Here is a 72089-nt window from a genome sequence, read left to right as displayed (position 1 = left end):
TGCTCTCCAAAATCAATGAGTGCATAATCCTTCGTGAAACAAAGTGCTAAAGAAATTCATTACATGTTTATTAAGAACAAGCCCAACTTCAACTCCACTTCCATCTTTGCTATCTGCCAAACCAATGGCTAAACCTCTATCTATCGACACTATTTCCACTTTGGTTGGTTTTCCCCAACCAAGATCGATGTCATACACACCAAATCTATTAGACCCTGCAACTCCAAAAATTTCAAATCCTTCTCTTGTCAAACAAGAATGTTTATTATACACATCATCAATAGCCTCTTCAAGAAAACCCTTTTCATTTATCATCTTTATTCTCTCATAAATACTCCTAGCAACTAAAAAAACACCATCTTCTTTTATAAAATCTAACGGTTGAGCATCAATGAAATGCCCCCAAATACAGTTTCCAAAATAGTTATTTGCTATTGGTGGTTTTAACCTTGTCCTACAATCTACAGCAAACACAAAACCAAACTTCTCTTTATAATTTTGAACTTTATGGATTGCTTTCGCAAGACATACCAGCGAATAAGCACAAGCGAGGACAAACGATGATATATTTTGTGGCTTTGATTCTCTTGTATTGAATGTTTCCCATGTTGATAACACCCTTTGCTTTATCTTATCCAAATCTTCGCGTTTGAGGTTAAAAGTAGCGCGAACACAGTCTTTGAGTTTTGGTTCAAAAGGGAAATTCTTTAAACTTCTTTCGTTTCCTTTTTGAGTTGGGTACTTCTTGGATAATATCTTGATCGAGTTATTTCCATTTGGGTCTTGAATGATTTCCCTGTTGAATAAAGGTTCTAACTCTTGCAATAGAGTTGGTGTCTCTTTGGTTTCAATTGATTTTTTGCATAGATAAGCCCAAGCTTTGATGAATATGATTGAAGATTTTCCATCAAGAACAGCATGATGAGTGCTTATTCCAATGGAAAAACCACTTTTTGGAAAAAGGGTTATTTGGAGTGAGATAATAGAAGCAAAAGAATTTGTTGATTCCAAATATGGTATAAAGGAACGAGACAAAGAAGCTTCTTTTGGTGAGTTTTCAATTACATGATTGAAATCTAAATCTGACTCTGCAATGAGCAAGGAAACACCATCATTTGATGTGTATTGTATTTTTGGGTTTTGTGATTCAAAATCCCAAACGATGTTACCAGCTAAAGGAAGAAAGTGTTGGAGGGTCAAAGAAAGTGAAGATTTAAGATTTGGAACAATTGTTTGAAAGAAGAATGAAGGGTCTGATTGTGAATTTGGGAGGGTGTAGAAGAAGATGTATTCTATTGGATGGAACCTTAGCCAAAATATGTCGAAAAAAGTGAGAGAAATTGAGGTTGTTTGGCTTGATGATGGAGGAACAACTTTGATGTGTTCGTGAATTTTAATGTTGTTGTAAGCCATGTGAAAGAGACGAAGTGTTGATGATATTTTAGCTATCAAAGATACGTGGAAAGCACACAAGCAAAGTGTTGTTAACTTTTTAATTTACGCTGTAAACTAATACATATGTCCTTAACTATACACTTGTAGCCACTTAAGATAATATTTTATTCAAAAATTTCACATCCGTTAATTACTTCTTTACAAAACTAACCCTATCAACCAAGTGTGATCAGACTCAAGATGTTAATGAACTCCACTAAAAGACAAATCATTTAGAAGAAACATAATTTAATTCATTAATCAAACATTTTTTTTATTAGGTTATACTTACCTCACAGCCATACATACTCCACATTATTAGAGCGCTTCCTTTACCCGAGAACCGGATGGTACTATTAAATTTACAAAAGGAAAACCCAAATATACTCTCTCTTCCCTATTATACCATCTTATCTTATATACAAATGTAAGGAAATGTTGTAAGCAAACCCTAGAAAAACCCTAGATTTGGCCATGGTTTTTTATTGAAATGAACCCACATGGACGCCAAAATGCAAGACAATGTGACATTTCTATCCATTAATGATATCCAACAATCAAACCATGCCATTTGTATCATAGTTTCTTTTATGAAGCTACCTCTATTCATTGGTTCAATTGGTTTAATATTGCATGCTTTCTTCTATATCAAAATCATTATGCAAATCTAATTATTACCAAATCTTATGATGCATTCTTAAGCAACAATAAAATGATTTTGTTAGCCTAGATAATAAAACAATGATTTCGTTGCCACCCTATACATAAAGGCTACATTCTAGGCATAGAAGTTGCAATTATACATAAAGGCTACATCTTGAACATAGATAGGTGCACTATTCTATGCACCTTTATCGCCACCCTATACATAAAGACTAAATCGTAGGCTTTGACTTTAGTTAGGAAAATAACAATATTTCAAGTTAACAGAAAAGACTATACATCTAGACATATATAGAAGTTGCAATTATTAATAACAAGAGATCTAATCATTACTAAATCTTATGATCATTCTTAAGCAATAATAAAAAAAGATTTTGTTAGCCTAGACAAGAAAACAATGATTTTGTTGCCACCCTATACATAAAGGCTACATCTAGGTATAGATAGGTGCACTGTTTTATGCACCTTTATCGTCACCCTACACATAAAAGCTACACGGTAGACTTTGACTTTAGTTAGAAAAATGACAATATTTCAAGTTAACAAAAAAGGTTATACATCAAGACATAGAAGTTGCAATTAAACCATGTCATTTGTATCAAAGTTTCTTATATATGAAAATCATTATGCAAATCTTATTATTATCCAAAGATTTTGTTATGCAACCATACAAAGATTTTGTTAGCCTAGATAAGAAAACAATGATTTTGTTGTCACCCTATACATAATGGTTATATCTAGACATAGATATGTGCATTGTTCTATGCACCTTTATCGCCACCCTATATATATAAAGGCTACATGGTAGACTTTGACCGTAGTTAGAAAAATGATGATATTTCAAGTTTAAACTGCTTATAATTTATTGTGTTCATCATTGACTCGTACGAAGCACGGGAGCGCGATCTAGTTGTTTGTAAAGATAATCATGTAAAAGCAACATATAGCTTGTATAAAGTAATTGCTTCTACCGCTTTTTTTTAATAGCTTTTACGGTACCGAATCACAGTCAGAGTTATAGTTTAGATGTTCTTTTCTATTGTGTCATCTAATTGATTTTAAGTAATTATTGTGCCATATATTTGTAAATGGCAAATAACTTATCAAAGTTCATATTTTATCAAATTTACCTTGGTCTCTTGGACCAGGCTTCCTCCTAGATGTTACAATTGGTAATAGGGGTCTATTTTCTCTGACTTTACTCAACTTGACCTACTTGACTCAACGGTTAAAGTATCGTTTTTCCTGCAGCGAGAGTCAAACGCAGTATTTAAATACAATTTGTCTCTGAAGCATATAATATTTGTCAATTTATTTTTTTTATATTTTTTGAAGGAATTTATTTTTCGATATTAAAATGTAAGAGAATAAATTGACATATTTTTTTTTTTATACATTTTAGTGATTAAATTGATGGGTGTCATATATTTTAGAAAATATTTATCACACTTACTTATATAGTTTTGGGATTAAACCGGAGAAAGTGCATAAAAATAACTTAGAGACTAAACTAATGGATATTCATTCTGAAAAGAATAAACCACCTATTTAATCCTTAAACTATCATTCTCTCATCAATTTATTCCATAATTTATATAAATACAATAAGTTTATAATCTTCTCAAAAAAAAAAATTATAACCATATGCATGAACGTTCTGAATAATAATCATGATGGTTTCTTGGAGTTCAAGTTTCCATGGCAACGATCATGGGCGTCCTTGGCTTCTCAGTTTCTTTGTCCCAAAATGTAAGCAAAAAAGACAAACTTTTATCCTATTTAATCTTGTTTTTTTTTTAAATCATCTTTTCCAAAAAAAATTGTTTATTCTCATGAAATTAAATGCAAATTATATTCAATTTTCTTTCTCTTCCTTTTTCTCCATAATCAATAACCAATGAAAATTATTTTTACATCTTCTTAAGAAACTTATTCCAAAGATAATACAATAAAAAACTACACTCCAAATTCTTATATTTTAATTTTCTTAATAAATATGATTTGATTTTCTTTGTTTACAACCTGCGATGGAGGGAGTACTCTTTTAGTTGAACTTTCTCGTCTTGCAAGAATGTTAATTCTATCAATCCAAAAGACAATTGATATTAAGTCAATTTAAAGAAAGAGAAAGCCAGCAAATAACATGCAGCTAATTTCATGGTGACGTTTGGAGAAAATGGGATTTCTATTTTGAAGCTGTGATTGACTAGTGTGATGTGGCTACCTATTATTCATTAGTCGTAGAGGAATACGTGGGTTGATTTTTTGGAATAAGTTAAAGTTAACTAACGTTAGCAAAAGCCAAAATTAATTTGTCCTGTAACAAGTGTTCCGTTAAAGGAAAATACTAAGGAGGGTCTTAACAAGATAAGTTAAGTAAAGGAAACCAAAAAATAAAAATCTCATAAAAAAACGTATAATCAATTTTTTAAGTTTGAAAAAATGTTCTTTTTAAGTTGAGTAAAGGAAAATTGTTCTTTCCGTTTATAAAAAAGAAGCTTGTTCTTTTCACTAAAAATGTTTCTACATTTTTAGTGTTCCTATAGAGTGTTTTCTAGATCTTATAGTTTAGTGATTAGAAATCTATTTTTTTTTTAAGATGAATAAATAAGATATTTTTTGTACCAAAAAAAAAAAAGATATTTGGGGATTGAACTCCGATCCATGTATATATTATATTATGTCTTTGCCAACTGAGTTCGGTTTATAGGGACTATAGAATACTTTAGTATAATATACAAAAGTAGTTTTAAATGTAGAATAAAGAGGGAGAAGGGGTTGTATATCTCAATTGTTTTGAGTTAAGGGTTAAAGAAGTTAATGAGTTTATTAAAGACTAGGATTCAAGTCCCGGCTTAAAAAAATATACAAGATTCATAAGGATTAAATATGTTTTTAGTCCCTACAAAATCATAGATTATCAAGTTTAGTCCCTATAAAATTTTAATGATAATTTTAGTCCTTCATAATTTTGTAGTTTGTAAGAATAATAGTCCTTATAAAATGTAAATAGAGATTAAAAGTGAACAAAAAACAATTTAGAGCACTAGTGCAAAATTGACATAAGAATTATTTGTATCACACCTATTTTATTAAAAAAAAAGGTGTGAAATATAAATAAGGTGGCAGTTTTGTAAATATATTGAAAATATTGTTTTATTGAGGAAGTTTCAAAACCTGAACTTACGAGTAAATGGGGTCAAATCTAAAATAAAAATAAGGTGGCAAACTTGTAAATATGATTTTATGTCTGATTTTAAGAAAAAAGGTGTGAAATATTAGCATATTAATTGTTACGTTAATATTTTTATTCCTTTGCCATGACTCGAACCCTTGACCTCCGACTTTTCAATCTCTAGATTAAATGGGGTCAAATCTAAAATAAAAATAAGGTGGCAAACTTGTAAATATGATTTTATGTCTGATTTTAAGAAAAAAGGTGTGAAATATTAGCATATTAATTGTTACGTTAATATTTTTATTCCTTTGCCATGACTCGAACCCTTGACCTCCGACTTTTCAATCTCTAGATTAAACTGATTTAACTATTTATGCTCCTAAATATCATTGCAAACCTGATTTTAAGAAAAAGGGTGTGATATCTTTTCTCATAAAAAATATAAAAATATAAAAATTCATATTAAATTCATGTTTTGTTAAAAAATTCTAATTTTTTTGGAGAGATTCTTATAATATTATGGATTTTTCTGTAAAATTTCATTCATAAATATGAATTTTACATATGAATTTACTTTAAAGGATGAACCAAAAATGAAGATAGAAAACTTTTAAGAGACTAAAAGTTGAAGAAAAATTTTAGAGGGAGTAAAACAAAAAGTTAACATTTTTATAGAGACCAAAAAAATATTTAACCCTAAATTCAATTGCCACAACGACGGACATATCGAAATGTAAATGTTTTTAAATATAAATAAACTTATTGTAAACTTTTAACCAAAATTGATTTTATAAAACCATTTTATTGCAAAATATTTGCCAACACCAAAATTACTAACTAAAACTTATTTGAAACGAATTTCAAGAAGAAAAAAGAGCTACTATATTTTTTATTTGAAATACAAACACAAAATTCTTGAGGCGTGTTAACATTTGGTTATATCCATAGAGATCAATGTCTATAGTTACACATGCTCTCCACAATCAAATAATGCAAAGTCCTTTAACAAACAAAGTTCTAAAGAGATCCATTACATGCTTATTATGAACAATCCCAACTTCAATTCCACCTTTGCTATCTTTGCTCTCCGCCAAAGCAATGGTTAAACCTCTATCCGCAGAAACTATCTCCACCTTTGTTGGTCTTCCCCAACCAAAATCAATCTCATAAACACCAAATCTATTAGACCCAGCAACTCCCATCATTTCAAATTTTTCACTTGCTAAAGAAGCGAATTTATCAAACATATCACTAGCTCCATCAAGAACACCCTTTTCATTTATCATGTTTATTTTCTCATGAATACACTTACCAACTAAAAACACTCCATCTTCGTTTATGTAATCCAATGGTTTTGTATCAACAAGATGTCCCCATACACAATTTCCAAAATAGTTATTTGGTAATGGTGGTTCTAACCTTGCTCTGCAATCTACGGTGAATGCAAACCCAAACTTCTCTTTCTCCTTTTCAACTCCATGAATTGCTTTTGCCAAACAAACAAGCGAATAGGCACAAGTGAGAACAAAAGATGATAAAGATTTTGGCTTAGAATTCAATTCATTTGTGTCCAATAATTCCCATTTCGATAACACCATTTGCTTTATTTTATCCAAATCTTCACGTGTGAGCTTGAATGTAGCACGAACATAGTCCTCGAGTTTTGGTTCAAAAGGTAAAATCTTCAAGCATCTTTCGTTTCCTTGTTCATTTGGGGACATCATGGTTATGATCTTTCTCCAATTATTTGTGAACTTGTCACCAAGTCCGTTGTCTTTGATGATTTCCCTGTCTAATAGAGGTTTTAACTCTGGCAACAAAGTTGGTAGTTCTTCTGTTTCAATAGTTTTGTTGCATAGATAAGCCCAAGCTTTGATGAACATGGTTGAGGATTTTCCATCAAGAACAGCATGATGAGTGCTTATTCCAATGGAAAAACCACTTTCTGGAAAAAGGGTTATCTGGACTGAGATAATAGAAGCAAAAGAATCTGTCGATTCTAAGTGTGGTACAAAACAACGAGACAAAGAAGCTTCATGGGGTGAATTTTCAATGACATGATTGAAATCTGCATTAGACTCTGCAATGATCAAGGAAACTCCATCATTTGGAGTATATTGGATTATTGGTTGTTGAGATTCTAAAGGCCAAACGATGTTACCAGCTAAAGGGAGAAAGTCTTGGAGGGTTAAAGAGAGTGAAGATTTGAGAATTGGAACAAGCTTCTTGAAGAAGAAAGAAGGGTGTGAATGTGAATTTGGGAGGGTGTAGAAAAAAACACGTTCTACTGGATGGAACCTTAGCCAAAATATGTCAAAGTAAGTAAGAGGGGTTGTTGTTTTTCGAGTTGATGATGGAGGAAAAACTTTGGTGTGTTCATGGATTTTAACGTTGTTGTTGTTGTTGGAAGCCATGTGAGAGGAAAGTGTTGTTTGAATAAATTTGGTTAAAAATTTTCGTAGCTGTGAAAGATTAGAACAAAGCTTTATTTTAAGGGGAAAAAATGAGAAGAGAGACGTGTTGACGAGAAATACAAAGAGTTCAAAATGATAAGAGGGGAAAAAAGAATATCATGATAATTAAAGTCACGAATAAAACTAGATTAATAAGCAGACAAGAACTTTTTATGTCGTTGTTTTGCTACTTATTTTTTTCTTAGAACGGCAAAGAAAATATTATTGTTAACAGATAAATAAATTTCTTATAGAAAAGTTAAAAAAAAATGTTGGAAAATATTGGGTGACAGAAGAAAAGGTATATACGGCTTTTGCTACTATATTTCTCGTTTCTAGAAGAACACGGCCTTTGTAGCCATCTTATTTGAAATGTACCGACTTGCCTATATGTTTACATTTGTCACAAATAAAAATAATTGAAGTTTCATATTTTATGAGATTTTTTATTTAAAAGGTAGTTATTAAATTGGATATATAATAGAAGTATGATATAAATATTGTTTTTAGTTTGTTAACTTTGTATGAGGAAGCAAGTGAAAAAAAAATAATTATTGAGCAGAGTAAAGTATTTGAGATTATGAATAGATTGAAAAACAAATTGTATAGTATCATAAGACATGGAACACCTATAATAATACTACATTTAATACAATTACTTGAGTTACAAGTAAGTTGTTCTTCTGACTTCTAATAACAGGAAAAGTTTAAGTCGTTACTCTATAATTAACTAATTTTCCTCTCAAAAATAAAAAAAAAACTAACTTACTTTTTTTTTGACACAAAAAAAAAAACTAACTTACTTATTTCTAGTTATTAGCAACTAACAACATTAATTTTAATTAATCTCAACATGCCTTATTAATGCAAATTATCAAAGGTTACAACACCTAGCTCTCTTCATAGTTTGATGAATTGAAACGTCTTTTTTTAACATAAAAATTTATTAGATAATGAGAGAAGTATAAAGAGAACTTAATCCACAAACTAAAAGATGTACAAGGGATACTCCCCCCACAAACATCATACATCATGCAATATTGAAACATAGAAGACGGAATTGAACCATTTTGATTGCTTTAGTGAAGATATTTGTGAATAATCAGTTGTAGGGCAATAATCAACAAATAACTTGCCCTTAATTCACTTTGTTTCTTAATAAGATGCCATAGAATTGTGCTCCATTGTTGTGCCTGAGAATCCTTTTAGCAACTTGAAAATGTGATTTCATTAGATTACTAATAAATCTACTCATCATGCCAAGGAACAGGTCTACTTTGACATTGTACCTCAATGATCCTATTAATTGCCTAAACAAAGTAGGATCAACATTTTCCTCACAAAGTAGGAATTCCTTTGTTTCTCATACTCATCTTAATTGGTGTTATTGCAAAATTGCAATCCATCATATTGAGTTTATTCAGAATTTCACACTACAAGAAACATTAACTTTTGCCAGGGATTTTGACAGGGGCATGAAACCCCTGGCAAATTTGACACGGCATATGCCAAGGAAAACCCCTGGTAAATTGCCAAAGCCATTTCCGGGTCCACTTACATTTGACAGAGATGAACCCCTCACAAAAGGACAAGATCCCTGACTTTTTTTGACCTTGAAAATGAAATTTGAAATGGCTGACAGCTTCTGATTTTGTAGACAATATACCAGGGGTTATGCCACAACCTGCCCTTGGCAAACGGGAATCCAGCAGAGAATCTCTGCTGTTGTCATTACCTTGTCAACTCAACCTGATAAAGTTTGCCAAAAAGCTGCGCGCCAGTCATGCCAAGGCCAAAAGCCGTTGGATTTTGTCCCATTTCCGTGGCTTTTTTTTACCGTTCTGACGGCTAGTTGTGCCCTAGCAGTTGAGTTGACTGCTTATGCGAGGGGCTGCCCCTCGTTTTTTCCCTGGGTTTTTTTCCAGTCTATATAAACCTGCACCGTGTTATTCCCTCACACTTTGACACTTAGAAATATTTTACACTTCAATTCTCACACACTCTTCTCTTCAACATCACTAAACTTCTCTAACTTTGGTAAAATTCTCTTAACTTATTATTTATTTGTGTTTTGATTTTTTTACTACTTACTAACATAAATATTTCTTGCATCAGTGTTCAAGTCTTGCCTTCTTTTGTGAATTCTTGCTCTTGCTAAGCTTGCTCTCTGCTGCATTTTGTTCTTCTCTCATTTCAAGCTTCAACAAGTTAGTAAATTTGTTATTCTCTAAATTTATTTTGCAAGATCTATTTTTAATTTTTTAAAATAAATTTCGAAAAAGATTTTAATGTATTATTGAAGAAAAAAATAATACTGTTAATTTTTTGAAAAATAATATACAGTATTATTTCGAAAAAAATAATATTGTTAAAATAAATTTCGAAATTTTGTTTCCTTTTTTTTATTTGGAATTTAAATATATAAATGTTATATAGAATGATATATGTTGGATGTTATTTATACGATATTTCAAATTATTTATGGAATATATATGCATGTTATTTTTGTTAATAGAAATATATATGCATGTTGTTGAATATTTAAATTATTATGGAATATATGCATGTTTTTTTTTTTGTGACAAAAGGAAATATATGCATGTTGTTTATATTTTTTTTGATTTGATATATGCATTTTTTTTAAAGAATGTGCATGTTGTTGAATATATGTTTATTAGGTAGATTTGTTAATTGTGTGTATAGTTATTATACTAGAATGACATAAAATGCATGGTCCAACACTAAGTTTATATATACTATATAATTTTTTTTTAAAATTAGGGAAAATAGGTTTTTAAAAAATGCATCTTTTTTAATTACAATAGAAAATTGTTAATTTAATAAAATTGGTTTTTAAAAAAAAAATTAATTAGCTAAAATTGGTTTTTAATTTTGTGTAGTAAAAAATCTGAAATTTTTTAAAATAAAATATGTTTGTTAAAATTTTAAAATCTGTGTAATAAAATTGTTTTTAAAATCTTTTTTAATTTGTGTATTAAAATCTGTTTGTTAAAAATCTGTTTTTTTAAATTTTCTCATTTTAAAAACTGATTTTAAAATAAAAATACTTCATAAAAAATAACATACTAAAAGGGTTTATTCTTGGAAAACAATTTTGAAAATAGTGTATTAAAAATCAGGTTTTTTTTAAAATTAAAACTATGTTTAAATCTGTTTTTTTAATAATTAAAATATGTTGTTATATTTTATCAATTTATAAAATAAAACAATATAATATAATAATGCCTATTGGTTAAACCCCTCCAAGTCCCTAGTTTTTTGTTGATCAGATTTGACCTTCCATCAGTCAGTCACTACGTCAGTGTGTCAGTCAGCGCAATTAGAGCAGACTGCACTGCAGGAAAAGTGAGGGAATATGCCACAGGTTTAGCCCCTCGTTTTTTTCCCAAGGGTGTAACCCTTGGCAAAATGTTAGCGACGAGCGGTTTTGTCAGTGCTTCCGCCCCTGGCAGATTCCCTCGCAAACGTCCCTAATTTTCTTAGGGATTATGTCCTTTTCTCAGGGATATTGCCCCTTGCAAAAGATAATGTTTCTTGTAGTGTCAGTTTCCTACTTATCTTGTGCACAACTACCATTCACCAATAATCCGTCTACATAAAGACATGATCGGTAAATGTAAATTCACTCCTTCTTTGCCTTTTACATACACTCTATGCTTAGTAGTTTAATTTTTGAATCCTTAACTCTAGAGATAATTTATCTACTCTTTTATTTCAAGCTTTTGAAGTTTATTTTAGGCCATACAAGGCTATGAGTAATCTATACATTTTATCATCTTTTCCTTTGATATAAAATCCAGGAAATTGTGCAACAAATGAAGTCTATTACCTTTCCCACCCTCTTCTGTTCTCACGCGCCCTGCAAAAAATACGAAAACACCCCTGATTCGGATTATATAATCTTAACTAGATTGTTAGCTTTTTTTGAATTACAAAATCTGAACTCTTTCAATATGTGATTTTTTGTGCTTTCTTTCATGTCAAATGTCTTTGTTGACCGTCGTATAAACCCAGCATAAGCTGCAAAACAATTGCACGTGTTATATGTAAGGTCAACAATGACCATGACACTATAAACACTCCTAAAAAACTAAAAAATGTTGAAGAAAAAGTAAGAAAAGAGGTGAAGTGAAGAATGAAGGGATTTGTTGAAGATGCAAGCCTATTTACAATCTAAAACAAGTCCTAGATCTTCAAGCATCTTTCGTTTCATTTTTCATTTGGGAACATCTTGGTAATGATCTCCAATTATTTGAGAACTTATCACCAAGTTCATCTGGGTCTTTGATGATATTCCTATCAAATAATGGTTGTAATTCTAGCAACAAAGTAGGTGGTTCTTTGATTTCAATGGTTTTGTTGCATCGATAAGCCCAAGCTTTGATAAACATGGTTGAAGATTTTCCATCAATAACATCATGGTGAGTGCTTATTCCAATGGAATAACCACTTTCTAGAAAAAGGGTTATCTGGACTGAGAGAATAGAAGCAAAAGAATTTGTTGATTCTAAATGGGGAATAAAAGAGCAAGCAAATAAGCTTCATGGGGTGAATTTTCAATAATATGATTGAAATCTGAATCACACACTCCAATGATAAAGGAAACTCCATCATCATTGGGATTGAATTGGATGAATGGTTGTGCAGAATCAGAAGGCCAAACAATTTTACCAACTAAAGGAAAAAAGTGTTGGAGGGTCAAAGAGAGTGAAGATTTGAGAATTGAAACAAGTTTCTGGAAAAAGAAAGAAGGGTGTGATTGTGAATTTGGGAGGGTGTAGAAGAAAACATGTTCTACTGGATGGAACCTAAGCCAAAATATGTCGAAGTAAGTAAGAAGGGTTGTTGTTGTTTTTTGCGTTGTTGACGGCGTATAAACTTTGGACTATTACTTTTCTCACACTCTTAAGTTCTCGCGCGCCGTGAAAATTTACAAAAAAATCCCTCCGGATTATATAATCTGGATAAATAATTTCCTAGAAATTTCCGGATTATATAATCCGGAAAAAACTTTAACAGAATTTCACACTTTGCTTACACTTAGATTTATTTTATATTATTTAGATGCTAAATAATAGACTAGGGTAAGACATGTTTCTTGTCTAGGGAAAAAGAGATTTTGACGGTCAACCTTGCACCCAGACATATCAACCTGACACCCAGACATACCTTGCTTCTTTGCAGCGCGTTTTGCCTTCCCCGTTGACCGGTCATATAATCCCTGAGTTTCCATAATAGCCTTTTTTTATGAAAGGACAACAATGGAAACACATTTTTCATAGAATGAACTTGAGGAGAGGAGGAGAGAGTTTGAGAAATGGTGTGAAAATTAAATTTACAACTTTTCACCGTTTTTCAATACAATTTTTCTATTTTTGTTTTTTAACCAATATTTTAAAGGCAATTTTAACATTTACCAAACTAAGATTGTAGTAATGAAAATAATAAATAATGACTTGAAAACACTATGTTGTCTTATCTCCTAAAAAAACACTATTTGTTCGTGTTTTCATCCAGTCACATATAACAAAATAATATGAAATTAGTCTATGCTTATATCTAAAATAAATAGATGGTTTAATTCATTCTTTGTATGAAAATGTCATCCATTAGTTTGAATATCGTATTATATTTGATACTAAATTGAGCCACAAGTAAGTGTGTGAAATAAAATCGAGTCTTTAATTTTTTTTTTTTAGGGGAATATTGAGTCTTTATTCAAAAAATCAAAACTAAATTACCACCTCATGCATATTTTGGACAAGAAATTCCAACCATGTATCAAAACACAGACCAAGTAATTGTAAGTATTTGCAAATATTTTTTTATCAGACTATCTATCAAAAGTCGAAAGTTATAATCAAAACTAAATTACCACCTCATGCATATTTTGGACAAGAAATTCCAACCATGTATCAAAACACAGACCAAGTAATTGTAAGTATTTGCAAATATTTTTTTATCAGACTATCTATCAAAAGTCGAAAGTTATAAATGACAATTGGTACAAAGAGTGATATGATAAACCGATAATGTGATAGATAGAAAAAGATAAAGAGTAAATGAAATATTGAATATATGTATAAATATTAGTAAAATATTCAAATATAATAATTGATGTTTCCTTAGAACGGCAAGGTAAAAGTGTTGTCAAAACATGATTAGAGGATTTTTAGCATAAGGTTACAAACATAAAGTTGTGGAAAATGTTATGATTTGAAAGTAACAGAAACTAAGTGTGTGTTTGGTTGTGCGGTGGAAAAAATTGATTTTGATAGAATTGAGTTGAATGTGAATTGATTTATGTTTGGATACATTCACTTAGAATTGATTCTTAAAAATTCTTGTTGTTTGGATAGTTTGACTCAGAATTGATTTTGAATGCATAATTACCAAAATGGGTATTAATATCTTTGTAAAATTAGATTTTGTTTCTATTTTATATAATTATTCAAATTTATGTTGCATTATCAATTTAATTATTTGTAGATTAGAAAAACTTCTAAAATAAAATGCAGATTAATTTGATAGTTTAATTTGAATTAGGTATATTATTTAAATATTTTTACACATATTAATTAACAAATTTTGTCTCTTTGTAAAAAAAATAACAAATGTTGTCAAACGGTTTTTTCTCAAAAAAGAATCTGTAAAAAATTTAATGGGCTTGCATAAGAGGAGAAATTAACTAAAGAGCCTTTAGAACCCAATTTCATTTTGTGAAAATTAAAATAAAATAAATAAATAAATACAAACCCAATTCCATCTTCTTCTCAAAGAAAGAGAGAAAATGTTGAAGGCAGAAACAGGGTCGAGAAATAATTTGAGCAACACAAAATTCATCACTTTGGCTGTGTTTTATACAACTTTGTCGAAATATGAAAAAGAATATCATGGGTAATTTGGGAAAGTACATCAGCCACCAAAAGTTGAATTCCTAAATTGCTTTTGAAAAGCTCCAATTTTTAGCTTCTGGTAAACGTGAGTTTGGGGGGTTGAATCACGTTATGCTGAATCACTTTTGCAGGTACCCAAACACCACAAAAATAGAAAAACTGCGTTTGAGTGTTCCAAACTCACGTTTGTACCCACAAAACGGGTAACCAAACGAGCACTAAAATGTATTGGGTGATAAAATCGAAGGTATATACGGCTTTTGCTTTTGTTTCTTTTTTGCTTCTGGAAGAACAACGTTTGTAGCCATCTCATTGAAAATATTTCAAATTAGTGAAAAGCCAGTTGTATAATAATCCTCCTATTCATGGCCCACTACTGGTCAGATGCATCTATGCACTGTACTCTATTCCATTTCGAATATAATAAAGATATTTCTTTTTTATTTATTTAATAAATATATTTTTAAATTTTGTCTAAATTATGTTTATTTTAGAATTAGCATCTACAATGGCCACTTACTTATCTTAAATTTTCTTTTTTCGTAAAAATAAAAGAAGTTAAGTTTCACAGTTGTTTAATGCTATGTAAAGCGAAAGTTTATTTACGATGGGTTCTAGAATGACATGGCAAATTTTTATCCCTTAGATTTCCTACTTATTTGACCACTGCTTCATCAGAAAAATATATAAAACCCACCGCCCCCGTGTATCCTGGCCAGGCAATAATTTAATTGGATAGCATTCATTTCGGGACAAATTCGTGGTAAAATCCTTGGGGATATTTAGCACAACTCTTCACAGTTACTCTAGGTTGTAATTATTACAAAAATTGACTAATACCTCAAATTCGTCCTTAAATTTTTTGAAATCAGCCAAATTTGTCCCTGAATTTTTCGAAATATCTATTTAGTCCCTGAATTTTACAGACGTCCATCAAAATGGTCCCTCCGTCCAAAAGCTCCGTTAGTGGTGATGACGTGTCCTCTTGCATGTTGTGTTGTCCTGTACACGTGTCAACAAGGCAGCTACGTGTACAAGGACTAAATTGATGGAAATAGTAAAATTTCGAGATTTAACTTTTCAGTGTCATTTTTTTTTTGTTTCCAATTATACCCTTATATGATAAGGATCGATTTGATACTTATTGTGATAATTTAAGGACCGATTTGATGGATAGTGTTATAATTTAAGGTCTGATTTGATTGATTTTATTTCAGGGAATGAGTACAAGGAAATATGACATGAGGTGACCAGTGATTTCAAATGACATGCATAAACAAACACCACTGAGGGGTCCTGCTCCACAAAATCCAACTACTCATGGAGTTATTAGAGTTCCAAATCCAAATTACGGGTCATCCGCTTCTACTCAACCCCAATACATGGAGTTTATCCCAACTCCAGAATTTCCAAAGCATTGATGCTTGTTTAAATTATGCTTTTGGACAAGTTTAATTATTGCTTTTTGGACTTGTTTAGTTTATGCTTTTTTGGATATGTAATCACTTCAGAACATCAAATGATTTGATGACTTGATGGCTATGTAATGTTATTTTTTTGGCTATGTAATGACTTATGAACATCAAATGTATGACTTATGATGGTATGCAAATGTCTGTCTTTTTATAATCAAAGTGTATATCTTTTACTTTTTACTTTGTTCAGCAAATGTATGCACCAAGGATCACAGTGATATCTGTTGTGAAAATTCAAGGACCTATTTGATAGTATTTTCACTAATTTGAGGATCGATATGATGGATATGCATATAATTCAAGGACCAATTTGATTGAAATTTTTCGACAGAAGGGTTTGATTCATTCATTGACAACCTCTTTTCATTACAACATTACATGGACTTGGCACAATCCAATAACATTTTAAACAACTCAATCAAACAAAATACTCCTATCAATATCTTAATCAACCAAAGCTCACTTCCTACACAATCAACTTTATCCATCAACCTTGCCCTCCAAACCTCTTCTATGCCCCTATCCTTTGGCTTCTCCATCAACCTTGCATTTCTTCCATGACCAGCACCATTGTTTTTAAAATAACCTAGTTCTTCAGCTTCATCAACCCACACAAAAAATTTACAATTTTCACCATCATCCTATACAATCAAAAGACAAAATCAGTACTATTTAAACAAACCATTCACACATCACATAACCATTGTTAAACAAACCTTTGGGAGAGGGCAGACATAGAAAGGCCTTCCTTGGTTATTGACAGTGTTGACTTTTCTTACAACACAAATTCTAGGACACCAACATTGAAGCTCTCTCACCTCATCATTGTACATAGAGCTTGAAGATGAAAACTGCCTGTTGTAATTGTTTTTGCCCATACGCCCACCACCCATCATTTCTGAACACCGAATCTTCAACAATGACCACTAATTTTTGAATTTCGAATTGAATAAAAAAAATTAGGGTTTTAAGTTTTTTGAATTAGGGAAGAACATTGACATCAATTCATGGAAGAATTTTGGGGGATTTTGAACTCTAGGTGACAAATTATAACATTAGGGTTCCAAATTTATATATTTGGGGAAGAAAGAGTCGTTAATGAGGAAGATGAGAAAGAGCCCTTAATGAGAAAGAGGAGAAAGAGTTGTTGGCAATTTTATGAAAATCCATCAATTTGGTCCCTGCTTGCGTGTCATCTGACGTGGTAAGCCTTGTAAGAGGTTAACGTTACATGTCACCTCCGTTAACAGACCAACTTAACGGAGGGACTGATTTGATTGACATTTTGTAAATTCAGGGACTAAATAGCTATTTCGCAAAATTCAGGGACGAATTTGGCCGATTTTTTAAAATTCAAGGACGAATTTGAGGTATTAGTCTATAAAATTGCTTTAATTACACTTTTGACATTTAAGTCTTGTGAATTTGTAATTTTGGACTTCCATAATTTTTTGAACGATTTTGGACTGTTTTGTTTTTCCGTTTGTGATTTAGTAGTCCCATCTAACTTTTCTACAAAATTTAAGCTAATGTGAAATCATTTACTGACTTGACATTCAGATACGGATCTAAGATTAGACTTTCGGTGCGACTAAGTTAATTGTGTTAAACAATTTATTTAATGAAATTATATATTATGTACTATGTCATAAAAAATAATAGTTTTAGTAGTTTTATTTGAGGTAGTTTTATTAACTAAATTCATTTTTAACCTTAAGAATTGCTAATTAGAACAAAATAAACCATTAAATTTCTCTAACATTTCATTCTTATAGACATCCTTTATATTGAAAAAAAAAACATGGAAAAAATTGGTGTGGCTAAGTTACATGTAGATCTGTCCATGTGACACCCAGCTCTGCTTTAGATAAAAAAAAATATCAAGGTTTAGCTTCTGTATGTTAGAGTGAATGAAATCCCTAATTATGGTTTCAAACTTTTTAAAAATTCTTTATGTTTTTAGTGTTCATTTTTAAAAGAAAAGTGACATCTAATTGATCTCATACATGCTTTATACATTCTTTGTTTTTTAACCAATTTTAGTCTAACAATTTTAATTTATTATGAAGTGAATCTCAAAATTGTATCACAATCCCCGAAGGATAAGAACTTATTCGTGAAGTCATCACAATAAGATTTTATTTGATAAGAGTAAGTTTTCTTCATCATATAATTTCATAAGTTCTTCAACATTGGAAGATAATTTCATAAGTTGTTCAACATTGGAAGATGTTGAAGACTATTGCTGAAATAAAGAGTTCTTGGATTTGGAAGGTTACTATAGAAGAATCATCAAATAATTCTTTAATTTTGCATTGCCTTTGACTCGTTTGATTATAATAGATCAAGTCCTCGTATGCATTGTGAAGTGTGACGAATGTTTTCAGAAGTTCAAAGAGAAGCTTACAACAACGCTGAAAAGAAATCATGAGACTCGACTAAAGCTATTTGTATAAGGAAGTCATCTAATGGGGTAATCAAATCGAAAGAAATTAACGAGTTTCACCCATTTAAAAATTGAGGCAAGATTTACAACGTCTACCTTTCTATTTTACGACACAATAATTATTGTTTATATCGCATCACCTATCTGCTCAAAGCTAACAAATAATGGGTTGTTATCGTCAAAATTTATGTGCTTATGTTCTTTAACCAATTTTGGTGTAACATGTTGATCTTGTGCCTTAGAAGATACGAAATCAATGAATTAATAATATGCATTATCTTTATAGTGTAACTTTTAAGTGTACCCATCTATATAGGAAGGGTAATCTTTTTGCCGACATGTTAGCTAGTTTTGGTCAGTGGCGGATCTTCACTTATTTTCTTGGGGGTGCCAAATGCTTTTGTATACTCCACTTTTAATGAACGTTTATATATTACAATATTTCAAGTAATATCATACAATTATAAGTGATCTGGTGGTTTGAATTGCTTTAAATAAGCGTTGTGTTGCGGGTTCGATTCTCCTTTTGGGAATGTTTTTTTTGATAAAATATTAAAAATGCACAAGAAAATATCAAAAATACACTGGCTAAAGGGTCGAACACACGACCTTTAGCCTTGTAAAAGCACCCCCTATCCGCTAGAACAACTGGAAATTCCTTTGCTGTATTATGGATAATACTATATATATAGTAAACTTGGGGGTGCCATGGCACCTGGGGTCTCAATAGAGATCCGCCCCTGGTTTTGGTCACACCATTGTTAATGACAATAGTGGTCCATTTGCCCTAGATATGTATGTGTCAACCTATTGTTTTTCTTAGTTTTTGATGGGTTTTTGTTTCGTCCCTCCATTTTTTTTGTCTTTATTTTCTTTTGTTTTTTAGTATATGTATGCAAGATGATGTGCATTTGACGTATAATGTTTTTGAGGGTCATCATAGATGAGATGTCAACAACCATATCTAATGTATGTCTCATCTCATTGTTAGTTTGAAAAAAATTATAAATACAATAAATAGTTTTTTTTAAAGAAATACATTAAATAGTCTTAGAAGTATATAAAATGTGTTGTATTAATTTTTTACTGGCTGTTAGAAATAGTGCTGCTATTTATTAATATTTTCAGTTATTTTAATAAAATTTTCATTTGGATGAATTTGACTAAAAACATTTGGACGGACGACATTGGCAAAAAAAGTAATAATAATTGGACAAAAAACCACCTTCGATAAAACATTTGTTCTTTTTGTTTTCTGTTACCGCAAGGAATCTTAAGTCGATCAAGTTCCATCAAACAAATGAAAGAAAGAGACAACTGATATTTGAAATAGTCACAATTTACAGAAAGAGAAAGCCAGCAAATAACATGCAGCTAATTTCTTGGTGACGTTTGGAGAAAATGGAATTTCTATTTTGAAGCTGTGATTGACTAGTGTGATGTGGCTACCTATTATTCATTGGTTGTAGTGGAATATGTGTGTTGAATTTTCAGAAAAAAGTTGGTTTTTATTTTGAGAAATGATATTTTGACAACTACTTTTTGACAACTTTTGGACAACTTTCTCTCTCATACTCACATGATGTTGTTATCCTCTCTCTTCCTTTTTCTCTCCATTGTTTTTGACCAATAAGAAGTGAGAAAAACAAGGTTGTCAACAAAGTTGTCATCAAATGGATGTCAAAATATCATTACTCTTTTATTTTTACTAAAGAAAAGTTTTAAGTTAACTAACGTTATCAAGCTTCCTTTTATAACCTCCACAATTAATGTTTTAAGCACTCTTAAGCAAAACCCAAAATGAATTATGTTGCAACAGGGTATACGGGAATAAGTTAAGGAAACCAATATAGTAAAATTATTTTGGAAAATCTATTTTTAATTTGGATAGTTACAAAATTGTTCGTTCTTTCTATTAATCAAAAACGAAATGGTTGTTTTCAAGCACCACAACGACAGCCAAATCAAAACATCATCACACACACACACAACAATCATCTTACTTTTTGGCGAAGCAAATCAGCAGCGACAAAGGTGGTCGAACAACCCAAAACAAATCTACAAAGAAGATTCGCAACAAACAAGTAACGAGTCAGCACAACCTATATCAAAAAGAGAACCTAGAAACAAAAATTGAAACGAATCCAGAAAGTGAGGAAAACAACTTGCAGCTGAGCATCCATATCTGAGAACTAAAACTAGAAACTTGACTGCCGAAAGGACCAGCCGGTGAAAAACAACCTCTAGCGAGTCAGAAAGATACATAAGTATGGAACACCTAACAAATATTACCTTGAATCAATGCAATGACGATAAGAGGAAACATAAAAATGGAAACCATAAAGATTAAAACAACTCAAACCAGGCCGTGAACATAGAGCTAGGCCTAGGTCATGAACCACATTAACCCATAACGTTGAAGAACCATATCCTAAATAGTGAATCGCATAACAAATCAGGGAATCCATAAAAGGCAACCACAAGAACATCGATTTCCCATTTCAGAACGAAGCCAGATTTGGAAAAGGGTGGAGCCATTGTTGGACGTGGCGACATTTGGGGTTTAGGGGTGGTACAACGGAGATTGTGTGCACCACCGATGGCGTAAGGTCACATCTTGAGGGTAATATTTGTATTTTGAAGGATGTAAGGGAATGGCATGGTTGGAGGTGGTTGTAGGATCTTCTCTCTCTAAGGTTAAAAATCAACTTCATCTATTATGCTCAATTCAATTTATCTTTCAATTATCTTTTACTTAAATGTATTCAAATACAAATCAACTTATATTAATCTTTTAACCAAAATTGGTTTTTTAAAATCAATTTATTTGAAAAATTTCGTACCAACAACATTACAAGCTAAAACATATTTCAAGAAAAAATAAAGATTAATCTTTATATTTGCACTTGCTCTCCACAATCAATTAATGTGAAGTCCTTCAAGAAACAACGTTTTAAAGAGATCCATTACATGCTTATCTAGAACAAGCCCAACTTCAATTCCACCTTTACCATCTTTGCTCTCTGCCAGGCCAATTGTTAAACCTCTATCCACCGAAACTATCTCCACCTTTGTTGGTCTTCCCCACCCAAAATCAATCTCATAAACACCAAATCTATTAGATCCCGCCACTCCTATTATTTCAAATCCTTCACTTGACAAATAATTGAATTTACTAAACCCATCACTAGCTCCTTCAAGAACACCCTTTTCATTTATCGTCTTTATTTTCTCATGAATACACTTAGCAACTAAAAACACCCCATCTTCATTTATGTAATCCAACGGTTTTGTGTCAACCAAATGTCCCCACACACAATTTCCAAAATAGTTATTTGGTAGTGATGGCTCTAACCTTGCTCTGCAATCTACGGTGAATCCAAATGCAAACTTCTCTTTCTCCATTTTAATTCCATGAATTGCTTTTGCCAAACAAACAAGGGCATAAGCACATGTGAGAACAAACGATGATAAAGTGGGTGGCTTAGAATTTAATTCATTTGTGTCCAATAATTCCCATTTTGATAACACCATTTGCTTTATCTTGTTCAAATCTTCACGTGTGAGCTTGAACGTAGCACGAAGAGAGTCTTCGAGCTTTGGTTCAAAAGCTAAAATCTTCAAGCATCTTTCGTTTCCTTTTTCATTTGGGAACATCTTAGTAACGATCTCTCTCCAATTATTTGTGAACTTATCACCAAGTTCATCTGGGTCTTTGACGATATTCCAATCAAACAACGGTTGTAATTCTTGCAACAAAGGTTGTGGTTCTTCGGTTTCAATGTTTTTGTTGCATAGATAAGCCCAAGCTTTGATAAACATGGTTGAAGATTTTCCATCAAGAACAGCATGGTGAGTGCTTATTCCAATGGAATAACCACTTTCTGGAAAAAGGGTTATCTGGACTGAGATAATAGAAGCAAAAGAATCTGTTGATTCTAAATGGGGAATAAAAGAGCGAGACAAAGAAGCTTTATGGGGTGAGTTTTCAATAACATGATTGAAATCTAAATCAGACTCTCCAATGATAAAGGAAACTCCATCATCATTGGGATTGAATTGGATGAATGGTTGTGGAGAATCAGAAGGCCAAACAATTTTACCGGATAAAGGAAGAAAGTGTTGGAGGGTTAAAGATAGTGAAGATTTGAGAATTGGAACAAGTTTTTGGAAAAAGAAAGAAGGATGTGATTGTGAATTTGGGAGGGTGTAGAAGAAAACACGTTCTACTGGATGGAACCTAAGCCAAAATATGTCAAAGAAAGTAAGAGGGGTTGTTGTTGTTTTTTGGGTTGATGATGGAGGAGTAACTTTAATGTGTTCATGGATTTTAATGTTGCTCTTGTCGATGGAATCCATGTAAACCAGAGGTAGTGTTGTTTGAATAAATTTCTTAGCTATAAAAAGATTAGAGGGAAGCTCTATTGTAAGGGAAAAATGAAAGAGAGATGTTTGGAAAAGAAAAGAGTTCAAAGATATAAGAGGGGAAAACTTGAATATTATGATAATTTATGTCGGGAGTTAAAAACTATATAGATTATGTAGCAATTAAAAATAAAGACTTAAAGAACACTATGGTGTCTTATTTCCGGAAGAAAAAAAATTAAAAACAATATTGTGTCTCATTGTTTGTTTGTGTTTCCATTCGGTCTCAAATAACAAAATAATATCAAATTAGTCTCCAGTTATAGTCCAAATAATATCAAATTTGTTCAATATATTTTTTTTGACAAAAAATTTGTTCAATATATGAAAATTTTATCGATTAATTTGAGTATCATATTTTGTTTAGTGCTAAATTGAGCCACAAGCAAGTGTGTGAAATGAAATTTAAGTATTTATTCAAAACTAATTTATCACCTCATATAATTTTCGTACAGACAGCCGTCATCTTCGTTGCATGATAAAGAACTAAGAGTGAAAAATATGTGGTCATAAACGTTTTGTTGTTGTTTTGGTATCTTTTTTTTCCTTGGGGAAAATAATTTTTAAACAGCCAAATGAATTTCTACCACTTGATAGAGATATAAATATGATAGAGTGATATGATAAATTGATAATGTGATGATAGAAAAAGATAAAGAGAGTTTAAAAGTCACAACTCAACTGACAAATGTCGAAATTGCAAGAACGAATGTCGTGACCCGGGTTCGAATTTGAGACCTCACAGTTGTGTGTGAGTTTAATTTTAGTGGATTACCACATCATCTAATACCAAAAAAATAAAATAAAGAGAAAATGAAATGTTGAATATCACTACAAGAAATGTTGCATTTTGCCAGGGGCAGAAGCCCTGGCAAAATGCAAAAATCCATGGCAAATGGACATTTGCCAGGGGTTTTGCCAGGAGCAGAATCACCAGCAAATCTGCTCATCGCAAATTGTCCTGCCAGGGGTTTAGCTCCTGGCAAAATGAGCTCCTGGCAGAGGCCCTGGCTCAACCCCTGGCAAATTGTATCGCAGCTTTTTTGACAAATTCTGGTCAATGCAGGCTTTTGCAGACTGTGTCAGCATCACATCAATCATTTTCAAAACATGCCAGGGACATTGCGAGGGGTTAACCCCTGGCAAATTGTGTACGAATTTTTTTTAAAAAACGTTATTAAAATATTTAAAATAAACGTTTTTATATTGTTTTTTTATTTCTTTTTTAAAAAATTGTTTTAATAATAAAAATTATTTTAATTAACTTTTTTTAAAATAATTTTAAAAAACGTTTTTAAAATGATTTTTTAATTTAATTGGTTTAGAAAAATTAGTTAGCAATGCAAATTAAAATAATAGCACACAATATTGAGTCTAGCATCATTGAAATTAAAATTGTATGAAATACTACAAACCATAAGTACCTAATAGAAATTGTACCGGGAAGTATAAGAAACTTCCCCAAATAATACAACAAGAAATTAAACAGTTGAAGGCACGAGAGAATATTTCATAAAGGGCACACATCACAACGGGGTCCAACTTCAATCCTCCTCATCATCCATATCATCCTCCTCATCTCTATCAACCGGATAAGGCTCAACATTTGGACTTAAAACCGACGCTCTAGTGTGGGAGGGATCTTGAGCATGTGCTTGCCGAAACTGAGTCAGCTGCTCCTCATATGATCTTTGGCGGTTAAGCAAATCTTGCACAACCGCCGCTTGGCTTGCCATTTGTTGCGTGAGCTGCTCTTGTGTCAATCTCTGGATAAGCTCCCGCATCTCTGGCGTCAGCTCAGGCTGCTGGGAGGATCCTTCACCGTGATTGAGGGTGAGTCTAAGTGTTGATGCAACACTACCCTTCCGGTAGTTAGCAGCCAAGTTACCAAGACCATAGAGCTTGCCTTTCTTCTTGTCGCCAACAACTTTTCTCCAAGTACGGAAGGTCAAAGAGTGATCAACAGTTAACCCTTCATCAATAGCCTCGGCAAGCTGCCTGTCATACTCCTCCTGTTCAAATATTAAGAACTCAATTAAAAGAGAAAGTGGCATAAGCACTGAAGCAGAGGCAGTGGTTAGCAATTTCAGTTTTTTGAAGCACTGTCTAGAGAAATTTACATAAATAGTAGAACAAGTCTGGAATTTCAAGCAGGTAAATTATATTATCAACTTTTCATCAATCTGTCTCCTCCTAGTTTGGTCTTATCACCCACTTGCATGTTATATATAGTCATGAAAACATGTCACTGTAATGTGCTAAAATAACTACATCGAGTCCAGGTTACTATATATTATCAGTCATGAAAACATGTCACTGTAATGTGCTAAAATAACTACATCGACTCCAGGTTACCATATATTATAACACAACTGAAAAAGGATGACAAACTTGCAACAAAATAATCTAACATTTAGATTCATGCCAAATTGAAATAGGTTTTAATAGTTTATCAAAATTCTGGTTCTAATAGGATGAAAAAAATTCAAACTCTATCAAAGAGACAATAAAATGCAGTCAACCTATAAAAACAGTTAGCCTATAAAAAACAAATTAATGCAGTTAAAGATTGCAGCCTACGTAATCAGAGTAACCAAGGTGTCCTTAACAAGGTGACCAAATATTCTCATTACAAGGAACAGAGTAATCAGAATGCTATTTCACTATTGCAAATTTGCTCTTTGAATGCTCTTTGAATATTCATTGCAGAATGGTCTTTGAATATTCATGTAGCAGTTTAATCAGGTGAAACAAATAAAAATAACCAAATTTGCTCTTGCACTCGCGACACATAAACATTTCATGTACAGAATAATAACATTAAGGCGTAAAATGTGACATATAATTATCAAAGATTACCTGCACTCTCCTAGCACGCTCATCGCAGTATTGGCCCGAACTATTTTTGTGTGTTTCGTCGTGAAGCTCGTTAATAAACGGATCCCGACGTAACCTCCGTGCCTATTTGTCACAAGAAATAAATAATCAAATTTAGTAGTATTGATTTTAAACAATCAAATTTAAATATGATATGGAAAAATAAATAAAAGTTTATTCTTTTTACCAAACGCTCAGCATGCTCTCCGTTGCTCAAGCAGCCACCGGTGTGAATGCATCCTCCCTTTTCCGACGCCCGGTTCTTCTTTGCTTTCTCTGATTTTTCCTTGAACTCCTGAGACGCCCAATACTTAACCAAGTCATCAAAGATAGGCGGGCCAATCCAATGTGGCCGCTTTCTTGTCTCCTCGAACCGAGTACGGGCTCTTCTAAGCAAATCTGAAAGACGCGCAGAAGCTCTAATATGAAAATTACGCCGCATTATTTCATGATACACGGCGTCCCAAGATCACTTACCCTGCAGTCACACGGATTTAACCGACCATTAGTTATCAGCGAAAAAAATAATATTAATATCTGTTGACTGAGGTGTATGCATATCAACTGATAGTCTTTAGTAACAAAAAAAAAATACTATTTAAGGAAACGGAAACTTGCAGTCTCTTTGCATCATAGACATTAACATAAAACAATAATACATATAAGAACATTGTTATCATCATATGTCTCAATCTCTCATCAAATATGCAATTGCAAGGAGATATTGATGAAATAGGCTTCCTAGAGACAACATGTTACATGAGTGAACTATTTAATGAACACTGACTATTATAACATATTAAAGAAAATTAGTATACTATAACAATTGTGTATATGAAATAAAATAAAAATTATGATATATATTTAAAGTAACCTGAAAGAGATTAAACCAGCGCTCTTTCTCATTTTCATCCACATCACCATATGTCTTCCAAAAGTGATTGTAGCAGTTGTGAATGATCGCTTTGATAGCTTCAGCCGCCGGTTTGCTAGGCAAAAAGATGAAACAATAAAAACTCATAATTAAACATTACTACAACTTAAAATATACATAAAATAATTGAAATTGAACTATGTAGCTAATATAATAATACTTACGAGTTTCCACTAGGCTTTAAGATGAATCGACCACGAGAATCTCTCGGATAATCCGGGAAATCATCATCAGACGGCTCCAGCTCTCCACCACCATTCATCTGGGAAGCACCATTCCCTTCGACCACACATTTTGTTGTTGGGGTTGTGGTGGGTTTTGTTGTTGTTGGGGAAAGGGTGGGTTTTGTTGTGGAGGGATTTGTTGTTGGGGAAAGGATGGGTTTTGTTGTGGAGGGATTTGTTGTTGTTGGGGAAGATTTTGTGGTGGGACTGAATATGGTGGGAAATGATAGCTCGGAGGGAAGGTCCCAATAGGAGGTATGGTGCCATGATGTCCTGGATGTACTAGAGGGTACATGTAAGTGGGAGAAGGAGCAGAAACCATAGCAGGAGCAGTTCCAGTAGCTTGAGGGGACCCAGATGATCCTTGGCTAGAAGATGCAGTAGAAATTACAGGCATTGGATTTAATCTAGCTTCTGTTGTTGCGTCCACGACATGAGTACTATACCGTTTCCTATTGTTGCCCTTGCACTTTCCTTTATTTTTCGGAGGCATTCCTAGATATTTATCAATAACAAAATCATCATATCAATACAATAAATCATCATAACTCAATTAAACAACGCACATATTCATTCATATTGAAAATAATATCCTTACAATTAGAACAATATAAAGCTACTATTAACTTTGTCTCTAGGCATAACCGGAAAAAATTTCTTCATCGTATAATTCAAAAAATCAATTTCAATATGGCTGCAATAGTTATTTATGTCTAAAGAATATAGTTTACAAACTTAAAATAAATAAACTAAAGAAATAAAAAATTAGATTAGCTAGCTAAAATGGGTTGACCTTATTTTGGATTCATTTTTCTTAGGTCCATATCTGTCATATTTTTTTATCACGTAGCAGCCATACAATAGAGCAGAGAAAACATAGAATATTGATCTTAAAACATAGAAATTTAACATGAACCATACACTTATACCTCTACCCCACAAACACCATAAACTTCCCAAAATCAAAGTTAAAACAGGATGAATGATTGCAGAAAAAATCTAGTGTGTGAACCTATTACATTTGTGTTGACTCTTTTGGTATCATTAACAACAAGAAATATGCATTTTCAGCAAAACAAGGATACATAACAAGATAAAAAAGATGATTTTATGAGAGATTACACGATTGTAGAAGTATTTTTTTTATTTTTAATAAAGCTGAGAAATGAAATAAAAGAAATAAGGAGCGGCCTGAACCCGTACAGAAATCAATCCATGGAGATCCTAGAGAAAGGTAAACCTAGGCTATCCCTAGCATAAAAGGAGTAGAGAAAAGGTGGTAAATTGTCCCACCATTGTGATGAGTACATGGCTAGATTTTGGCCATTTCTGGCTAAGGCATCGGCAACCGTATTGCCCTCTCTAAACACGTGGGAGCAAGTGCAGCTAATAGAATTACAAAAAGACACACAATTCTGCCACCTAATTTTCATACGCCAAGGGACATTAGTGTTGGTGTAAAAGGCTTTGACAACACTCAAAGAGTCAGTTTCAAGCCAAATGTTGGTGAGCTGCATTTCTTTTGCTTTCTCCATAGCATTCATGCAAGCACAGAACTCAGCTTCTACAGCTGAAGCATAACCAATATTCCGAGTTAATGCTCCAAGAAAAACAGAGAAATGGGAACGGATAACAACTCCTATAGAACCGCAGGAAGGAGAGCCAAAAGATGAGCCGTCACAGTTAAACTTTTGTGAGGACAACATAATTTTTTGGTAGTACAATATTAGTAAAAATGTTTAGATCAATATTTGTCAACTAGCCACAGACTCTGCTGACTAAACCAGAACAAAAAAACTGCAATTTACATAAACAATCTCTTAAACTTTATAGGTCACTAAACAACTGACTTAACTTAAAACTAATTCAACAAACATTATAAAATCAAAGTTAAAATCAACATACAATAAAACCCTAATTCAACATTATCAATATAAAATCAACAAACAAATTAATACATCCTAATTCAATTTCAACTTACCAATTTCAGTAACCAAACCCTAAAAATTAAAATAAATTTCAATTTATGTACTTACCTAAAAGAGAAGAAGAGAGGAGATGGTAATGTACTGGCCGACTGAGAGAGGAGATGAGAAGGGCTAACCGTCTGAGAGAGGGGACAGTGGTGGGTCGTAAAACCGAACTGATGGACGGTGGATCTGAAAACTAACCGTAGGAGAGGAGAGAAAGAAAACACGTTTTGCAAAGGAAAGAAAAAGGAATGGAAAGGAAAACTAACCCTAGATTGGAAATATAAATGAGTTATGGGCTGGGCTAATAATATAAAAACATTGGGCCTGAGCTGGTGTGGCTATTGCCACACCCTGCCCTGCTCAGCCCCCCCCCCCCCCCCCAATACAACAATACACTAATTATAATCCAAAAACACTTTCATTGACTTGATCCCCTTCATCCAGATCCCCTTCAATATTGGGCTTTTCGAAACCAACATCATCCTCATCATTTTCATCTTCATTAGGAGTTAACAAAACAGCAGGATCAATATGATCCCCTTCAACTTGTGCATCACGCCAACCTGTAACCGGCTCAACTTCAATTAACTCATTAACATTTGAAATTTCATAAATTTGCTCAACTACATCAGTTGTTTCTTCAGTCTCAATGCGACCCCTTGGTTTTGTTTTTATTCCAACCGACCACCCTCGTTTGCGTGGTTGCGTTGGGGGATAAGGAACATAGTACACTTGCCTGACATTATGTGCCATGATAAACGGATCATACACATTATACTTTTTGTCCACTCGAATGTCAACATTGTGGCTTATTTTGTTCATTTTTGTCCACCTAGGCGAGGGATCAAACCAATCACAATAAAATAACACCACTCTATCTTGATTGTAAAATAACTCGTAAACGTGTTTGATCACGCCATAGAAGTCATCTGCACCTCCTTCCGTAACTCCTTTTACATATACACCACTATTATATGTCTTCTTCCCCTCACTCCATGATTGGGTATGAAATTTATATCCATTTACGAAGTATGTATGATATTCAGTGGCACATTGTAAAGGACCTTGAGCTAAACCTCTTAAACGAAGGATTTCATCCGTTGGTTCGGCATCGAATATTTTTTGTTTAAACCAGCCAGGAAAATATTCATGTATGTAACCAGGCGAATCATCACCAAATTCTTCATAAAAGGTGTTAAATTCCCTATACCAAAATTAAAAACAAAGTTAGATGAGTTTTAACTTAATAAATAATGTAATGGGAAAAATGTGTAATACTTTTGTTTTATACTCACTCAAGGTATGGTTTAACCTCCGCGCAATTAATTAAGACATGAACATGAGCTGATCGATACTCTTTCGGATCTACCATCCAATGTTCCCTTGCCTTACCAGAATGACGACCAGGTAGATTGAAAACTGATAAGGTCAACGGGTCTCTTTCACAGTCAACATAAACTTCATTTCGTGTAGTGGTTGGAACAAGCACACGGTCGATGAAGTAATGACCGAGAAAGTATGAGGTTTCCTTATGAACGTAAACAGCACAGATCGATCCTTCAATTCTAGCCCTATTTTGAATAGATCGTTTTGAATCTCCCATGAATCTTTCAAAAGGGTACATCCACCTATATTGAACAGGCCCGCCAAGCTTAGCCTCATATGCCAGATGCACCGCAAGATGTTCCATAGAGTCAAAAAAACCTGGGGGAAAAATTTGCTCAAGCTGACAGAGTATTATTGGAATTAACTTGTCTAATTTCTCAAGTTCATCGACTCTCAAAGTTGAAGCACAAATGTTTTTAAAAAATTGACTGATCTTAGTGAGTGGATTTAACACATGGGTGGGTAGTGAACTAAACGCACTTGGGAGTAAGTGCTCCATGAAAACATGATTATCATGACTTTTCATTCCAATTACCCTTCCAGTTTTAACATCGGCACACCTACCCAAGTTAGAACAATATCCATCAGGCATTCTCAAATCTTTCAACCATTGACAAACTGCCTTAGCTTCTTCGGAAGTTAGAGTGTATATTGCCTTGGGTTTCAACAACTTTCCATTCGGTTGAGGTTTTAACTCCAAGTCCCTTCTTTTACAATACACTTCTAAGTCTTTTCTGGCTTTCTCATTATCTTTGGTCTTCCCTTTAACATCCATCACCGTGTTAAATATGTTGTCAAAAAAATTCTTCTCAATGTGCATTACATCAAGATTATGTCTGAGCAAGTTATCTTTCCAATATGGGAGGTCCCAAAATATACTCTTTTTTGTCCAATGGTGGTCAACTCTGTATCCTGGTATTGGGACAGTTGTTCCAAAATCAGTGACTTTAGGATAATCACTAACCCTTGTGCACACCTCTTCTGATGTGATTTTAGGGGGCAGGCCAACTACTACTCTCCGATCCTTCAGGAAGCCATTCTTACTTCTTCTAAACGGGTGATTTTGAGGCAAGAAACAACGATGATCAAACCACGAACTCTTCCCTCCATTTTCCCAAGTAAACGCCTTCCTATTTTCCATACAATGTGGACAAGCCATTTTCCCATGAGTGCTCCAACCAGACAACATGCCATACGCTGGAAAATCATTAATTGTCCACATCAAAGATGCTCTCATTAGAAAATTCCGTTTGGTTGAAATATCGTATGTCAATTCTCCAATCCACAACCTCCTCAAATCATCAATTAAAGGTTCTAGAAACACATCTATGCCTGCTTTAGGGTTATCTGGCCCTGGAACAACACACGCCAAATACATGTACGGCTTTGTCATGCACATCTCGGGAGGGAGATTGTAGGGAGTTACAATGAGCGGCCAACAAGAATAGGGTTTCCCTGATGCCTGGATATATGGAGTGAAACCATCAGAGCACAATCCAAGTCTTACATTACGCGGATCTGCTGCAAAATTAGGATATACTTCATCAAAGTGTTTCCAAGCTTCCCCATCAGATGGATGTCGCATGACTCCAGCCATTTTGTTTGAATGATGCCACGTCATATGACAAGCAGTTTTCATCGATGCAAACAATCTTTGTAATCTTGGTATTATTGGCAAGTAAAACATTGTCTTATTCGGAATCCTCCCACTCCTGGTTAGACGATACCGTGGACTCTGACAAAATTTGCATTCCACCAATGCTCCGTCATTTTTCCCAAATTCATTGTCATAAAACAACATGCAGCCGTTTATGCAACAATCAATCTTATCAACTTTTAATCCCAACCTCATCACCAACCTCTCAGCGTCATAATAAGTTGTTGGCAAATTATCTTTAAAAGGAGTCACATCCAACAACATCTGCGTAATTTCATCCACGCCTTTATCAGCAACACTATAATTTGCCTTATGAGCTAAAAGTCTGACACGCATTGATAACTTTGATTGCGTACACCCTTCAAACAACGGGACATTACATTCACTCAACAACTGGTAAAATCTCTGGGCTTGCTCATTTGGGGGTTGTTCGCCTTGTTCATCTTCAACATCATCATTGTAAGACAATTCCACACCTAAAGCATCAACGACCATATCATGTTGAATTGCTCGTTGTCATCCACATTTACTCCACTACTCGAAGCTTGTGCATTGACTCCCGCCCCAAAATTTTGAAATTGTTCACCGTTGTAAATCCAAACCCAATAATCAGGCATAAATCCAACTTTCTCCAAGTGTTTCTTCACTTCATTGGGGTCAGTCTTTATATATCTACACGCATATTTCAGACACGGACATCTTATCCCTCCCTCATCTTTACAAACTTGTTGTCCCCATGCCCATGAAATAAATCCGTGAACTCCTTCCACAAAATGGGGTTTTAATCCTCTTCTTCCCGGAAACGTTCTGTCATACATCCAACTACGATAATGCTGATAATACTCCATCTTTGGCACCTTCGGCTAAAACATTCACATATATAACGATTAGTTTTTTCCCCAAGTATCGCTACTAACACAAATTTTTTCAACATAAAAAAACTAAATAACCGATTACGTAGGTAAACTAAATTGCACAAAAATTCTTTACATGAATTTTTTTTTATGTGAATAACATTAAGCTATTTTTTTAATTTTTTTCCCTAAATAAACACTTTTTATACTTTTTCATTTAAGTTATTTTTTTAATTCTAATTACTTATAATAAAATCAGTTTTATACTTATTCATTTAAATTATTTTTTAAGTTCTAATTACTTATAATAAAATCAGTTTTATACTTATTCATTGACATTAATTTTTTAATTCTATTTACTTATAATAACATCAGTTTAATACTTATTACACCAACAAATTTAAAACTTTAATAAATAACATATTTTTTAATTAAACTTTAAAAAAATACGGGTTTTCCTTAAAAAAATACGGTTTTAAATAATAAAAACATTTTTTATAAAAAAAAATTCGATTCTGGTTTTTTTTATAACATATATATCAAATAAAAAGAAACTAATAGATCTAATAAAAAAAAAACTGACAGATCTAAGAAAAAAACACATATTCAACATACATTTAAAAAAAAGGACATATATTCAAGAGATGATCTAGACAAAAACAAACATATATTCAACATGCATTAATACTTCACCAAAAAAAAACATGCATATTTATTATTAAATACAACAATATATATAAAATTATATGCCAATATAAGAAAATAAAATAGAAGCATAAAAATGTAGGTGTAGTAATTTACCAAAGTGAAAGAAATTAGTGTTGTTGAAGAAGAGTGTGTTTTGTGGAGAGTAGTTTTTGGTGGTTTATGCTCACTGTCAAGAATGGAAAAAAATTTCTAAGTGTTGTGACATAAATGAAAGGGAACGATGCAATTTATTGTATAGATGCAATTTGCCAGGGGTTATCCGAGGGTCTTGCCCCTGGCAAATTCCAGTCAACTCATTTCAGTCCTAGTATACAGCTATTTCGGTAGCCTTTGCAGGCTTTGCTGCCAAATTTGCAGGCTTTGCAATTTGCCAGGGGTTTTTGGTGGCACAACCCCTGGCAGAGTGTTGTACCGTCCTGCTTTTTCTGACCACAAAATAATCTTTTCTGCTCCATACATTTTGCCACGACTTTTGTGAGGGGTTGCTCCTGGCAAATTTGCCAGGAGTTTTCCCTGGCATATCTCCTGGCAAATTTGCCAGGAGTTCTTGCTCCTGGCATTGTTCCCTGACAATATGCATGATTTCTTGTAGTGATATATATATATATATATATATATATATATATATATATATATATATATAGAGGGCATTTTTAATGAGAGGACTTTTTAAATGAGAGGGTGAGAGGAGTAAATAACAACCCTTAGATTAAAATAAAGGGTTTAGATCTTTTCACACTTAGTCTGCATGCTCCTACATTATTTTTATCGCCCTCTCCTTTGTCTCTCTCCCTCCCGTTCATCTTCTTCTGGGTCAATATTTCTCCTCTCAATACACTGCTTCATTAAGAAATTATTAAACTGTATTCTTCATGAAATGTTTCATTGAGACACCTATCACCTATCAAAATATAATATTAGTAATATTGATTTAGTTGATTAATTGAAACTCACACTCTATCCTTCATCCTCTCTCCCATATGTTCTTCACATCTTCATCGTTGGGCTTTGGAGAAGCTTATAAACACTTAATTATAAATATTATTTGTTGGTTAAATTCTGAAATGTTGGCAAATCTAGTTAATTTGTGATTCATCGTCTTTTCCTCTCTGTTATTTAAATAAAAAATGTTCAATTGAAAAATTGCAATTTGCAATCCCTGAATACGTTTTCCAGCAAAACAACTCAAAAATCCTCGGTGAAAATGAATTCAACTACTGCACAATCCAAAAACGATGCTAGAAAATTTTGGCGATGGCGAAAATACGGTTGACGAATGACAAGATGAAATTACGGCGGCAAGATGGCTTCCAAAAGGGAACACCCCTCTCTCCCCTCTTTGCAAAATCAACGACGGTAGCACACAGTAAAACCCAACCATTAGGTTTTGATATTGATGTGAGGAAAAAATGTAGAAGCAGAAGCAGATGAGGGTAGGCGAGAGTGGAGAAGATGAAAGGTAGAGGATGTAGTGCATGACCCTTTTTAAAGAACAATTAAATCTGAAGCGTTGATTTTGATCCAATGGTCCAAATTAATTCCTCTCATCCTCTCATTATAACTACTCCTCTCACTTGATATGCCCTATATATATATATATATATATATATATATATATATATATATATATATATATATATATATATATATATATATATATATATATATATATATATATATATATATATATATATATATATATATATATATGAGATAGGATCCGTTGACACCAGGTGTCAATGGATTCGTTGACACCAAATCTCAACCATCTATTTTATTAGATCTAAAGGCTAATAATTGTTAGTTAAATCAGCCCACCTGAACCTTCTCCTCTCTACTAACCTATCGCCCGCAATCGTTTTATTCTTAATCAGCTGTAAAGAAGAAAAGTCTGAACCTAAAGGCAACAATGGAAGCCAAAACAATTCTGAATTTTCACAGATCACTTAAGGATGGCACAGCCACAACAATTCTGAATTTGTTCATCATCGAGAATCGATTACCAATTCAATTAAATTTAAAGGATTTCCATTTTATCAAAACCATAAAATTGATTATATATATCCATAGATCATGCACCAAGCAGATAATGCACCAAACCGATAACATCTTAGAAAGTCAATTCTTAAACCTAAAACTTCACCGGTAGAAACAAACCTTCCAATTGAGATCAGTTTTATATATTTGAAATAAACAAGACATGTCTTCATGAGTTATATTAGAGGAATTAACTAAGATGGAATGGATATACACAAAAGAATAATGTTAGGTGGGTGTGACGAAAAGTGATGATTTTAGCAGATGAAATGAAGAGAGTATCATGATACCATGTTTTCAATTTATGTTTATTCGGTGAACCAAAAATCTGTGCCATTGGATTGAATAAAATTAATGGTTGAGATTTGGTGTCAACCAATCCTAACTCTATATATATATATATATATATATATATATATATATATATATATATATATATATTGGTAAGAATATTCAAATAGAATAATTGAAGTTTCCTTAGAACGGCAAGGTAAAATAGTTGTCAAAACATGGTTAGAGGATTTTTAGCAATAGGTTACAAACATTAAGTTGTGGAAAATTTCATGATTTGAAAGAAACAGAAACTAAAATGTATTGGGTGATAAAGTCAAAGGTATACACGGCTTTGGTTTTGTTTCTTTTTTGCTTCTGGAAGAACAACTTTTGTGGCCATCTCATTAAAGAGAGTGAAAAGCCAGTTCTATCGTAATCCTCCTATTCATGGCCCACTACTGGTCAGTTTTTGTTTTGTTGTCAACTAGTCTAGTTGTTGGAGACTCAATTATTTTAAGAGGGCTTCTATGGTGAAGTTGTTTTTGTGACTTTTTTGGAAAAGTCGCTTATGTGGCTTAATAGAAGAGTGCCACGTGGATGTCTTTTTAAATTGGTTAATTGGAAAACCGATTTTAAAAAGCATTTGTTTTTGGAAAAAAGATATTTTTAATTTCTTTTTTATTTTTATTTTCATCTTTATCCCTTAGGATTGTGTTCCTGGCTCTGATACCAGATTTGAAGTGGGGTTTTCAGCGTATTTTTCACGAGCTTCTTTTAAAAGTTTCTCGATATTATCTAAACCTTGAAAAGGTTGTAGAAGTATTTTTGCTCTTTTTCTTTGAAATTCTATTTTTTGGATAGAGTTATTGACGGAATTTTCTTCAATTTCATTTTCTAGATCTTCAATTAGATCTATATGCGTTCTCATTAAAGATTGAGCTTTATACATTATTTGTTTGAATGTTATTAGATCATAATACCATTCTATATCACTTACTAAGCGTTGTAACCTAGTTTTAAATAACCTTAGTTCTTCTTTTAATGTTAAACCAGGCATATTTATTTGTTGATTTGCCAGCGAAGGTTTTCTTGTTCTAACATTTGGTCGATTTCTATTTGTTTTAACATTTGTTCGATTTTTGTTAAACCTTGAAAGGGTTTTAAAAGCATTTTTGCTTTTTCTTGCTGAATACTTGTAAGAGTATTCAAATCTTCTATTTCTTCTAATAACTTAGAAATAGAACCTATATGGTAGAGTATTAGATCCTGTGCAGCAAAAAGAATTTGTTTTAACATAATTCTTTCATTTTGAAAATTTATTTCAGCAACTATTTCTTCTAGTTTTTTCTTATAGAGTTGTAACTATGTTTTTAGATTTAATCCAGGCATTTTGACTTTTATAGTCTTTGATTAATTTTATTAACCTGTATCGATAAAGTTTTTATAGAATCATGTAGATCTTTGAGTTCTTTTTCTCTGTTTATTTCGAAATCCTTTCTAGGAGGTTCGAATGAAGTATTATTTGAGGATGAGGCATCATCTTCAAATATATTTTGAGAACTTAATGATTTATTAAAGTCTTTTAGATCGGGTGATGTTATTCGAAGGCTTTGGCTTTTAAGCAATGGTTTCTCTGTTTCTTCAAACAGATTATTTTCTGCTTTTATTAAGGAAAAGCTATTTCTTGCGAAATTTTTATAGATTGGTGATTCCAGAGAAACTAATGGTTTAAACAACTCATCGATATGAATTGTATCTTTTCCTAAGAATTCTATGCTATGGTGTGAATTACTCAGAGCATAATTGATTCTATAATAAATTGTAAAAGGATGATTACCTTCTTTCATGAATTTTGAATTTTCCATTTTATAATGAAAAACTATGGATCTATCTAGATCTATATCTTTTAGGGATAATCCTATTTGTAAATTTATATCAAATTTTATTTTTCCATCTTTAAGATTACATTTTCCTTTTGCAATCATTGCATGGTTTTTGTCTAAAATCCTAGAGTCTTCTAGGGCTATTTCTAAAGGTGAATTAATACCTTTCATGAAGGTACTTTTTATTAAGAATTGAATGGTTGATATATGAATATAACCAATTTTTCTTCTTTCGTTTTCAGAAAACGTTTCAAGTCTCTTTATGATTTGTTCTTTGTTTATAGTGGATATAGCTATTCTTCCATTAGTTGTTTCAATAGGAATTGCTTCTTCCCCTGTTACTATTCCAAATTTCAGAATATTTTTTCTTGAAATAAATTCTCTCAATTTACTAAATTTTCTTTTAAAATTTTCTTCAGCAGTTAAAGACAAATCTGCTTCTTCTATTTTATTATCTATTATGCTATCAGCATAATAACTAGATGTTCCTTCAAAGTATGAAATTTCAGTCATTCTTTATAAGAATATGCAATAAATTCATACCTGATTATTTCTTCAGAAATATGGTTGGTTTGCTTCAGCAATTTGATTTCTTCAGCAGTTTTTTCTGCTTGTGTTGAATTTTTCCCAACTCAGGGCGAATTCCTCCAGAGTATTACCTCAAGAATTCTCAACTATAGTGCTTTACCACTATAGGACCACTAGTTCTTAAAACTAAGAGGCAAGCTCATATCAAACTGATATAACTTATATTGCTTCAATTCATGGTGATTACAAATGAGCTTCGAGGCCCTTATTTATAGGATGAGAGACTCACAAGTTGGCCTTCATAGTTGGCACAACGTCTCTTTCCTTTACAGCACACGAAAAGAAATGACAGGACAGAAAGAAAAAGAAGACGTAGAAAAATATGTTACATAATTGCCATAGAGATAAGGCTTATCTCTAAATGGGTCCCATGCCCACTAACTTTCTACATTTTCTTCGTTGTTAGGTGATATGTCACTATCATACAACGATTCTTTGTCGGCCACGTTATTCATGTCTTTTGCACACCACTTGCATTGGTGTCCTTTGTATTTTTGAAAGTGTCGGCAGCACTCCTGTTGAATTGGGTCGGGTAGATGGCCCAAGTCTGTTTCAAGCCCACTAAAGTTTTCTTCGAACTTTAGTATTTGCTGAAGGTGTTCTTCTCTAGCTTGTTTTCTTGAGTCGCTATAGACTAGAAAACTTTCTTTTGCTGTGATTACCCTGAAGTTAGGTAATTTTGATCCAAATCTGATGAGAGTATTATAGAATTTTTCCATTTGATGCAGAAAACATTCTGGTCTTGGATCTACATCTCTATCATCATTTGTTGGATATGAATGATTTGAAATACCAATCTTGATTAAGTGTCTGGCTTTAATAACTTCATCGTCTTCAAACCATGGATAAGTTGAAGTAAAAGATAAAAAGAACTCTTTACCTTTTGCAAAGTTATTGTTGAATTTATAAGCGATATCGCCTATATCTTTTGGAAGAAGTTCTAATTCATGGATCTTCTTTCCTGTATCTTCTTGAAGATACATTGTTTTAATCATTCCACAATCATAGAATGATCTTACCAATTCCTTGCCTATGCCTGGAACTGTTACAACTTTGACTTTTATCCCATTGTTGCTAGGATAAAAACATCCTGCTTTTAATTCTTCTGAATAGTTGGTTAACCATCTCCAGTTTTTGTAGTAGTCTCCAATGGTGACTTCTTTAACGAGCTGTATTTCTCCATAGATAATTCTATCTACAGATATCTTCTTTTTAATCTCCATTTTTGATGGTTGGACTATGTTATTGGTTGTTGCAACTTCTTTGTAAACAGCGTTGTAGGCTGTTTTTGCTTCTTCAAGAGTCATATAACCCTTGTATCTGACATTTTTGCCTTGTGTATGGAGTTTTGTGGTTTCCCAGTTATGGTAGATACCTTTCATGGGTCCATCAAAAATTACATATGCTTGCTTTCTGCCAAGTTGACTATCAATCTTCTGGCTTGTTTGTTGATCAATGGATTCTTTTTCTTTTCCATTTTTTCTTTCATCTTCTTCAACTTTGTCAGCCCAAGATGTTTTAGGTAATTCTGCAAGGACAGTTGTTGGGTTTGTTGAAGATTCTTTTGTTGGATTCCATCCATTTGGTTCTATTGATTCAATTGGAATTTTTGACTCCTTTGGAGCTGAGTATTTTACATAGTAGTTGAATTTTCCAGAATCTTGACCTAATAGATCCCAGTTTTCACTTTTTTTAGATTCTGAAACTGTTGATGTTTCTTTTTTACATAGTTTTTCAAGGTTTTGAATTGTTAATATCATCTCCCCCTCTTCAGAAAGAAGAGTTTCTAGACGATTTTTTGCAGAGGCAATCTGCTCCTGCTTTTGCCTAAGAGAATTCTGTAATGTCTTTATAGCTGCTTCCATTCTCTTGTCAATGCATCTGCAAAGCAATTCTTTTCAGATTTTATATATTCAATATATGGGTGAAATGGCTGGAGTTTCATCTGCCATCTTACAAGTCTTCCATATTTATAATTGACACGAAGGTCATATTTCCAAAATCCGGTTACATATTTGGAATCTGTTCTTAATAAAAATCTGGTTGGAATTAATTCCATTTACCATTTTGTTAAAACTTTAACACAACTTAATGTTTCTAATTCATGAATTGGATACCTCGTTTCAGTATCTGTAAATGATCCTGAAACATATTTACAAAGTAAAAGATCTTCATCTTTTATCTTATTTTTAATATTTTCATAAGAATAATCAATCTTAGTATCTTTTGATACTAATTTTTCTGATGAATCAGATAGTTTGTCCAATTTCTCTTTTGAGCTACTAGACTTAGCGTACTGGGTTGCTCCAGTATCTTTCATTCCTTATTGATGGGTTACATCATCAACATAGTTTCCCGAATCATCAAGATTCAGTATCGCTTTACCATTAGGTAGAGCTCTCATACAACCTGCCCAGGTTGTTTTATCAGCATCAATCTCAACAATTAAAAAATCATTTTCTGTTGGATTGTATAAGCTGGGTAAAACTTTAATTTTTCTTTTAATAGTTTTTACAGTTAGAGTATCTTGTTCAGTCCATGACCATGGAACCTTTTCAGATATCTTTTTCTGTAAAATCTTTCTTTCAGTTGCCAAATTTTTGAAAAATCCTTCATTGGCAATATAATTCAAACATCCTAAAAATCTTTGAATTTGTTTTCGATCTTTCAATTCATCAGGGAAAGCTTGAATCTTTTCCTGAACATGTGGAGATAAATCGAGAGTGCCATTTTCTTTAAAAATAAGGCCTAAATACTCGATTTCTTTTTTAGCTAATTGTGATTTCTTTTTTGAAATAACAATTCCCTTTTCTGAAATTCTGTTTAAAACAATTTCTACATCTTTAAGATGTTGTTCTTTAGTTCCTTTTGTAAAAACTAAAATGTCATCAATATATGCCAAACATATATGTTCTAATCCTCTAAGAGCATTATCCATAAATCTTTGGTATATAGATGGTGCTTGTTTTAGTCCAAATGGAAGGACATTCCATTGGTAATGACCTTGTGGACATGAAAAAGCTGTTAAAGGCTTAGTTCCTTCTGAAAGTCTGATTTGATAGTATCCTGATTTTGCATCAAAGGATGAAAACCAATCACATCCTTTTATTTTCTGCAAAATATAATCCTTCCGTGGTAATTTATAAGAATCTCCGATTGTAGCATCATTGAGTTTCTTATAATTTATCACCATTCTAGCTTTTCCTCTTTTTATTTCATTGTGATTTGTCACATAAAAAGCGGGTGCCGAATGTGGACTTGCAGATGGAGTAATTAACTTCTTTTCTTGAAGTTCCTTTATATCTTTTTGAAATTCTAATTTATCTTGAACTGAATAAGGCATTTTATATTTTACATTAATCTCCTTATTGGGATCTCGTAATTTAATGGTAACAAGTTCATGATTTGTATTTTTCAGATTATCCAAAGGATCTTCTGAACATACAGTATCAAGTTTTTGTTCTATTTCTTCAAGATTTAAAAAGAATTTTCCTTCCTCCCAAATACTCTTTAGGTTTATAAGATTTTCAGGAATTAATTGAATAATCTCATTTCTAGTTATAATTTTTGTAGTTATAACTCTTGTCTTTTCTTTGGGGTTTGCTAAATTTTTCCAAAGTAAAGAAATAGTTTTGACATTTTGCACAAACGGTGCATATAACTTTAAAAAGTTATTTCCAATGATTAAATCTAATCCTGAATCATGGAGATAAATTGTTGGTATGAAGAATTCATGACCTTCAATAGTAATTGAGATGTCTCTCAAAACAAACCATATTTGATGTCTTGTTTTGTCTGCAACAATTATTTCTTTGGGTTTTTCTAACTCTTTCCAATCTCTTGATATGCTTCGTTTTCCAAAACATAATGTTGCGCCTGTATCTAAATAGGCTAAAATTTCCTTCTTTCGAAGTTTTATTTTGATAAAGGTAGCACTAGGATTTCCTTTACTCAAAATCTTTGTTTTGCTCATCTTCGGAATCTGTACAAAGTTCATAGAAACTTTGTTGCTCCCAATCAGAATCTGAATCTGATTCCACTGGTTCATAACCTATTCTATAGATCATGTTTAGAACTTGTTTCTTATCTTTAGAAACTTTCTTTGGACATTCATTAGCGTAATGTCCTGTTTCATGGCATAGCCAACATGTGCATGATTTTTTACCTTTAGGACAGGTTTTGTTTTTCCTAGGGTACTCCCTTTTTCTTCTATAGAATCTTTTCTTCCTATGTTTCTTTTTATCATAGGAAAAACTTTTAAATTTCTTTCTTCTAGGATATTTTCTTTTTCTCCTAGTTTTCTCACAACCATATGCTCCAATTTTCCCTTGGATTCTATCGCAGCACAATCCTATTTGTGCATCTCGTTTTGATTGTTTCTTTAGGCACTGTTCTTACATCCAATTTCTAAGGATAGAAATTCTAGCTCCTAAAGTATTTTTAACCTTTCCTGAGGAAACTGCATTATTAAATTCGGTTTGAATTATTTGGGACATTGCCATAGGTAATTTTTGGTAAAATAATTCAACAACCTTTTGACTTTCTCTGGTTTCTTTATTTAAGTCATAATATAATTGTGAAAATTCACAAATATAATTTTCTATGTAACAAGGATTACATATGGATAAATTCATTATTCTCCATAATTTTTCAGTATTAAAGGTGATATTTGAATCTACCGTATCTTGCCATCCTTTGAATTCATTTAGAAGCCATTCAAAGACTTTATTAATCATTCCCATACTGTTTTCTGCAGTTTGTTCTTCTTCAGGTTTTTCAGCCAGAAATTTATATGCATTACCTTCTGTTCTACACAAAAGATAATTAAAAATTTGATTTGGTTTTAGACCTATTAAATCACTATCTAACTGTATTTGGATAGTATTTTTATTATACCAGTTTCTTATGGCTTGAACAAGATTGTCGACACAATCAATATTTAAAATTCCACTTTCATCATTTACACTATGTTTAGGAATATAATTCATAGGAATTTTTTGGTATTTAGCTTGAGAAAATTCTCTACGGAATTCTGTATTCCAATTATAAGAGGGTCCTCTTTTTGTTCCCAAGCTTTCTCCCATTTCTAATTGTTCTATTTTAACGAAATTTCCATCGTCTTTTGATTCATCATCAGAACTAAAGTCGTAGACAAAATCTTCTAGATCTTTAGGTTCAGGTTCTTCCTTAATGGAATCTTTTTCACTTATGTCTAAAGTAGCCATAAGTTGATCTAATTTTTCGAGTTGATACTCTATATTTTCTTCTATACTCATTTCTTATAGTTAAAAAATAGAGTTTTTTCAATTTCTTCAATCTTTTCCTTATTCTTCCCCCCTTCTTGAAGAGAAAGATGTTGTTTACAACAATTTTTTATCAGATAATTAATCATGTCAGTTATATTGTTTAATTGAGGGTTAAAAGAATGATATATATGAGGATATTTATGATTCTCATTTTTGTTATAACATGGAAAATCTCTTTCCATATTTACCCAAGTTTCATGGGGTCTTTCTAATCCTTGCTCATAATCTTTTGTGAATAAACTACTTTGTTTAAAGATTTGAGGTAAGGTTTCAAGAAAAGAAATTTGTCTTTCAAATCTCTCATTCAATTTCTTGGTTTCGTCAAGCAAAGCCTTGACTCTGGTTGTGAGTGTATTGTTTTCTTCACTCATCTAGCTAATTCTTTAAGTTTATCCCTTAAATCTTGAGCTAATCCTTTATATTCATTATATAAAAAATGATCTTCATTTTCATGGCTTTCATATAAATATTTATCTAAAAAATATTCATCCGTTTTATCACACCATCTAATTTGTGCTTTTACTAGGGTAATATCTTGATAATTTGGACATAAAATAAAGGGTTGCAGGATAAGCTTTCCTGTTGGTCCTTTAATAAATTCCATATTTTATTTAAACTTTTAAAGCCGGTTTTTGAACAAACTGATTTAAAAGATTTGACTTTATTGGAAAAGTCATTTGGGGTGACTGCACCGTAGAATTTCCTTTATTTTAAATATGAAGATGTGGAAAATCTAGTGTTTGAACCACAACTCTTGTATAGGAGTATTTGCGGTGCGGTTTGGATTTGTTTTGAGATGAAATATCATCCGATCTAAAATAAAAATCACATGTGGTTCGGTTCGATTTGGATGACTATTCTAAAAATATTCAAACCGATCCGATCCAAATATCTGCAATTTAATTTGGATTAGTTTTTTGATATCCAAAATGCAAAATATTTTTTTGTTTATCTTTTTTGCAAAATATTTGAACTGATCCGATCCAAATATTTATTTTTGAGTAAATAGGCAATTACCCCCCTGAAATTGTAAGTTTCGTCAATTACCCCCCTATTTAATATTAATACTACTCAAACACAGTAAAAAAATAAGTTTGGTGCAACATATATTAAAAAATTAAAATTACAGTATGAAAATTATCCTGCGATTTAAATAGTGTCATTTATGTGTCGAAAAATAAAAAGGTATAAATTGTAACTCCTACCTCAAATTTCAAATGGGTGAAACTCATTAATTTCTTGCGATTTGATTAACCCATTAGATAACTTCCTTATACAAATAGCTTTAGTCGAGTCTCATGATTTCTTATTGGTGTCGTCGTAAGGTTCTCTTTGAACTTCTAAAAACATTCTTCACACTTCATAAGGTGTCGTCGTAAGGTTCTCTTTGAACTCCTAAAACATTCTTCACACTTCATAATGCACACGAAGAATTGATCTATTATAACGAAACAAGTCAAAAGCAATGCAAAATTAAAGAATCATTGATTTCTTTGATTGTTACCTTAGACAATAAGTATTGAAATATAATCCCATCCGAACTTTATCCTCTTGTTGTATTTTACTCGCGATTGCAATACCAAAATTACTTTTAATAACTTGTTTTAGAAATTCTCTGAATTTGAGCGATGTCAAAACTAAACACGGTCTTTGTGGTTTGATACAATTTATTTTTAATAAATTATACTTACTGTTGTATGAGGATATGATACATCCTCTTTATCATTCTCGCGTGTAATTTGCCAAGCAAGATTAAATTATGTAGGCTACAATGCTTTGGGTAGTAGGACTAGCGTTTGCCTCTAAATACCAAATGTAGATTTTTCAGAACACACAATCAATCAAAAATTATTTATGCATGTTTATCCTTTTGTTTTACTAATTTAATTTAAACCTATGCATTTTTTAGTTCAATAGCTCACAAAAACACCAACTATGGTACTTAACATTCTTTTGAGTAGTTAAGAAACTCATTGATGACGGAGCATCATATGTTATTATACTACGTTTTAGTTATTTTCTTCGCATTTGAAGACAAATAAGAGGTCATTTAGAGGAGTTATCCATGGTTTGTGAAATAATTTGTATTGTTTTAATTTGATTCATTGTAATTCACTTTTATCCTAAATCATGCAACTTCATAGGTGTTTTAAGTCTTTTTAGTGAGAAAACATGTAAATTGGCAAAACAAGACATCACATGAAAGATCAAGGATATGATGAATGAAGAACATTGATTCTTAGGAAGTTTTTAAGACAATAAAGTTGGGGAAAATTCATCTCAAGTTTCAAGGAATTTTAAGACGGAAGAATGCTAGAAAAAGTGACGAAAACTGCAAAATTCACACTGTGGCTACTGCTCTGTGCGCCCCTGCGCATGAGACATCTTTGGTGGCTTCCTCGTGTGCCTCTGTGTGTCATCATGTGCGCATCTGCGCACAAGTACGCGAAAATTGTAGTTTTAGCTTATTTTCGAAGATGGATCAGAGGAAATTCACACTGTGGCTACCGCCCCATGCGCATGAGACATCTCTGGTGGCTTCCTCGTGTGTGTCATCATGTGCGCATCTGCGCACAAGTACGGGAAAATTGTAGTTTTAGCTTATTTTCGAAGCTGGATCAGAGTAAAAAATCCAGTTCTCGTCTTGTAATCCCTAAATAATGATGCACTATAAATAGAGACTCTTATACACACTTTTATTCATTTAGAAAGTCAGCGGTACAAGGCATGGGTCATGCATCACAACATAAAAGATGATGTTTTTCTCCTCCTCTTGTCGTCTCTAAGGTATGTTTTTCTATTGTTTTGTAATGATTTTGGTTACCATGTGTAACTAAACCTCTCTTGATTAGGGTTCCACGATAAAGTTTTTTTTTAGTTTATGATTCAAGTGTCTTATTTAATTTGTATATATTCTACTCTTAATGTTTTTCAACTATTCGTTGACCTGATCTCTACGTTAAGGTATATGATTAACTACTATGTCGGTGCCCAAACATCAACAATAGTAAATTTCTTATTTTAAATTAACCTCTTTTAAATTAAATATAACTATGATTGGTAGATCTATGATTCATCTTTAGGGGAACATAGCAAGTATAACCTTTGTTACAGTACAAATCCTCGAACTTCCCATCGTTAAATCACGAGGTCCTGTCATACTCTCTTAAATAAAGGCAGGTCATAATCTAATAACAAACCAATTTAATTCCAACAAAGAACATAGAGTGGATTCAAGGAAACCCTAATCTTCGTTAATCATCTAAATCAAACAACCTAATCTCGCATTGTACGACAATTAAAATACTTGCAACCTGTTAATCCTGATTTTACCTTAATAAGTTTCGTTATTTGTTAAGTTGAACGACAATTCCTACGGAGTCGATAACTTACTATTTTATTACTTGTTACGGTTTGGTACATTTGTCAATTCGTCCATCACTCATAACAGGTCATAGTTTCCTCCTCGACATAATTGCTTGAAGAAAAGAGAATTACAATTGAAATATATCAATGCACTTGAGAGATTCTCTAAATTTTATTTTTTGAAATGACAAAAAAGATAATATATCAAAAACTAACAATCTAAGCACAATTACAAAGTTATCAATTAAAAAAAACAGTAAATTATCTTACAAATATTTTACTTGGACTTAATCCAAGACCAAACAATAAATTTTACCATATTCAAAGGCGTACGAGTTAAGCAATTAAGAAACACCATGTAACTCTAATGTTTCCAAATCGGCTAAATGCATGCTAACCAAATTACTTGAGTTAAGCAATTCTCTGTTTATAGTGCAATCAACCTACTTATGCCGGTAGAAAATAATGAGTTAACTTTTTCTCAAAAATTCAACACACAAATTCCTCAACCGCCAATGAATAATAGGTATCTACATCACATTAGTAAATTAAACAAAGAAAATACCAATTCTATTGTCTCCAAGGGATTCATAAAACAACAAGCGCATTGCCATATTTCCTCTATTTGCTATCCCTAAAACAAGTTACAAACTATAAATTAGTTCTCCTTCATTCAAAATACAAATTTTATTCGGGCATGTTAATCATTTGTTCCTATCCATATGAAGATATTAATCAACATTGCACTTCCTCTCTACTGTCAATTAAGCAAAGTCCTTCAAAAAAGAAAGTGCTAAAGAGGTCCATTACACACTTATTAAGAACAAGACCAACTTCAACCCCACCATTTTCATCTTTGCTCTCTGCCAAACCAATGATTAAACCTCTATCTACCGACACCATCTCCACCTTTTTTGGCCTTCCCCAACCAAAATCAGTCTCATAAACACCAAATTTGTTAGACCCCCCCACTCCAAAAATACCAAATCCCTCATTTATCAAAGAATTATATTTGCCAAACCCATCATTAATAGATCCTTGAAAAACACCATTATCATTTATAATCTTTATTTTCTCATGAATACACTTAGCAACTAAATAAACACCGTCTTCTTCTATAAAGTCCGATGGTTTTGTATCAATAAAATGCCCCCAAACACAATTTCCAAAATAGTTATTTGGTATTGGTGGTTCTAACCTTGATCTGCAATCTATGGGGAAAGCAAAACAAAACTTCTCTTTCTCCTTAGCAGCTCCATGAATCGCTTTTGCGTAACAAACGAGTGAATAAGCACAAGTGAGAACAAAGGTTGATAAAGATTGTGGCTTTGAATTTGATTCATTTTTATCAACAACTTCCCATTTTGATAATACCATTTGCTTTATCTTGTTCAAATCTTCAAGCGTGAGTTTGAACGTGGCACGAACTGAGTCTTCGAGTTTTGGTTCAAAGTGTAAAATATTTAAGCTATGTTCGTTTCCTTTTTCCTTTGGGAACATCCTGGATAAGATCTCAGTGCAACTATTTGTGAATGTAACACCAAGTTCATTTGGGTCTTTGATGATTTCCCTGTTGAATAGAGGTTCTAACTCAGGTAACAAAGTTGGTGATTCTTCATTGGTTTCAATTGCTTTGTTGCATAAATAAGCCCAAGCTTTGATGAACATGGTTGAAGATTTTCCATCAAGAATAGCATGGTGTGTACTAGTTCCAATGGAAAAACCACTTTTTTGAAAAAGGGTTATCTGAATTGAAATAATAGAAGCAAAAGAATCTGCGGATTCCAAATGCGGTATAAAAGAACGAGACAAAGAAGCTTCATGTGGTGAGTTTTCAATGACTTGATCGAAATCAACGTTGGACTCTGCAATGAGCAAGGAAACACCATCATTTGGGGTATGTTGGATTATTGGTTGTTGAGATTCGGAAGGCCAAATGATCTTACCAGCTAAAGGGAGAAAGTGTTCGAGGGTTAAAGAGAGTGAAGATTTGAGAATTGGAACAAGCTTTTGGAAGAAGAAAGAAGGGTGTGATTGGGAACTTGGGAGGGTGTAGAAGAAAACACGTTCTACTGGATACACCTTTAGCCATAGGATGTCGAAGAAAGTGAGAGGGATTGTTGTGGTTTGCGTTGATGATTGAGGAGCAACATTGATGTGTTCATGGATCTTGATATTCTTGTTGTTGAAAGCCATATGAGATAAAGGAAGTGTTGTTTGAATAAAATTTCTTAGCTTTGAATGATTAGAAGAAATCTTTTATTGTATAGAAAGATGAGAGAGACATGTGTGGTGAGAAATATCAAGAGTTCAAAATGATAAGACAGAAAAAATGGAGTACTGTCATAAATAATGTCATGATTAAAACAATAAAACTATTTAACCTTAGATTGTTAAATGGAAATTATATTCGGTAATGGCAAGATATTAAAAAACTGATGAAAAAAACTAGGTACACTTGCTATATACTTATATATATATTTTTTTTTTTTTTTTTTTTTTTTTTTACCAATACATGTTGGCTCAGTTGGTAAGGAGCGGGCCACTTCCTTGCAGAAGGTTGTGTGTTCGACTCCCTCTGCCGATGTGAGGACATTATTGGTGGGTGATCTGTAAGAACCTCTATAAGCGCTCTTTGTGAAGAAATTCCTCTGAGCCCTGAGGCCTGCCCTGACCCTGGTGGTTACCGGAGCCGAACCCACCTAAACTTTCGTAAACCAAAAAAAATATGTTTTTTTTTTTTATGAATCTTAATTATTTATGATTTGTTTTTTAAATTTATGATTTCTCTAAGTTTGATATAGTCATGAAATGTGTATTTTTAGTTATGATTCATACCAAAAGTATATAGAGTATGCATATAAATTTTTTACCAAAATGTATTCAATTAAAAATAAAAAACTGAGTAAGGAAAACTCTATGATTGCAAGGGAACAAAAAGCTCACGTGGAAAATATGAGGCTTTAGCATGTTAGAATTGAGCTCACATTATGAGTACCATATTGTAAGAAAGGTTGGTTTCTGAAATAGCCATGTTATATGTGGGCACCATATTTAATTATTGTAATTAATATACATAAAGTTTGGTATTATAAATAATTTATACGGGTATAAAGCTATAAATGTAAAGGTATAGGGTAAAATATTCTTACTAGAGTCCTTCTAATTATATTCGCATGTAATCTTTGATTAGAAGTTTCAACCCCATGAACATATTTCATCACAAAATAGATCTTTGTTTTTGTAGCAATTATTTCAACAGTTGGACTATGTTGGATTTTCGAATATGGCGAATCAAGCAACAACTTTTCAACGATGGCATCAATTAGTTAAATTTCCAAAGCATTCAATTCCAATGGTTCTAAGTAACAACCTTCAACCGGAACCTTTTCCCTTTCTATACATTTGTTTTCTACAATAGTGGAAACACCACAACACAATGATAGACTCAATTCCCTTTTTAAAAAAAAATGATAGAGTCAATTCAAAAACAAAGCAAACATATTTTAAAAAATTTGGGACTTTTAAGCAACGAATAGTTTTAAGAAGTTCGAATCATGATCTTGATGTCATGTTAACAAAATAGAGAATCAGACAAAAAGAAAATAACAAAGTGAGACTCTTAAGCGACGAATAGTTTTAAGAAGTTCGAATCATGATCTTGATGTCATGTTAACAAAATAGAGAATCAAAGAAAAAGAAAATAACAAAGGAGGCAACATAGATTTAAATATTTAAATAATATCAAAAGCATAACTTATTAAAATTAGGTTTACAAGTGAATATATAATCAAATCTAAAAGGGCTCAATTAACTTAAACCCTAAAAAGATCCAACCACATGAGCCCGACCTCTTATTATCTAACACATTGCACTTGCTTCCAACAATCAATTAAAGCATAGTCCTTCGAGAAACAAATTGCTAAAGAGATCCATTACGTGTTTATTAAGAACAAGACCAACTTCAACACCACCATTCCCATCTTTGCTCTCTGCCAAACCAATGGTTAAACCTCTATCCACCGATACTATCTCGACTTTTTTTGGCCTTCCCCAACCAAAATCATTCTCATAAACACCAAATCTATTAGATCCCGCCACTCCAAAAACTCCAAATCCGTCATTTATCAAAGAATTATACTTATCATACCCATCATTAATAGCCCCTTCAAGAACACCGTTCTCATTTATCATCTTTATTTTCTCGTAAATACACTTAGCAACTAAGAAAACACCATCTTCTTTTATGAAATCCAATGGTTGTGTATCGATGAAGTTCCCCCAAACACAGTTTCCAACAAAGTTACTTGGTATTGGTGGTTCTAACCTTGCTCTGCAATCTACGGTGAAAGCAAAAGAAAACTTCTCTTTCTCCATATCAGCTCGGTGAATGGCTTTTGCATAACAAACGAGTGAATAAGCACAAGTGAGAACAAAACATGATAAAGTTTGTGGCTTTGAATATGATTGATTTGTATCAAAAATATCCCATTTTGATAACACCATTTGCTTTATCTCGTTCAAATCTTCACGCGTGAGATTGAATGTGGCACGAACGGAGTCTTCAAGCTTTGGTTCAAAGTGTAAAATATTTAAGCTACGTTCGTTTCCTTTTTCGTTTGGGTACATCATAGATATAATCTCGGTCCAGCTATTTGTGAATGTAACACCGAGCTCATTTGGGTCTTTGATGACTTCCCTATCAAATAAAGGTTCTAAATCGGGTAACAAAGTTGGTGATTCTTCTTTGGTTTCAATTGTTTTGTTGCATAGATAAGCCCAAGCTTTGATGAACATGGTTGATGATTTTCCATCAAGACCGGCATGGTGTGTGCTTATTCCAATGGAAAAACCACTTTTTGGAAAAAGGGTTATCTGAATTGAAATAATAGAAGCAAATGAATCTGTTGATTCCAAATGTGGTAGAAAAGAACGAGACAAAGAAGCTTCATGAGGTGAGTTTTCAATGACATGATTGAAATTTGCATCAGACTCTGCAATGAGCAAGGAAACACCATCATTTGTTGTGTACTGGATTTTTGGTTGTTGAGATTCTGATGGCCAAACAATCTTACCAGCTAAAGGGAGAAAGTGTTGGAGGGTTAAAGAGAGTGAAGATTTGAGAATTGGAACCAATTTTTGAAAGAAGAAAGAAGGGTGTGATTGTGAATTTGGGAGGGTGTAGAAGAAGATTCGTTCTATAGGATGGAACTTTATCCAAAATATGTCGAAGAAAGTGAAAGGAATTGTTGTAGTTTGGGTTGATGATGAAGGAACAACTTTGAAGTGTTCATGGATTTTGATATTGTTCTTGTTAAATGCCATATGAAACAGAAGAAGTGTTGGTTGAATAAATTTCTTGGCTCGGAAAGATTAGAAGGAAGCTTATTGTATGGGCAAGCTGAGAGAAACATGTGTGGTGAGAAAATAAAAATAGAAAGAGTACATTATCATAATTAATGTCGTGAATAAACCAATAAAATTGTTTTTGTAAAAAAAGAAAAAACAATTATTTCATATTACAACGGCAATGAGAAATCGTTGTCTGTACGTCATTATCATAATTAATGTCGTGAATAAACCAATAAAATTGTTGTTCATATTCATTACATAATTTGTTGCACACATACAACAGTCCACCACACATAGATTTTTCTGTAGAATCCTTCTCTTTACCCAAACAGTTTCGCTCATTCCCAAAGTAAAAATCGAAAATGCCCCTACGCAACTTAACTTGCGCTAGTTGGCCGGTGAAGAACAAACGTTTTTCCAACTTTGGTCAGCTTTTCAACATTCAATGTACACATTTTTTACCACTTCACACGTTTTTTTTTTTTACCACATTTATGTTAGATATAACCTAGGTTCACATTTCTACCTATAAATACCCCTCCATACTTACCTAATTCCTCACACCATATCACTTTCTCCCCCTCCTCACTCTCTCCCTCTATTTCTCTTCTTTCTTTTCTTTTTTTCAATATTCTCTTTTGGGGTAAAAGGTGATCAAACTTCGTCGGGGTAAAATAGTGAGTAGCCGACTTGGGGAAGTGATCGACCCTTGGGATAATTTTAAACCTGTTTTTTTAACCGCAGAAACTTTTTACCGTGGGTAAAAAGAACTTCTTGTGGTAAAAAAAACAGATTTAAATTTAACCCAAGGGTTGATGATGTATTTTCCCCAAGAAGGCTGCTCACTATTTTACCCCATGAAGATTGTTCACTTTTTACCCCAAAAAGGAGAAAATAAGTAGATTTAGTGAATAACTTCAACATTATTGTATGACAATTGTTGTAATGTGAGAATCATTAATAAAATAAGATATTGTTATATTTACTTTTATTTATATTTAGTCCATTTACTTTTATTTATATTTAGTCCATTTGCTTTTATTTTTATTAATTTAGTCCATTTACTTTTATTTATATTTAGTCCATTTGCTTTTATCAATAATTTAGAATAATGTTAACAAAATAATTTCGGAATAATGTTAATAAAATAATTTAGAATAAAGTTAAGAAAATAATTTAGAGTAATGTAAACAAAATAATTTAGAATAAAGTTAATAAATTAATTTAGATTAATGTGCACAAACTAATTTACAATAATGTTAAGAAAATATTTCAGAATAATGTTAATAAAATAATTTAGTATAAATTTAAGAAAATAATTTAGATTAATGTAAACAAAACAATTTAGAATAATAAATTAATTTAGAATATAGGCCTTAAATGTAACAAAAAAATACCAAGGCATAATTGAAAATTATTTAGTGCATAGGTTTTATATGCACTAAATTCAGTCAAAAACAGTAAAAAAAACGTGTAAAACACAATAAAATCATGGTTGAATAACCGACCAAAGTCCAAAAAACGTGTTCTTGAGTTGTGACCATCGGCCTAACTAGCGTGAGTTAACTCACGCTAGTGTAAATCCTGGGCGTGAGTTAACTTGCGTAAGTTATAACATCCAACTTATAAAATTACGGCCAACTTATAACTAGCGTGACTTAAGTCACGTAGCGTGACTAAAGTCACGTTCATCTTATAACTGGCGTAGGTTAACTCACGCTACGTGAGTTAACATGCGTAGGGGCAGTATGGACTTTTACTTTGGGAGTGAGCAAAATCATTTGGGTAAAGAGCAGGACTCTTTTCTGTACGTCATTTTCTTTGTGAACGCTCCATTTGTTTTTGGTTGGACGCATAGATAGTTATGTCCAATTGTTTTGGTTTGTCTGTCCGTACACTTTTTTTTTAATGAAAGATGTTTTTTTTTATCAGCAAATTTTATTAAAAACTAGATCCTGCTCAAGATGAACAAAGATCGGTGAAACAGAGAATACAAACAAAATGTGCCGTATATAGGTAGAACACCTGAAAAATAAACATCATAAAAAACCTACACACAAAACACCCAGTCAAACCCTACCTGACAACACCCACCAAAATAAACATCACCACCTAAAAAAACAGGCCCCTTCACGAAACCACCACTAAAAAACAAAATCCATTACCACACATCGCCACAACTCAACCCAAAACAACCCCAAACATAACAGCCGCATCCCATAAGCTTCCACCAGCTCACAACCTCCGGACCACCGAAAGAACAACATAAAAGCCCAAAACCCAACTTGAGCCAAATAACTGACTCCCGATCTCGAATCAAAAGCGATCGGCCCACCAGACTTCAAGACCCAACCAGACGGGCACTCTTTATCCCCGGTCCACCAGAGAATGTCAGCCAAACAAGAATGCAGCTAGATGCCAACTCCTGATCTCGAAGCAAAAGTAACCGGCCCACCAGAATCCAACACACAAAAAGTAAGACTGCGGTGGTGCAAACATCAATAAAAAAAAGGAACAAATGCTCAGCTCGAAGGACACGCTGTTATACCCTGATTTTGGACCTAAAAATACTTGTTCAATTCTTCTTTTCTTGCATTTGAAGTCATTTGAACTGTCTCTGATCAATTACATCTTTCTCTGCACCTTATTTCAATATTACTTGCAAAATTCATGAAAAAGGGTATTTTAGTCATTTCCTATGTTAAAATTTCTTTCGGTCTTTGAAAATTGGTTTGAGTCCTTTCAAATAGTTTGGGTAAGTCTTTGTTCCCATTCTATGCCAAAATCCATTTCAAAAATTGCATTTGAAGTCATTTTGAGTCAGTTTAGCCCCTAGGGGGCATTTTAGTCTTTTTCATGTGTTGATGCTCTGTTTAATCTTTTAAAATTGTCTCTGAGTCTGTTAGTTGGCTTGTATAAGCTCTTGCTTTAATTTCTTGTTAAAAATCCATTTTAGAATTGCATCTGAGTCATTTTGAGTCGTTTTAGTCCACAGGGGCATTTTGGTCATTTCACACGAAATTTCGGCAGAGAGAGGTTACTTTAAAGTACCTCATTTAAGTAGTTTGTTCATTTTAGTCCGTTTTGTCATTTTTAATCGTTTCACTTTACGTTATTTTTCATTTTACCAATTTTAATTCAATTTTATTTTTAATTTTTTTCATTTTAGTCCTAAGAAACCTAAAAATTGCACTTTAGTCCTTTAATTCCTAATATTTGCATATTGGTCCTTTTTGTTACTTTTCTTTTTTTTTTTAGCTCTTTAATTTTTAATAATTGCAGGATAGTCCCTATTTCGCATCAGGTTTGTTCTTTGTCCTTGTTATCAATTTTTGCAGGTCAGTCCATTAATGTCCAGAAATTGCACAAAGGTCCTCAGGTCCAAAATTCAGCAAGGGCCGAATTAGTTACAAGTCCAGACACATGTCAACAAGCCATTGGCCACCAAGTCCACATGGCAGCCTATAAAAGGAGCCAATTCACCAGTCAAAAAGGGAGGATGAATCAGAATTCGCCAACTCATCAAAAGTTGCAGAAACAGAATCACATTTTCTCTCTCTAAACGGTTACGATCAAAACACAAACAATTCTCCAGAAAATTCATCCCCAATCTCAAACCCTAGAATTCCAGCATCACAAATTCAGCACAATTGCAACAAATTTATTGCAATTCTCAGAGATTCGAGTTCGAATATTCATCATCGAATTGAGGGAACTGTAATTCAAGCACAAATCCGAAGAAATTGTGCGATCACAGTTCGGAGAAGTGAGAAGAAGAGGATTGAAGCAAAATCACATCAGCGAAGGAGAAGAAGAAGATAACTGATTTATTTTCAGTTCAAGAACTTACCAGAAGCCTTCGCAAGGATCTATTTGTTCGAATCTCCAAGCAAATTCAAGTAAACACGTAAAACCTTCTCATATCTTGGTTATATTCATCATCGAAGGTTCGTATTGAAAAATGAACGGTGAATCCAAATGAAAAGCTTGAAAAGATTTGAACAAGTTGAAAACCGAAACCCTAAAACACAAAATCATGAAGATTCACCGTTTATTTTTTAACTCAGAGTTCAAATTCATCATTAGCATAGAAAACGAATCAGATTAGGGTTCGGTTCCAAGAAAGCTTCAAAAATCCGAAACGTTTCGAATTTGTGAAGGTTTAAAATCAAATCCGTTCGAATCAGTGTAGATCGAAACGTTTCGAACATCTTTCTTCAAAAAATATCAAGATCAGAACGATTCGAACATCTTTCTTCAGAAAACAACAAGATCGAATCGTTTCGAACATTTTTCTTCAAGAAATATCAAAATCGAAGTGTTTCGAACATTTTTCTTCAAGAAATATCAAAATCGAAACGTTTTAGACATCTTTCTTCAAAAAATGACAAGTTCGAAACGGTTTGAACAACATCCTTCAGAAAATAACAAGATCGAAATGTTTTGTGTCCAATCTATGTTGGTTTGTGGATTAATTCATAGTTTACAACTCGAAAGCCATGAAGGAACGAGCGAAAAACATGAAATAATGAAGATGAGAGAAGGCGGAGAGGATGAGAGAAGACGAGAACCTTAGAGAGAGAAAATTAGGGTTAGAATGAAGTGGACCGGTCCCCCTATCTTTATATAAGTAACTGAACCGGTCTGGTTCAGTCTTGGTTCACTGGTTTTGCGTGTACACCGTTTGATCTAGGGTTTCAGGATCCTGGATCAATCCAACGTCCCTGATACACTTGGATGATCCAGGATCCATGGTCCTTTGGGCTTGGGCTTAAGTTGTTAGCTCCCTGCGTTTTTGCTAATTTTTGTGCTATTTTCATACTGTTTGTTTTATATTCACACCCCCTGCCTTGCTTTAAATTCTTGCAAAAATTCCATAGAAATTCCTAAATATTTCTTGATGCATTTGTGATGTTTGTGTAGTAGTTTTGCATGAGAAAATTGATAAAAATGTGTGTAATGGTTTCTTGCTTATGTGATGTATTTGTGTCAAATTTGTGAAGAGTTTTTGTACATTTTTTGAGCCTAGAGATCCTTGAAAAATTCTATAAAAATTCATACATGTTCCTTTACTCTTTTGTGGTCCTTTTGTGATAGTTGTTGTGTTGGAAAATTAGTAAGAAAATAATGTGGTGTTTTAGGGTTTTAATTGTGAAACTTTGTGTAAAAAGCCTATGAAAATTGTGTGATTCCAATCCCAATTCTTGATGAATGTTTTGATTCATGATATATGATTTGTGAAGGTCTTGTTGCTGTTTGAATATGTTTTTACTATATGTGTGTGCCTTGTGTTTAGTTGCTTGTTTTGCAAGATAGGTTTATGAATAAATGATGCAAATATGCCTAGATATGCCATGAGCCTTGACTTGAATGTGTTCTTATGATTCTCATGTCATTAAATGTAATAAAACCTCTAGAAAATTGGCATGATGTGAGGATTATAAGTCACATATTTGTTTTGATGTCATGTTAAATCTTAGGTGAATTTTGCCACTTTTAGGTTAAGAGTTCCATTACTTTTTGTCAAGATTTTTTTTAGTATTTCTTTTGCTTACAATTTTCATGCTATTACACCTTATGCCACTAACTACTCTCATTTCATGTTTCATGCATCCCATAAGCTCCTCTCATCTTACATTCATCTCCATTTGTCTTGCAATTCAATTTTTACCAAGAGTTAGAATGTAAAAAACTTAGGAGTTCTTGTACTTTATTTTTTTTTATGCAATTTTAATTTCTTGCAAGACCATAGCATGTATCTAGGGTATGATGTAACAAGGACAATGGACTCTAATGATGTACACCGACACAAACACCAACAAATGCACACACCTCACTTTAGGTATATAGCTAGGATATGCATGTTTAGATGTATGTTTAGGATTGTATGTTTAGATGAATGCTTAGGCTTTACACTTAGAAAAATCAATTTTCCAAAAAACTTGAACAACATCACTTGAAAACCTTTTCCAAAAATATAGGAGTCAAAACTCCTTTGCATTTTCTCTTTATTTTCTTAATCAAATTTCAATGAACTTTAATCATACTTTGATTTCCTTTCTCAAAATAACTAATCAAACCCCACCTTTTTCACAATCTCATGCCTTTAAGGCCTCTTTCTATTCTTCAAAATTCCAATTTTCAAACTTAAAATCAACCAACAAAAACAAAAACATTTTTTGGAAGAGAACTACGGTGGATTTGATCCCTTAACGGGTACGTAGGCAAGGAACCAATATTCCTTCAATTCAAATAAAATAAAAATTCAAACACATTCTTCTCCCTCCAATTCTTCACTTAGTAAACCTTTAGGTGTTAATATCATCTTTCTTAAATAGCATTTAAAAATAAAGCGCGAGCGTAGAAAGTAAAGACGGTTCCTATAGGTTACTATAGTCATTATGGGTGCCTAACACCTTCCCGTAGCGAAAACAACTCCCGGACCTCGATTCTCAAGGGTTTTGCTTACTTTTTCCCTTCCCAAGAAAAAATGAGATATCAAAGGTTAAAAAGGTTCAAACGTAATCAATGTTTGACACCCGAAAACCAAGATAAAACAGCTGGCGACTTCACTGGGGAGATTTGAGAGTTACGCCTAGTCTTTATTTCCACGCTTGCGCTTCTTTTTGCTTGTTTCTTTTACTTGCTTTCCTATGTGAATAAATGTTTAAATTCTTGCAAACGTGTGGGGTGAGAATATCAAAAGTCCTGCACCCGGGCTGAGTGAACTTAGGATTTAGGAGGGATATAATCGACAATTCATTCCGGGGGTTGCCTCGTGTTTTGGATTATGCGATCAATCCCACATAGCTAAGGCATTTTGGAAGTGATGTTGTCGGCGTTGTCGCGTTTAGGCACTTTACTTCTAATTGTTCTATGACGCTATGAACCGTAGATAACCGAACCCATCCATGGCCATTTTCTAGGACGTAGTGCGGAGGCTAAACCGAGTGTTGTCTCGAGTTTTAGTCGTCACGCGATACTACACTCAAGTTAGACCTTCTTACGCATAATCATGGAGCGAGTGTTGTCTCGTGACACCGTGATATACGTCGGAGAGGTTGCAACTTGGGAACCTTTTTAGAACCCGGTTACTATTATCCTAAAGCCCTAGATTCACCGGACACCGTGTCCACCCATAACTCGTCGACTTCGAACTTTAACCCACCATGTTTTCTCCGAACTTGAACATAACCTTGCATTCATGCATACATGCATACATGCATAAACTTTTTCCATGCATTGTTATCGAAGGGCTTAGACAAATTGAATTTGTAAACATTGTAGGAATGGGGAAGACTAAGTCCTACAAGTTCAAGGAGGTGGATTTGGCTAGTTTGAGAGATTTGGCACTCAAGGTTGAGGATCCGACTGGTTTCCGACATCGTTACGGGGCTTTACTTACTATTCTCCAGACTAATGTGGATGAGAAGCTTGTGCACACTCTAGTGCAATTCTATGATCGAGAGTATCGGTGCTTTACTTTTCCCGACTTTCAGTTGGTGCCTACTCTAGAGGCTTATTCTTGCTTGATGGGTCTATCTATTGCTAAGGGGGTACCCTTCGCGGGACTCGAGAATCCTCCTACTCCATTGGTTATTGCTAAAGATCTCTATCTCAAGACCACCAATGTCTCCAAGAATCTTGTCACTAAGGCTCGCATCCGAGGGTTCACTTCAGAGTATCTTCTTGGGAAAGCCAAGCTCAATACCACTTGTCAAGACACTCTTGAGGCTATTCTTGCACTCCTCATCTATGGGCTTATTCTCTTTCCAAATCTTGATGACTTCGTGGACATGAATGCTATTATGATCTTCCACTCCAAGAATCCGGTTCCTACTTTGCTAGCTGACACATATCATGCTATTCACGATCGATCCGGCAAGGGTCGTGGATACATTCTTTGTTGTGTGCCTCTCCTCTACAGGTGGTTTATTTCGCACCTTCCGAAGTCTTTCCACGACAATCCGGAGAATTGGTCTATTTCACAGAGGATTATGGCTCTCACTCCTAATGAAGTGGTTTGGCTCACTCCCGCTTCTAGAGTCAAGGAAATTATCCTTGGTGGTGGAAAGTTTCTTAATGTACCTCTTCTTGGTACCCGGGGTGGAATCAACTATAACCCGGAGCTCGCCTTGCGACAATTTGGTTTCCCGATGAAAGAAAAGCCCATCAATCTTGCTAAGTCTCCTTACTTATTTCACTATTCCAATGCTCCACAGGAATAAGAGAAGATTTCATGGAAGCTTGGTCTAAGCTTCGGAAGAAAGAGGTGAAGCATATGGGTGTAAGGTCCGGTGTTGCTCATGAGGCCTATACACAGTGGGTGATAAACCAAGCTGAGGAGATTGGTATGCCTTACCCCTCTATGAGATATGTGTCTGCAGCTATTCCTACCATGCCTTTGCCTCTACTCCCACCTACTCAGGAGATGTATCAGGAGCATCTAGCTATGGAGAGTCGGGAGAAGCATCAGTGGATGACTAGATACTATGAGGCCGAGAATTTGATTATGACTTTGGATGGAAAGGATGAGCAGAAGACTCATGAGGTGATGACACTGAAGAAAGAGTTAGCCAAGGCTCGGAAAGAGATTGAAGAAAAAGATAGGTTGCTTATGAGAGATTCCAAGAGGGCCAGGGGTGCCCGTGACTTCTATGCACGATATTGCAGCTATGAGTCTGAGTCTGAGGATGATGCTTCCACTTCCTATGCTTGAGGATCTCCATTTCCTGTTGTTATTTCCATTTGTTTATGTTGTTCTACATTTCAAAGTCTATCCCTTGGCTTAGCATTTCAAAGGGAATCGTCTTGTAAAACTATGTGTTGGTTGTTTGTGTCTCGTTTATGTTAATTGTTGTTTAGTAATGTTTACAAACCTCTAATTTGTCTAAAACCCTTCGATAACACAAAAAAAAGAGTCTTTTTACATATGCATTAACACATCTCATGCATCATATACATTCATTGGTCACAAAAAGCTTCTCTCGTGCTCATTGCCTCCTGGTTTTGTCCGCCGCAGTCTGAAAGGTGGCTCGTGTTCGCAAAGTTTACCAACCAGATAGAGTTCATCAAACAAGATTTTACAAGAGAAGAATCATGGCTAACTTTGAAGAAGAAAATGCTCAGCTCCGTGCCGAATTGGCTGCTATGAAAGAAGACTTGGCTAAGGCTCATGACACTATGTCTGCTCTGATGGCTGCACAAGAACAACCAGCCACATCTGTCCCAACTTCTACTGGAGCGATTCCATCTATCCCACTATCTACTGTGGTGTCTGATGCTCGGTTTGTTATGCCCAATGGGCGTCCCTATGGGCTCTCAGCTTTCTATTCTCCTAATACTGCTGCTGGTGTCTCTGGGTTTGCTGGTCAAGGACAGATTCCTGTATCCACTGCTATGCCTCAGGTGACCACTGTTACCGATCCTATTGTCCACACTGTGCAACAGGTGATTGATGTCGATACTCCGCGTGGACCAGACCCTGTAATGGAGGCTATGAAACGACAGTTAAAAGAGTTGGCTGGAGAACTCCGTGAGGTCAAAGCTAGCCGTGGAAACAATGTCTCTGCTAAGGCTCGTGATCTATGCTTGGTATCCCGATTCGAGGTTCCTAAGAAGTTTAAGGTGCCAGATTTTGACAAATACAATGGATCTTCTTGTCCACATAGCCATGTTATTCGGTACGTCCGCAAGATGGCCAATTATGCAGATAATGATGCACTGATGATGCACTGATGATACACTGCTTCCAAGACAGCCTAGCAGAAGATGCGGCAGATTGGTACACTGGTTTGAGCAAAGACAATATCCATACTTTTGAGGAACTTGCTGCTGCTTTTGAAAGTCATTATGAGTTCAATACCCGCTTGAAGCCAAATAGGGACTCTCTGAAGTCCTTGTCTCAGAAATCAGATGAAACCTTCCGTGAATACGCCCAGAGATGGAGAGGGGCAGCTGCCCGTGTTTCTCCTCGACTCGATGAGGAAGAATTAACACAGACATTCCCGAAGACTCTGAAGAAGGAATACAAGGAAAGAATGATAGTCTCTGCTCCAAACAACTTCTCTGACATGGTTACCATGGGAACTCGTCTAGAAGAGGCTGTCAGAGAGGGTATCATTGTTATTGAAAAGGGTGAATCTTCGGCCAGTGCACCAAAGAAGTATGGTAATGGCCACCATAAGAGGAAAGAATCCGAAGTAGGGATGGTATCTGGTAACCCATCTACAGCTGCTACTCAATTGCCTCTACCCTACCAATACATGCAGTACTCTCAACATCCTTTCTTCCCGCCATTCTATCAACAATATCCTCTGCCACCGGGTCAACCACCAGTGCCCGTTAATGCCATTGCTCAACAAGTACAACAACAACCACCTGCTCAACAACAACAGCAGCAACAACAGGGTCCTCGGCCCAAGACTTATTTTCCACCAATACCTATGCGGTATGCTGAGCTGCTCCCAACTCTACTTGCTAAGGGACATTGTGTCACTAGACCAGGCAAGCCTCCGCCTAATCCTTTGCCTCCTAGGTTCCGACAGGATCTTACATGTGAATTCCATCAGGGCGCTCAGGGCTACGATGTTGAAGGTTGCTATGCTCTGAAGTATATTGTGAAAGACCTGATAGAAAAAGGACGGTTGACTTTTGAAAATAGTGTTCCTCATGTTCTTGACAATCCACTTCCAAACCATGCTGCTATTAACATGATTGAAGCTTTTGAAAGAATTCCTGTTCCTCAAGAGGATCCCATGTTGGATGTCCGCAATGTTGCTACTCCCTTGGTACCGCTACATGTCAAACTTTGCCAGGCTTTTGTGTTCAGTCACGACCATGCTTCCTGTTCAGAATGTCTTCAAAATCCTATGGGTTGTTGTGTGGTGCAAGATGATATTCAGAGCCTAATGGATGACAAGCATTTAATTGCCAGTGATGTATGTGTGATTGTGCCAGTGTTTCATGATTCTCCCGCTGAAAGTGCACCTAAGACAAGGAATGTTGAGCCCTTAGTGATCAGGTTACCTGGTCCAGTATCTTACGCTTCTACAAAAGCAATCCCTTACAAGTACAATGCAACCATGATTGAGAATGGAGTGGAAGTGCCTCTGGTATCCCCAGCTACGGTTGATAATGTTGCCGGTGAAATTACAGCCCTGAGAAGCGGAAAAGTCCGTCCACCCTTGTTTCAAGAGAAGGTGGTTACACCTATTGCCACAGTGACTCCACCAGTTGCCCCTCCTATTGACAAAGGCCCCGGCCCATCAGGCCAATCTATTGAAGAGTCTAATCTGGACGAAATTCTGAGGCTTATCAAAAAGAGTGATTATAAGATTGTTGACCAGCTGCTGTAAACTCCATCAAAGATATCCATTTTGTCTCTGCTCTTGAGCTCAGAAGCTCACAGGAAAGTGTTAATGAAGGTACTTGAACAAGCCTATGTTGACCATGAAGTCTCTGTGGATCAGTTCGATGGGATAGTGGGTAACATTACTGCTTGCAATAACCTGGGGTTTGGTGACGATGAGCTCCCCGAAGCAGGGAAACACCACAACTTGGCTCTACATATCTCGGTACACTGCAAATCTGACATGATATCCAATGTGTTGGTGGACACTGGGTCATCCTTAAATGTAATGCCTGAATCTACACTAAGGCAGTTGAGTCATCATGGAATTTCTCTGAGGGGAAGCAGCTATTTGGTTAAGGCTTTCGACGGATCTCGCAAAGATGTTCTTGGGGAGGTAGATCTACCAATTACCATTGGTCCTGAGACATTTCAGATCACTTTCCAAGTTATGGACATCAATGCCTCTTACAGTTGTCTCCTCGGAAGACCGTGGATTCACGACGCTGGAGCAGTAACTTCTACTTTACATCAGAAACTCAAGTTCATGAGGAATGGTAAGCTTGTCACTGTGCATGGTGAAGAAGCGTATCTGGTTAGCCAAGTGTCATCTTTCTCTTGTGTTAAAGCAGGATCCACCGAAGGGACGTCATTTCAAGGCTTGACTGTTGAAGGTGCAGAGCCCCGGAGAACTGGTACTGCTATGGCTTCATTGAAAGACGCCCAGAAAGCTGTTCAAGAAGGGCAAGCTGCTGGCTGGGGCAAAGTGATTCAGATTTTGGAAAACAAGCGTAAAGAGGGCCTTGGATTCTCCCAGACCTCAGGCGTTTCAACAGGAACTTTCTACAGTGCTGGGTTTATCAATGCTATCGCTGAAGATGCTGCTGAAAGTAGTTATGTGCCTACATTTGTTGTACCAGGAGGCACTGTGAGAAATTGGGAGGCCATTGATGTTCCTTTAGTCATGCATGCTTCCATGTAATGTGTCTTGTTGCTCATGTTTTTCTTTGTTTTCAAAATAACAATCCTTTCGCTCTGCCCAAGGCGAAAGTCATATAATTGTAAGGGCATGTTTGTTTCGGCATTGCCGTTATTAATAAAAGTTGTCGTCTTTTCCACGACTCTTTGTTTTTTTTACTTTTTAGTGCCTTTTTCTTGGAAATAATGGTAATGCCAGAAAAAACCAAAACATCTGTATTTTCTTATTAATTTCAAAAATCTGCATGAAAAACTTTTTCTAAAAATCATCCCAATCATATTATGCAGATTGAACCATGATAAACCCGTTGAACACAGTGACCCTATGGTTCCCCCAAATTGTGAATTCCCTGTATATGAAGCTGAAGATGAGGAGGATAATGAAGAAATACCGTATGAGATCACTCGACTGCTTGAGCAAGAAAGAAGAGCCATTCAGCCTCACCAGGAAGAGATTGAGCTCATCAACCTGGGTACTGAAGAGAACAAGCGAGAGATCAAGATCAGTGCTGCACTTGAGCCAGAGGTGAAGAGGAAAATTACTCAGCTTCTCCATGATTATCCAGATGTCTTTGCATGGTCCTATGAAGATATGCCGGGTCTAGATCCCAAGATTGTGGAACATCGGATACCGACAAGACCTGAATGTCCTCCTGTCAAACAGAAATTGAGAAGGTCTCGTCCAGACATGGCTCTTAAGATCAAGGCTGAGGTGCAGAAGCAGATTGATGCGGGTTTCCTCTTGACAGCTGAATATCCAGAGTGGATTGCCAACATTGTACCAGTACCAAAGAAAGATGGGAAAGTTCGAATGTGTGTTGATTACAGAGATCTGAACAAAGCCAGTCCAAAAGATAACTTCCCGTTGCCTCATATTGATGTGCTTGTTGACAGTACCGCTCAGTCTAAAGTGTTCTCCTTCATGGATGGTTTCTCTGGCTATAACCAAATACGGATGTCTCCTGAGGATAGAGAAAAGACGTCCTTCATTACCCCATGGGGAACATTCTGTTATAAGGTGATGCCGTTCGGCTTGATAAATGCTGGTGCTACCTATCAGAGAGGTATGACTACTCTGTTTCATGATATGATTCACAAAGAAATTGAAGTGTATGTTGATGACATGATTGTGAAGTCAAGTGATGAGGAGCAGCATGTCATGTATCTGAAAAAGATGTTTGAAAGATTGAGAAAGTACAAGCTGCGTTTGAATCCCAACAAGTGCACGTTTGGTGTAAGGTCTGGAAAGTTGCTAGGCTTCATTGTCAGTCAAAGAGGCATTGAAGTTGATCCTGATAAAGTCCGAGCCATCAGAGAGATGCCGGCCCCTTAAACTGAAAAGCAAGTCAGAGGTTTCCTCGGACGTCTGAATTATATTTCAAGATTCATATCTCATATGACCACTACCTGTGGCCCAATTTTCAAATTGCTCAGAAAGAATCAGCCTGTTGTGTGGAATGATGAGTGCCAGGAAGCTTTTGATAGCATTAAAGAATACCTGTTGGAACCACCTATCCTTGTCCCACCAGTGGAAGGAAGGCCTTTGATTATGTATCTGTCAGTGTTAGATGATTCAGTGGGTTGTGTTCTCGGTCAGCAAGACGAGACTGGTAAGAAAGAGCATGCCATCTACTATCTGAGCAAGAAATTCACCGACTGTGAGACGCGGTATACAATGCTTGAAAAGACTTGTTGTGCTTTAGCCTGGGCTGCCAAACGCCTGCGTCATTATATGGTAAATTATACAACTTGGTTGATATCCCGAATGGATCCAATCAAGTACATCTTTGAGAAGCCTGCTGTTACTGGAAAGATTGCGCGTTGGCAAATGTTGTTGTCTGAATATGATATTGTGTACAAAGCTCAGAAAGCAATCAAAGGAAGTATCCTTGCTGAGCATCTTGCTTGTCAGCCTCTTGATGATTACCAGCCGATTAAGTTTGATTTCCCTGATGAAGAGATTATGTATTTGAAAGCGAAAGACTGTGAAGAGCCACTGATCAATGAAGGGCCGGACCCCAATAGCAAATGGGGATTGTTGTTTGATGGTGCTGTCAATGCTTATGGTAAAGGAATTGGGGCCATCATTGTAACTCCACAGGGGCACCATATTCCTTTCACTGCATGAATAACTTTTGAATGCACGAACAACATAGCTGAATATGAAGCAAGCATCTTGGGCATTGAAGAAGCCATTGATCTGAGAATTAAGCACCTTGACATCTATGGAGATTCTGCACTTGTTATTAATCAGATAAAGGGTGAATGGGAGACTCATCATGAGAAGCTGATCCCTTACCGTGACTATGCAAGACGTCTGTTGACATACTTTACAAAGGTTGAGCTGCACCATATCCCTCGGGATGAAAATCAGATCGCTGACGCTCTTGCTACTTTGTCTTCTATGTTTCGTGTCAATCACTGGAATGATGTGCCCGTGATCAAAGTACAACGTCTTGATAGACCCGCTCATGTGTTTACTATTGAAAATATGCCAGATCAAGCTGATGAAGATGTGAATGATAAAAAGCCTTGGTATTACAGCATCAAACAATTCTTGCAGAATCATGAATATCCACCTGGTGCTTCTAACAGGGTTAAAAAGACTTTGAGACGATGGGCTAGTAGATTCCTTCTGGACGGAGAAATCCTATACAAGAGGAACTATGACATGGTCTTGTTGAGATGTGTTGATAAGCAAGAAGCTGAGAAATTGATGCATGATGTACATGACGGTACCTTTGGGACCCATGCTTCGGGTCACACCATGTCAAGAAAATTGTTAAGAGCCGGCTATTACTGGATAACTATGGAGCGTGACTGCCACAAACATGCTAAAAGATGCCACAAATGTCAAATTTATGCTGACAAGATTCATGTGCCTCCACACGCTCTCAATGTTATATCTTCCCCATGGCCTTTCTCTATGTGGGGCATTGACATGATCGGAAGAATTGAACCGAAGGCTTCCAACGGACATCGTTTCATTCTAGTGGAAATTGACTATTTCACCAAGTGGGTTGAGGCTGCCTCCTATGCAAATGTGACCAAGCAAGTGGTTGTCAAGTTTATCAAGAATAACATCATCTGTCGATATGGTGTTCCCAACAAGATCATCACTGACAATGGTTCCAATCTGAACAACAGCATGATGCAGGCTTTATGTGAAGAATTCAAGATTGAACATCACAACTCTTCTCCCTATAGACCTCAGATGAATGGTGCTGTTGAGGCTGCTAACAAGAATATCAAGAAGATTGTTCAGAAGATGGTCACTACTTACAAGGACTGGCATGAAATGCTACCTATTGCCTTGCATGGTTACCGTACTACAGTGCGTAGTTCAACCGGGGAAACTCCTTTCTCTCTTGTGTATGGCATGGAAGCAGTCCTCCCTCTGGAAGTGGAGATTCCATCTCTTCAAGTGATCATGGAAGCAAAATTAACTGAGGCTGACTGGTGTCAAAGTCGGTACGATCAATTGAATCTGATTGAAGAGAAACGTATGGATGCTATGGCTCATGGACAGTTGTACCAAGTACGAATGAAGAATGCTTTTGACAAGAAAGTCCGACCTCGAGAATTCAAGGAAGGCGAACTTGTATTGAAAAGAAGGATAAGTCAGCAACCCGACCCAAGGGGCAAGTGGACACCTAACTATGAAGGTCCTTATGTTGTCAAGAAGGCTTTCTCTGGTGGTGCTTTGATTCTTACACACATGGATGGTGTTGAACTCCCAAATCCTGTTAATGCCGATATAGTCAAGAAATACTTTGTCTAAAAAGAAAAGAACAGTGTGGTAGGTCGAAAGCCCGAAAGGGCGGCCTAGGCAAAAATGCGCTTCCCGGTGGATCGAAAACCCGAAAGGGCGATCCAGGCAAAAGTTAGGGACAAAAAAAATGATATGAAAAGCTCGCTGAGATTGTACGCAACTCAGGCAAGAATGAGCGCCTCGATGAGCCGAAAACCCGAAAGGGCGGTTCATGCAAAAATGAGGTTGATAAAAGACAAGTAACTATATCTGGCGAATCACCATCACCCCTTGGGGCATCTGCTACTGTCAATGATTTTCTTCATCAGAGGCTTCTGTACTTGTGAATTCAAAGTTTCTATGAAATGTAGCGGTCATCGTGTTCAATGTATCACCAACCAATAAAATTACCATTTTCCAAGCTTTGTAAATCCATGAAGTCATGCCTTTGGCTGACTCTCACTCTTCTACATCAATTTGAGCCTGTGCTATTGTTTGAAACTCTATTTTTTCTTTCTATTTTCAATGCTATATACAAAATGTTTCCTTCCTATTTGATAATGTCAATGTCTGAAACAAACATTTTTGAAAATTGAAAAACTTTTTTCCTGTCTATTTTGAAAGCAAACCTGAGCAATAGGGTACATTTCAATGAAACGTGCATGAATAAATGAGTGTCAATGTCTATTTCAATACATGTTACAAGCAGGTTACTTCCCAGGATGATCTGTGGTCAATGGCAAGAATGAAAAAAAACAGAATGAAAATGAAAAAATTGGAAAAAATGCAAATGAAAAGCTCGCTAGGTTGAAAACCCGAAAGGGCGGCTTAGGCAAAAATGAGCACCCCGCTGATTGACAACCTATGAAGGCAATTCAGGCAAAAATGGGGCAATGAAAAGAATTTTATTCCCCGGTGAATCGAAAACCCGAAAGGGCGGTTCAGGCAAAAATGGGATTGAAAAATGAAAGAATGAAAGAATGAAATATTGAAAAGCATTGACCACAGATGCGAACATCCAATGTTTACCCATCACTGACACGCCTAACAACGGCGACCTGTATCCAAGAATCTTCCAAAGGTTCCCTCCTCTACAAGTTCATATTGCCCTCAGCCATGGTTTTGATACGTCTCAACGACGATCTCTCCAAAGAGGATTTTCTATGTGAATATGTTGCAGCACGAGCCACTACGTGCCCAATCTTCCAATGTTTCCTCTATCTCTGTGAAGCTTTCTTGTCAAATTACAAACCAATCATGCATTTCAAGCATTCATACATGCATAATCATGCATTTTATGTGCTCATACATTCAATAATCTTGTTATACCATACATACATGGTGCATTTCCAATCTTCACTGTCAAATTCAATCCAATTCCAAATTTCAATCCAATCTCAATTCCAATTCAATTTAATTTCAAATGTCAAATTCAACTCAATCTTCAGTTTCAACTTTCAATCCAAATTCAACTGTCAAACTCAATTTCAATCTCCAATTTCAATCCAATCACAATTTCAATTTCAACTGTCAAATTCAATTCAATTTCAACTTTCAACTCAATTTCAACTGTCAAATTCAATTCAATTTCAACCTTTAATCCAATTTCAAAGTCAATTTAACTCAATTCAATTCCAATCTCCAATTCAATTCAATTTCAACTCTCAATTCAATGTCTATGTCTATGTCTCCGATCAATCTCAATTTTCAATCTATTTTTCAATCTTAAACCTTCAATTCAATGTCTGTACCAATGTTAATCCACTCCCTGTTTGCTTTTGGGCCAACAAAATGGTCATGTCTATCTTCAAATCAAGTCAATATCAATTTACTCTCAATTTGTATCTTCCCAAATCCAATTTCCAATTTGTATCTTGTTATCGGTCAAGCAGCTAGTTCGATCCAAAGAACAACTTGTACCTGCTTATATACCTATACTCCCGGACAAACGACAAGTTTGATCCAAAGAACAGTTTGTACCCAGCCTATGTTTTGTTATCAGTCAAACGACAAGTTCGATCCAAAGAACAGTTTGCACCTACCCACATGATGTGGTGATGATCCAGCGGCAAGTTCGATCCAAAGAACAGTTTGTATCTACCCTTTTGTCTATATCTCCAGCCAAACAGCCAGTTCGATCCAAAGAACAGTTTGTACCTGTCTATCAGTTTGTACCTTCAATCAAGTGTCAAGTTCGATCCAAAGAACAACTTGTGTCTGCCTATATGTCTATGTTTCCGGTCAAGTATCAAGTTCGATCCCAAGAACAGCTTGCACCTATCTCTTGTTTTGTATTCCTTGGTCAAGTGGCTAGTTCGATCCAAAGAACAGCTTGTACCCTATTTTCTATCCCCTGGTTTGTCTACCCTGTCAGTGTCCACCTGGATCCCCAGTGTCATGACATGTTCCATAGACTCCAGTTGTTTGTCTTGCATTCATAATCAAAATGTTGCATGGCATTCATCATTTTGAAAATCCGAGAGCGTATTTTTATGTCCAAAAATAGTGCAAATGTTAATATTTAAGTATCTTCGTCCCGTCAAATCAAAGACTTCGTCTCTTGACTCTCTGGACAAAGAAACTTAAATAGGGGCAGCTGTTATACCCTGATTTTGGACCTAAAAATACTTGTTCAATTCTTCTTTTCTTGCATTTCAAGTCATTTGAACTGTCTCTGATCAATTACATCTTTCTCTGCACCTTATTTCAATATTACTTGCAAAATTCATGAAAAAGTGTATTTTAGTCATTTCCTATGTTAAAATTTCTTTCAGTCTTTGAAAATTGGTTTGAGTCCTTTCAAATAGTTTGGGTAAGTCTTTGTTCCCATTCTATGCCAAAATCCATTTCAAAAATTGCATTTGAAGTCATTTTGAGTCAGTTTAGCCCCTAGGGGGTATTTTAGTCTTTTTCATGTGTTGAAGCTCTGTTTAATCTTTTAAAATTGTCTCTGAGTCTGTTAGTTGGCTTGTATAAGCTCTTGCTTTAATTTCTTGTTAAAAATCCATTTTAGAATCGCATCTGAGTCATTTTGAGTCGTTTTAGTCCCTAGGGGCATTTTGGTCATTTCACACGAAATTTCGGCAGAGAGAGAGGTTACTTTAAAGTACCTCATTTAAGTAGTTTGTTCATTTTAGTCCGTTTTTTCATTTTTAATCGTTTCACTTTACGTTATTTTTCGTTTTACCAATTTTAATTCAATTTTATTTTTAATTTTTTTCATTTTAGTCCTAAGAAACCTAAAAATTGCACTTTAGTCCTTTAATTCCTAATATTTGCATATTGGTCCTTTTTGTTACTTTTTTTTTTTAGCTCTTTAATTTTTAATAATTGCAGGATAGTCCCTATTTCGCATCAGGTTTGTTCTTTGTCCTTGTTATCAATTTTTGCAGGTCAGTCCATTAATGTCCAGAAATTGCACAAAGGTCCTCAGGTCCAAAATTCAGCAAGGGCCGAATTAGTTACAAGTCCAGACACATGTCAACAAGCCATTGGCCACCAAGTCCACATGGCAGCCTATAAAAGGAGCCAATTCACCAGTCAAAAAGGGAGGATGAATCAGAATTCGCCAACTCATCAAAAGTTGCAGAAACAGAATCAC

General features: G+C 34.4%; 4 protein-coding genes and 5 pseudogenes across 8 annotated transcripts in view; all 9 read right to left on the bottom strand.

The window, feature by feature from the left end:
- LOC146904426 (phenolic glucoside malonyltransferase 1 pseudogene) overlaps positions 1–1798 on the bottom strand; it is a 1878-nt pseudogene extending 80 nt beyond the window's left edge. The window contains exon 1 of the transcript XR_015019968.1: positions 1–1798. This exon is cut by the window's left edge and continues 80 nt beyond it. The product of XR_015019968.1 is annotated as a phenolic glucoside malonyltransferase 1 pseudogene (transcript).
- A 4335-nt stretch (positions 1799–6133) lies between these two features.
- On the bottom strand, positions 6134–7739 carry LOC146904425 (phenolic glucoside malonyltransferase 1 pseudogene; annotated as a pseudogene). The gene has a single exon (XR_015019966.1). The product of XR_015019966.1 is annotated as a phenolic glucoside malonyltransferase 1 pseudogene (transcript).
- A 4195-nt stretch (positions 7740–11934) lies between these two features.
- On the bottom strand, positions 11935–12982 carry LOC146904424 (malonyl-CoA:anthocyanidin 5-O-glucoside-6''-O-malonyltransferase-like; annotated as a pseudogene).
- An 8452-nt stretch (positions 12983–21434) lies between these two features.
- On the bottom strand, positions 21435–23016 carry LOC146904423 (phenolic glucoside malonyltransferase 1 pseudogene; annotated as a pseudogene). Its single transcript, XR_015018283.1, has one exon. The product of XR_015018283.1 is annotated as a phenolic glucoside malonyltransferase 1 pseudogene (transcript).
- Positions 23017–24359: 1343 nt separating this feature from the next.
- LOC146904422 (uncharacterized) lies at positions 24360–29347 on the bottom strand. Its single transcript, XM_085724997.1, has 6 exons — positions 29063–29347; positions 26967–27521; positions 26743–26857; positions 26056–26346; positions 25851–25952; positions 24360–25003 (listed from the first exon to the last, which is right to left on the bottom strand). Exons 4-6 carry the CDS (start codon positions 26308–26310, stop codon positions 24536–24538), a joined length of 825 nt encoding a protein of 274 aa, XP_085581123.1. The 5' UTR covers positions 26311–26346; positions 26743–26857; positions 26967–27521; positions 29063–29347; the 3' UTR covers positions 24360–24535.
- Positions 29348–30290: 943 nt separating this feature from the next.
- LOC146904421 (uncharacterized) lies at positions 30291–31785 on the bottom strand. The gene has a single exon (XM_085724996.1). It carries the CDS (start codon positions 31782–31784, stop codon positions 30291–30293), a length of 1494 nt encoding a protein of 497 aa, XP_085581122.1. The 5' UTR covers position 31785.
- Positions 31786–31807: 22 nt separating this feature from the next.
- On the bottom strand, positions 31808–32890 carry LOC146904420 (uncharacterized). Its single transcript, XM_085728287.1, has 3 exons — positions 32629–32890; positions 31893–32518; positions 31808–31840 (listed from the first exon to the last, which is right to left on the bottom strand). Exons 1-3 carry the CDS (start codon positions 32888–32890, stop codon positions 31808–31810), a joined length of 921 nt encoding a protein of 306 aa, XP_085584413.1.
- Positions 32891–47605: 14715 nt separating this feature from the next.
- LOC146904419 (phenolic glucoside malonyltransferase 1 pseudogene) lies at positions 47606–49290 on the bottom strand (annotated as a pseudogene). The gene has a single exon (XR_015018135.1). The product of XR_015018135.1 is annotated as a phenolic glucoside malonyltransferase 1 pseudogene (transcript).
- Positions 49291–50790: 1500 nt separating this feature from the next.
- Positions 50791–52552, bottom strand: LOC146904418 (phenolic glucoside malonyltransferase 1-like). The gene has a single exon (XM_085724539.1). It carries the CDS (start codon positions 52380–52382, stop codon positions 50946–50948), a length of 1437 nt encoding a protein of 478 aa, XP_085580665.1. The 5' UTR covers positions 52383–52552; the 3' UTR covers positions 50791–50945.
- Positions 52553–72089: the final 19537 nt, after the last annotated feature.

Source organism: Medicago sativa, chromosome 7 (assembly GCF_051527215.1).
Source record: "Medicago sativa cultivar Bolivia chromosome 7, Bolivia_mono, whole genome shotgun sequence".
NCBI classification, from domain to species: Eukaryota; Viridiplantae; Streptophyta; class Magnoliopsida; order Fabales; family Fabaceae; genus Medicago; species Medicago sativa.
This window is presented reverse-complemented; position numbering and strand designations above follow the sequence as displayed.

Coding starts and splice junctions, on each gene's coding strand:
- LOC146904422 (XM_085724997.1), bottom strand. CDS start 26,310: ATGCGGCGTAATTTTCATATTAGAGCTTCTGCGCGTCTTTCAGATTTG. Junction 25,953..26,055: donor GAGAGCATGCTGAGCGTTTG/GTAAAAAGAATA, acceptor TGTGACAAATAG/GCACGGAGGTTACGTCGGGA. Junction 25,004..25,850: donor AGCGTGCTAGGAGAGTGCAG/GTAATCTTTGAT, acceptor ATATTTGAACAG/GAGGAGTATGACAGGCAGCT.
- LOC146904421 (XM_085724996.1), bottom strand. CDS start 31,784: ATGTGCATGACAAAGCCGTACATGTATTTGGCGTGTGTTGTTCCAGGG.
- LOC146904420 (XM_085728287.1), bottom strand. CDS start 32,890: ATGGAGTATTATCAGCATTATCGTAGTTGGATGTATGACAGAACGTTT. Junction 32,519..32,628: donor TTGGGTTTGGATTTACAACG/GTGAACAATTTC, acceptor TTGATGCTTTAG/GTGTGGAATTGTCTTACAAT. Junction 31,841..31,892: donor TTGCAGCAGATCCGCGTAAT/GTAAGACTTGGA, acceptor TCCAGGCATCAG/GGAAACCCTATTCTTGTTGG.
- LOC146904418 (XM_085724539.1), bottom strand. CDS start 52,382: ATGGCATTTAACAAGAACAATATCAAAATCCATGAACACTTCAAAGTT.